Here is a 72,089-nt window from a genome sequence, read left to right on the forward strand (position 1 = left end):
AGTAACCATGATAATCGGGAAGCTATTTGGGAGCTCGAGGATGTAATGAGAGAGCATCATCCTCATCTCTTCGAAGATCTGAGTTAAGGTATATAATTAGATTTCAATTGAGTCAGTTTCGAGGATGAAACTAATTTTAAGGAGTGGAGAATGTAATATACCAAAACTCGGTAGACTATATCGAATTTTAATAAAATTGACTAAAGAGTGCGAGAGAAATAGTTCGACAAAGTCCATTTAACATTCCAACAATGTTGGAAAGGTAAAAGTTGAGTTCGAAGAGAAATAAAAGGGTTTTAGCATTGATCGGAGCGAAACAATGCAAAACTGCAGTCTGGAGCATTGTTAACCGGTAAAGCATTTAGGCAGTATCGCTACGAGGCTAGCATCCGAGAGTAGCAGCTCTCGGGTTTGCCTCTGTCAAGCTGGTTAACCGGTGAAGCATTGAAAGAGTACCGGTACCCCGCAGCCACCCGAAAACAATCAGCTCTCGGGTTTGGGCAGTTGAACAGGGGCGTACCGGTGACACCCACCTGCGTACCGGTACGCAGTGCCCCGAACAGCAGTTTTGGTCTGCTGCAAATAAAAGGAAGTTGAGGGTTTTACTGTAATTGTGGCGGCCTATATAGACCCCACACACCCCTCCCCTCTCATTCACAACCAAAACACCCTCTCCAACTCATTTTTCTCCATCTCTCTATCTAGATATCTCTCCAAGAAGCCAAATGGAGGAGATTGGAAGGAGATTTTGGAGCTTTGGAGGGTTGGGAACTCACCTACAAGGAGGACCTTGGTGAGCTTGTAGGCTAAGGTGAGGTTTCTTGTAAGAACTAGGATAGGATTTGGTTTTATACCCTAGAATACTTGGATTTGATCTTCTTATATGTGAGGAAACCTAGTAAAGATCATGGAACTCATGAACATCCATGTTTCTTCATGTGCTCTCATGGTGGATTTCTAGAGTTTGTTTCATATGCCCTAAGAATGGTTTACATAGTTCTAAATGAGTTTCTAGATGATGATCAAGTTTACATTTACTTATTTTAGAGATCAAAATGGTGTATTGGGCAAATAACATTATTAGGGCACCAAAATTGGAGCTTTTGCCATAGATGGGTTGAAGGCAAATTGACCTTGTAGAAACCTAATTGGGGGTATTTCTAACTCGTTGGTGGACTCGGTTCGCCAATCCGACGAGTCTACGTAAAGATATTGGAGAAAAAGCCTAATTTGGCTTCGTTTTGCCGCAGGCGAGGAAATAAGCGTCTAAAAATCACGAGATTTGAACCGTAGCGTCCTAGCAACCATATGAGGTGGGTGGTGCTTTCCGAAATCGATGATTTTCTTTTATGTCTAAAGTGTCATTTTTTAGCATATGTGACTATAGCGTTTTCATGCATTGTAGGGTGATTGAGAGTTGTGGTTGCATGTTGTGAGTACAAATGCATATGAAATAATTGTAAACTAATGAGAACTTGTAAAACCCTATGTTTGCACGAAAGATGACAAGAATCTAGTAAAGGGCAAAGAACCTAGATGAGGTAAATAACAAAATGACATTATAACATATGAATTGTATGACATTAGTGAATGCATTGAATGCTACAGACGAACTCCTAGAGAGTGGCATTAAAGGGTCATGAATGCTAGTGTTAAAAGAGTGGCATTAATGTGTATTGAATGCTAGAAAGAACACTTAGTGTGTGTGGCACAATGAAAGTTAAAGAATGCAAGTAAAGTGAGATAATTGACATTATGACATATCAACCTTACAGTTAAGGGTCATATGAACATTGCATCCTTATAATTAAGAATTAGATTGAACTTGGAATCCTCATGGTTGAGAATTGATCTTACTCGCCTACAAGTCTTGGTTTGAGGGTGGTCGCTCCCCCTCGAGCAATGAGCTTCGGCGTTGTCATCACTGGGTTAGTGTTGCCCAGAAGACGGTACCTTCAGGAGGAAGCTGAGGGTCCGATATTAGGGATTTAAGTTGGTGAGTCTGGTCCTGTCGGGAGGAAGCTGAGGACCTGATTTTAGGGACTTGAGGGCAAAACCTACGGGTTAGCCACGAGATTGAGTAATGAAAAATAATTTTGCATTCATCATGAGCATTCTATTTGAGCATAGCATTGATTATATCTTGTTAAGGCATATTAGCTGTATTTGTTTAATTGGTTACTATCTATCTATTCCTCTATTATACCTGATTTAGACCTAGTGGAAAAGTCGGCGAGATCAGCGGCCGAACCCACTAGGAATTTTGTTGTAGTTCTCACCCCACTTTTTTCACAGAGCCAGGACCGAGTGAGCCGGCCGACGATCGCGGTAAAGGTATCGCGCCATAGACAGTGACCACCCGAGTATGTTTTATTTTGTTTAGTTGCATACCCCTTATGTATCAACTTTTGTATTTTGATGATTAAAGATGTTTAAATGAAAGAATGTAAAAGCTTAAAGTTTTTGGGATCAAAACATGTTATGTAATTTTGGGAGATTATGTGATGTAAAAAGAAATGATGTAAAAGAATGTAAATGTACAAGTTGCATGCATGTATGTGATTCAAAAGTTAATCATTGTACTTGTATATTGTTTAGTTTAGTACTTTCACTTCTGGCTATTGATTGCCCTCGTGCAAGTCATATATATTTATATTTTCGCATGTGCAAAATTTATACTCGATTTGTACTTGTGTTCAGCCTTGGGCGGACAGGAAAGGTGCTGTCCATTCGGCGTCTGTTCGACGTGCCCGAACCGACCAAATAGGTCCGGTCGTGGGGCGTGACAACACCTTTCAGTAGTTTTCACTTTCTTTGATTTATCATTTTTCAGATCCTATCATTGCCGGTAAAGCACATGACTGCATCGCAGAGTAGTGGACCTAGCAAAGTCTAGATGTACCCTATTTTGGACATTAAAGTGTTGCATTATCTTGGGATCAAAAGTTGTAAAACTTAAAGAGTTTCACTTTATGAAATGCCGAAAGTAATGATAGAATTTAAAAGTTAAATTTGAATGTTTATTTAGCAGTGGTTATGCTCTAGTATTATATGTACACAAATCGTGCATGAATGTACAAGTTGATGTCATGCCCCAAGCCACAACGGAAGCACTCATCAAAAAGGGAATCGGGAGATCGAGGTGCCCGAATCCATCACAGCTACCAACCGTGCATGGCACGCCGTTATCGGTACGGCCACCGCAGCCACCCTTTCTGCTACATTCGTAATGGAAATCGGGGGCGCATACTACTCCTGACCCACATGGGCCATAGTCGCCTACTGCGCCACTATCTCTTGGAGCCTCTTGATCTACTCCTCCTGGCGGTGCACTGTCTCAACTAGCCACCACATTACCTCCATGAGTGCGGTCAACTGTTCGAGGAGATCTATGTCCCCGCTCGCCCCGGATTGCTCGGGGGTCATGCTTTGCTCCTCCAGAATTTTCTACAATCCTGACAAGATAACACAAATTAAGTAGACTCGATGTGATTATTTTATTGAAAATGAAAAATATTATTCCTTTCAACATATTAGACCACATTTCTAGCTTTCGGGCGCTATTAAAAATTTTCAGTCGAAATCGGATATTATTTGATTACTTGTTCCGATAGTCAAATATGGCCTAATAGTCGATTTTGTGGTGTAGCATATTTCACCAGTATATTATTTGGAGAGAGGGGTTAGTGGTAAGCAACGGAGGAACGTAAGAAGCCCACTGTGGTTGTTGTTACTTTATTAGGAGTCCACAAAACACTCAAAAACCTTTTCCATCATGGATGATGGATGAAGACATGAACAGTGCTAATCCACGATAGAGATAAAAAATAAAAAATAAAAAAAAGGGATAATTGCCTATATACCCCTCATACATTGGAAAATATCCGATTTATCCTTTTTTTTTCTTTCTGAAATACCCCCTCATATGTTCCACCGTTATTGCAAAATATTCCCGCAGTTATATCCTGTTAAGTTAACTTGAATTAAACATGAGTTAAATATCTACCACAGTTTAAAAAAATTAAAATATCAATTTTGCCCTTAACTTAAGGGCAAATAAGAAATGTTGGTGACGGTAGAGGAGTATATTTAAAAAGACTAAAAGTCAAAATACTTTTTGTTCTCCTGCCTTTAAGGGCAAATAAGAAAAATCGGTGATGGTGGAAGGGTATATTTGAAAGGACAAAATACTAATTTTATACAGATAACAGAATTCATTAACAGATTTTAACTCTAGGAGTATATTTGAAATAGGTTGGAACGTAAAAAATGTATTTTTAATATTAGTCTTCTAAGAGTTCAGAAAGTCGGAAACTTTTCAAGGGTATATAAGTAATTGCCCCAAAAAAAAAATTAATGCCGTCAAGTGGGAGCACATCTAGGGCCCTTTTTGACTACTCTATATGAAGGAAAAAATAAATAAATAAATAAATATATATATATATATATATATATATATATATATATAAAATTAAAATTTGAATTCAAACTTTATGTATTCAANGTGTGTGTATATATATATATATATATATATATATATATATATATATATATATATATATATATATATATATATATATATATATATATATATATATCTTTCAGTGAATTATTTATTATAAAATAATCTTATAACATATTTATCTTATCTTTACTATTTAAACTATTACTGTGTAACAAGATTGTTGACCGATTTATCCGAAATTTTATGCCAGAATTCAACCAGTATTTTATCCAGACAAAATAATTTGCTCTGGCCTAATTTCTGGATGAATATTGTTTTGTCAGGATCCAATTATATTTCGGGCCAGACCGTTTCGGTCAACCAAGTTAGGTCCTACTTTTGCCGCCCTTAGGAACAGCTACATTTTGGATCAGGAATAGATCCATTCTTGTTTCGAATTGCAGGTACAATGTGTTGGCGAAATTATTATTTGTTTTAGGTGTTAGGTTTCGTTTATATTTCTTGATGATACAATTTACATGGACAATTCACACAAGTAGTTCCCGAACTTACCACTCAAGCTTCCTTTCCTTCTTCGAACTTCCAATTTCAACCTCCAGGCAACTAAAGTTATAATAAAGTTTCTATCTAGTCCCTAAAATTTTCAGAAATGTTTCATTTTGGTCTTTACCTTAGAATAAAAATTGTCGCATGCACCTAATACATTGGAATGTTCATATGCTACAGTTCAACATTCTAACCTAATAGGGTTAAAAAATGGTGACTCCCCAGGTGCCTTCAATCGCATACAACTTGAACAGAAACGCAAACACATAAACAATGCTACATGTGCATTACAATATTACAAGCTTTTATTTCGCTATTCGATGGAAATGTAGAAGACAAAAAAGTGATGCAAATTATAAAAAATGGTAAACAATTCTTTCTACCAAATTAATATGGGCTTCAGCATTTTCTGATTATAACAATGATATAACATCTAACGTGCAAAAGAAAAGGTGTGAAACATTGTACGCTTTTAAATCTACATACCGACAACCGAAACATCCTATAAACTAGGATGATGCTTAGCCTTCCCACATTTGTTCTCCAAACAGAGAAAACTCACATAAATAATACCATGGCTCAATGGACTACCAACACAGAAATTAGAATACTACAGGTAGTCCAAGTTCCTCCCTTTAGGGACTGCTTTGAATCTGGATAGTACGAACGACTCTGAGATCTTAAAAAGCTTCTTGGAAAACAAGAAAAAAAAAAAAAAGATATAATAATTCCACAACATTGTACAACTAAGGGTAATTGTCCCACCAGATAAGCTATGGCGTTCGAAGTGAGATGGCATCATTTCTTCAAGTGGACAGGCTAATCAGTTTTGCGTCGAACGAGATTGAACAGGCGGTGAATTAGAGAAAGAAGCCAATGCCAGAAAACAACAAGGAGATTAGACTTCTTCGGTTTAGGTTCAGGCCTTGGCCCAAATATCCCTTTATAAATCTCTTTCTGCTTCTCGTACACAGCTTTGTCATGTTCGGCAAGCGACCGAAGCTCCTTCAAGATTGCCTTATCTTCAGGGGCATACTTCCGGGCTCTTTGGAAGTCCTCGCGAGCTGCTTCCGTTTGGCCAAGTGCTGCCCTGGCCTTTCCCCGCCTAAATAATGCTTTTACATTGTTTTCATCTTCTGATAATACCTGAGAAAACAGTCAAAATGAAATTATTAGTGACAACTGACAAAATCGAATAACCAATCTAAGGCAACAAGAGAATTTCATATTGTACATTGTGGTCATTGTGTACGAGTGAGATAAACTAAAGGAAAACTGAAGGTAAAGAACCTGACCATACTGCATTGCAAATCATTTGCAAGAACAGAGTGTGGAAAGAAAATAAAAACAAAGTAAATGTCAAGCATCTTTTATTTTAATGGTTATTCATTTGGGGGTTAAAACCCTGCCAGAAAGATTAGAAAGCAAGCACTAAACACTGCAGCACTAATACATATATGCTTGCTATACATGCTGCCTATCGGAGGTGAGAGTTTTTCTGGAAACTACTTCGCCAACCATCGTGCCCCTCCACAAGGTTCTTTGGTTCTGCCTTCGTGCTTACAAGAATGGGTGCTGAGGCTATATCCCCCAATATATATTTACAACATAGACATACTCATTTCAAATCGCAGCATTCTTGGTTCAACGTCACCACTCCTAACAAAAGTATTACGTATTTTCTTTTTCCATTTTCTGATCTTCCTTGTGGCATTACATTAAAAGAATTCATGAAAGTGACTTCTGGGTAATAGAAATTCTGAACTAAAACAATACACAGCAATATAAAATTTAACAGGACTCTTATCTAAAGTTGAAAAATAAGGTGAGCACAATAAATATTCTTTGTTATGGTTTAGCATACAATGGTACATTGCCCGATAGCTTCATCATAGCGCTGTAGCTTGATCAAGCATGCAGCCATATTGAGATGGCAGGGATTTTTCACAGCCAAGGCCATATCTCTATATTTTCCAAACAACTGAAACATGAAATCATCTCCCATGTATGCTATTGCCTGATTCAGAACAATAACAAAAAATAAGCACTGCAAGTTCTAATAACAAGAATACGACAACAACAAAATTGACTGAAGTTATAGCCCCACAACCATTTCATATTGTTGCATGGCCTCTTGAAGCTTTTCGTCCTTGAAGTGAGCATTCCCTTCAACCTTCCTCCTATCAGCTGCTTCAATTCTCTCTTCTACAGTCATATCACTTCTGGCTTTTCCCTGCATTACAACAATATTAAACTTGCATATTTGGTGTTTTTTGATCAGTTAACTTCACAGTCTGCATACATTAAAAAGAGATAACACACATTTTTGCTAAAATCAGGTGCAACAGATCTGAATCGAGTGGATACAGAATGGACAATTTATAAAGAGGCAGTGGCCTACTTCTTTGATATCATCGAAACCAATAAGCTCAACTTCATACAAAAGATCCGCCATGGGGGGGACATTTGGGAAGGAAAAGCTTCCTTCCTCCCCATAGCCTAATTCCCAGCCAACATGCAACAGTGCACGCTCCCCACTCTTCATGCTTGCGATACCAATGCCCAGCCCGGCCATTTCTTTTTTCTCTGCGGGTGATGCAACAAGAGTTAGGAGTATAGAGGCACCAGATGGTACTTATAGAAAGCAACAGTTTCTAGTTCATTAGTGAACTTCGTAAAAAATGTGCAAGCAAAATGTCAGAGAGCAAAGTGCAATATATGTAAAATTTCGGAAACTAGGGTGCTTAAGTAAAAGTGCAAAGATCAAGTCACAATATATGGCTGGTACAGAGACTACTACCAACATTTTACCCTTGTATGGGCTAAATGATGCGCAAAATGAACTTCTGCTTCTTATAATTCGAATCTCAAGGTAAACATGTATAATACAATTCCTGACATTTAAATGTTACTTTTAATATAAGCCACTTAACCAAAAAAAATCAAGCGAGTTCCCAAGTTTACAAGCAGCATCAGATCACAATGAGATATTATGCAGGACTTGATAGCAAGTTAGAGTACCTCAGGGATTAATTCTCAGGCTATGCAATCGTTTGCTATATTTGTTCTCTTTCAACTGTATCATTATAAAGATTAACCTGATAAAGAATTTGCATTAGGAATGAGACACTACATTGCTTGGCAGGCAAGCAAGTATGACAACTTTCTACAATGCCATCTGACCACTGTAAATCATCATAACCTAAATTCAGCTTTCCAACAAAAACATATTGTAGTTGTCAATATTACGAGTGAATCAGAACTTTTAAAGAGCATAAAGTCGGAGCAAATAGTGGAACGGATACCAGATCATTGTTAAAAAGTAAAATAACGAATAATACGAAAATTACAAACAACAATCTCCTCTGATAAGTTATAAACAACAAACTGTTACGACATATTAGTATAGTTTCTCTCTATCAGGATACTGTATATTATTGCCTTCTATAGAGTAGGGTTATATAGTATGTAATCCTAATTATTCTCTTACTATAGTAGTCATTGTTACCATAGTAAGACAATTTCTTGTACTATATGTTTTCGTTAATACAACCCAAGAGGGTATGCTCTTTTGCGCATCTTACATGGTATCAACGCCAAACCTTAATTCTAGAATATAGCGATCCAGCGCCACCCTTTTCCTCGCCGGATCTCATCGGCGTTGCTCGTCCTCTTTTTCTTTCTTCCCTTCTTTGAGAGTGCATATTTCCTCTCTCATAATAATCTACCTTGCCACTACAGTACTGCTACAGTACTGCTGCTATAGTATTCAGCCTCTTTGTGATCCCTCTTTGCTCCTTTGGAGTCGCACGTAGAATTCTCCGTTGGTAATCTCTAACTTTTTTCTTCTCTCTATGGTGGAAATTTCTTTTCTTGGTAGCAAACATATCTTCTTCTACCTCAAATTTACCAATTGTTAACATCAAAACTCTCATACCACTAGAACTTACTGATTCCACGTATCTTGTGTAGAAACAAGTATTTCTTAATGTTCTAGAAAGTTTTGGTGTTACATCACATATGGACGGAAGTTCTACTGTGCCTTCTCAGACTATCAATACTACTGATAAGAAGGTGGTTATAAACCCTAAATATTTAAGTTGGAAAAGGAAAGATACCACTATACTCACATGGATTAATGCCACTCTATCCCTTAGCATATTACAAATGATCATTTCTAGCTCACCTAAAACTGCATATGATGCCTGGCGAGTCATTGAGGTCTATTTTCTTAATAAGATTGCTTCGACGGCTTTCTCTGTAAAGTCTAAATTGTGGAGCATCAAGAAAAGCTCAATGAGCATAAGTGATTACATGCAAAAGATCAAGTCGATTGGTAACGCTCTTCAGGCGATTGGTGGAACCAAGTCAGACCATAATTTGGTCATGACTGTTCTTCTAGGGCTAGCAGACGAGTATCTAGGTTTTGTTAGTGCTCTAAACACATAGAAATAAGCCCAGTTTTGAATAACTTCTTCCACTCTTGATGCAAGAAGAAACGGAAGTCCAACGTCGTACTAGTATGACGACGTCCTCTGCTACTCCCACTATTGACGGTGAAGCTCTTTATGCCAATCTTGGACGCAGTAATCGTGGAGGTAGATATTGATCCCTCGATGTTTGTTTGTCATTCCTCCTCTGGCACTCTTACTCTTCTTTTGTACGTTGATAATATTATTGTCGCCGAAAGTTCCTCCTCTCTTCTCGATACTCTTATCATCACTTTACAACACGAATTTGCCATGAAGGATCTAGGACCGCTGCATTATTTTTTGGGTATTGAGGTTCATTGCTCCCCATCCGGTCTTCCTTTATCTCAGCACAAATATGCGCATCAACTGCTTCAGCGACATGGCTTTCTGGACAGTACGCCCGTTTCTACTCCCCTCTCCGATGTCTCGTCTCTCTTCTCATGAAGGGCGTATTCTTGAGGATCCATACACTTATCATCAGATAGTTAGTGCTCTCCAATATCTCACTTTCACCAGACCGGACATTTCGTATGTCGTCATCTCTGTTGCCCAGTTTTTGGATGCACCTCGTGAACGGCACATGCTAGCGGTCAAGTGTATTCTGCATTACATTCAAAGGATGCTGTCTTATGGTCTTCCTATCTTTCGCTGCGACAATCCTTCTCTTGTGGCGTTCACTGATGCTGATTGGGTTGGTTGTCCGGATATACGTTGCTCTACTTCTGGATATTGCATCTTTCTCGGGCCAAATCTTATCTCCTGATCCACTAAGAAATAGCCCACAATTTCTCATTCCAGTTCTGAAGCGAAGTATCGTGCTGTGGCCTACACATTTGCGGAGATAGTCTGGATTCGTCATCTCCTTCGTGACCTTCATGTTTCCTTATAGCGCTCCAGCAGTATTTATTGTGATAATCTCAGCACCGCCTATCTTGCGACCAATTCTGTCCTCCATGCTCACACAAAGCACATTAAACTTGACCATCAATTCTTGCAAGAAAAAGTTCAGTCTGGTAATTGGGCATTAGTTCATATCCCTTCTAACAAGCAACTTGCCTACATTTTCACCAAACCTTTGTCACCCTCTCGGCTTTCGATATTGCGGCTCAATCTTCGCATCCGGCCACTGGACGCTTAGCTTGCAGGGGGATGTTACAATATATTAGTATAGTTTCTCTATATTAGGATACTGTGTATTATTGCCTTCTATAGAGTAGGGTTATATAGTATGTAATCCTAATTCTACTCTTACTAATTACTATAGTAGTTATTGTTACCATAGTAAGACAATCTTTTGTGCTACATTTTCGTTAATACAACATAAGACGGTATGCTCTTTTGCCCATCTTACACAAACCAACACAAGGGTTATCTTTCAATTTTTCAGTATAAGTATATGCGTCATGATTTTTTCATTAAAATATTTTGTTACTGACGGCTTAAATTATAGACAACAGGAAAGATAAATACTTTTTCCTGCAAAGAAAACTTAATAAATTTTCCATAAATTCTATAAGTGAAATTATTATATAGCTTTAACACAATATTTCTATGAGTATGATTAAGAGTGGTAACCGAGGTTGCTTTGCGATATTGATTGTGATAGCAAACCATTGAAGCTTGGACAGAATTCTGTTAGAACATTTCCCATTGTTACTCGTGCATCGAATTAGATAGTAAGAACATAGCAGATTTCGTGTGACATACTGTTTGTATAATATGCAAATGGTCTTATAGTTCTTACATAGTTTGAACCATAAAAATATAGCTGATACATTGAAAAATACTAAAAATATTATAATGAAATATGTACTTGGCTTTATAAGAAAGAGATCTTGCTTCAAAAGGCTATCATAATCAAATGGCATTATAAACCATGATGTATATGTAGAACACATATTCATTCTTCATTCAGATCTGGAATTAGGATTTTTTTTATTAGTTGATGCCATTTAAATTTGGATGTTAGAATCTCGGCAGTGAATAATAAGGTTCTGACAAAGGCAATCATTGGAACAAGGTTCTGACAAAGGCAATCATTGGAACCCAAGGCAATCCTATCGTAGGAGGCTATTATTTTATTTGCTCGTATTGTTTATTTTGCTGAAAGTCAGAAAAGAGCTGCATGTTACTTCCCTTAGAATTTGCTACATTGAACATAGATCATGAAATATATGCGCATGTTCTTGTTTATAGTGACATAAACTCTTCAGAGCAACATATAAATTCAGTATTAATTAGACAATACTTTCATAAGTTGTTTCAAGACATAGACTTGCTAAATAAAAGAATAGCTTTCTGATTCCTTTTACAGATTTTCAAAGGCTCTTTTGATATTTCTTGCGATCAATAATTTTTAGCACTAAGTAGCAAATGCCTAGCAGTCCATAGTATTGATCGACCGATCCAAATTCAACGATCAAAGGCCACTTCTGAATGCTAGTACCCATAGTCAGACCTAGGGTGTTAAGTATCATAGTTCATGCTATTGGGATGTAACTACCATATCAATACTTCTTGGAGAGATTTTTTTCAATTTAGTTAGATCATTTTAAATGCTATAACATTGTGTTCTTTTGTAGTCTTTCTACACAATGTTTTTAATGTTGACAACGTTTTCTTCAAAAAAGGATACACCAGTTTTTATTGCATTGGTAATCTAAGCTTTAGACAGCAATTTTTAACACTAGACCCTCAATTTCATTGAAATCTAAGGCACATAAATGAATGGTGCTCTTAATTTCATCAAATTTGACTTTAACTGCTTGGTTGCACTGAATCAGATGGCTACAAACTGGGAAACCAATTTTCAGCCTAACCTACAATATAATCAAAGTGAATGATGATGAATGGTGGAATGGAATTGTTTAAGAAGTTAAAAACTACAAAAAAGAGAGCAACGTTGGGCTGTGTAGGTAGCACGAGAAGTCTACCATGCCTGGCAACAAATATGTGATGCCGTGTGCCCATCTACACAAGTGGAATATCAATTGATGTGACAAACTAGTATTGAAGTGCCAGACGGCATGGTATGCCAGTTGGCAGGGGGACATTAATCCATGGTTTGAACCAAGGATTGGAATGCTGATGGCACAGGGCATGCCACCTGGGCCAACCATGGCAAAACGTGCAAACAAGTCGTTGGCAAGGTACAGCCTATGTGGACAACATGACTCACAACCTAGCTAGCTCAATGGCATCAATCCCATTCATCACTTCAATTGTTAAATCACTTGTTAAATCACTGCCACCCCCACACCACCATGTGCAGAAAGTCCTTGACATTATTTTCCAATAATGAAGTTTAAAACTGCTTTCCAAAATGCCAATTCTATTTTCTTACTATTTACGGATTTGAACAATTTGAGTTTGATAAAATTAGTGACAACCAATGGATAAGTCTTTTTACTTTTATCTATTGCAAGTACAGTGCGCATGCATTTGCAGCAAAGATTTCACTGAATTAAGAATGATTTTGGAAGAATTCAATTTTCCCATACTTTACCCCTAAATCTATCTCACAATAAGAAAAAAAATGTTGACATGAGGATACTGCGTTAGCAGCACAGCAATGAGTACTGCATGTCGGAACAACATCACGCCACATCGGGCCAATCATTGGTTAAATAGGGACCTTCAGTCAAATCATATTCTTAAGTTCTCCCACCTCATACTAATAGCCATTATGCTCTCAAAAAGAATACTCATCAAATGGTATAAGCTACTGTCGTAATATAGAATTGTTACTCACTTGCTCCAGTAAATGATCACAAGTATTGCATATATCAATTTCTAGATGGATTAAAAGTAGTGCTCAGCTTGCCAATGAATATTCATTTGTCGGCATCATAAACTCACACCTAGAGTAGAATGTCTTTTCTTTATCTATCATCAGTTTCTTGAAGAACACATGATGTAAGTGGGAACTTGTCTGTCTGTAGATTGCACTTGAAAACCTCTCTCTAGTATGTGAAAAGTGCATTGCGATAAAACATTACAGGGGCATTTGAGGCAATGTGCATCTTTCTCCAATTTGACCATTATCTTGCACGATACCTGCAGTCACACAATTTAGAAAATAATCCAAGCTCTCTATCTTTAACCGGTGGAAGTCTGCTATTATCTTCAACTAGTTATGGGGCCCTACGCGATGCGGCGGGAAGACAATACAATAGTAAATTATTATAACTATTAACATCACTTTTTTTTCCTATTATGCATTAATATTTTTAAATATTATATATCTCAGTATTGAAAAATTAGAAATTGAAAAATGAATTAAAGAATGAAAATTAAAGTATATTTCTTTCTAAAACATTTAAACCTAACAAGTAAAATGAATAAATCAGTTTAAAATAAAACAAAAGCTCATTACAGTAAGGTAGAATTTGCAAATAAAAAATATTTAAAAATTAATTGCAATGAAAGTACTATCTTTGGTATTCTTGGTAGCAACGTCTTCACTGTGCCCTCGTTAACTTTTATCGTCACACAGACAACAAATAAAGTATTTGATTCCTAAATTTTAGATTAGTGAAGAAATCAGTAGGTAATTATCAGAAACACAAAAAATAAGACTAATCAAAAGGCATTTGAAATCAAAATAGAGATTTAAAAATTTTAATGGCAAAAAAAAAAGATTACGGACCAAAATAAAAATAGTGGAAAGGTTGTGGACCAATGTGCAATTAACCCTAAAAAAAAGTGTATGTGGACCCCACAACCCCCCAAAAAAAGAGGGGGCCTTTTTTAGGGTTCACAATTCATGTATATAAAGATTCCCTTTCTCAATAATTGCATAAGTTTCATATCAAACTACCCAGGCCTAAAAGTAGGCATTGATCTTAAGCAGCATATGATCCTTAATTGATCACATTAAATGGCCATCATCAACTAAATCAGTAAGAAACCTGACACATTTCACTGTTTCACGACTAATTCTCATAGACTTAAATGCACCCTATTTGCAAGCTATCTCATAGAAATCAAACAATAATGATATATTATCATTATGGTTAGATTTGCTAGCATTGATCTTGGCAAACTTCTCGCACCCATGCAAAGGTAAAATTTTGTTCCATAAAGTTTATCAAGCTATGCTTGAAAAGACATCTAGAGGATACAACTTCTTTGTCTAAAATGGCAGGGAATCAAAGGAATAAACAAATAATATCAACTGCTTGGTAGTACAAGGTCCACTTTACTCTCTTTTAACAATAGTTGTTATGTTTTGCTTTTATAGGCCAGTTGTGGCAAAATATGGCCATACCATGTGGAAAAATAAGTAACTGCATGAAAATAAAAGTTTCTGGTTTTACATTAAAAGAAGTAAAAGATAACAACCTAATTGGCATACCTTTCCCTAGAATAAGTTCAATTGGATGCTGTTCTTGCCAAGTATCTTCAAATTTATGTGAAGAGTGCTCAACCCATGCCCTATAATGCACTGTCACAACAAACAGAGGGATATGGGACTTCCACAGCATTAGAACCTAGTTAGTTTACATGATTGCTGCTTCTGAGATGTAATTTAAATTGAACCAACATAGAAACAATTTATGGACAACAAGAATTTCAACAACAATATAAGGAACCTGCTGTGAGGGGGGAGGGATGGTGGAAAGCAAATAACAAATGAAATGGTACATGGAGAAGCGACAACTATACAAAAATTTTCCTACAAACCAGAATAATTAACAACTTGTTTACAGTATCCATAAAAAATAAAATAAAATTTTGTGTCAAAGACAAAAGTTGTTTCTCTGGATCTCCTCTGTTATACCAAAGCAAACATCCTTACCATATACTAGCAATTAATGAGATTGATCTACCTCCCTACAGACTCCACAACAGAAGATCCTCGGAACAAACATGCTCATTGATCATTAGTGCACTGTATCAGATGGACTGAGGAACAATATTTTCGTGTGAGATGATTCCCCAGAGCTAGACATCTCAAAATTTCTATGCCACAATTCTCTGATCTTCTATTCAGGAGATGATTTGATAGCTAAACCATATGATTTCAACTGCCTTTTATGAATCCTATAAACCAATTCTAAACTCTGCGTTGATTTGTGCATCATCAAATTATAACCATGGATTTCCTGATATTCTATTAATCAGCTAACTTTCTTTAGGAAGTTGCTTTCTTTGACACCATATAACTATTAATCAACTTCTTGCTCTGCAAAAGAAAAGATTAAGCGAAAGAAGCTGAAAGAAGCAGGAGGTTATCATATCTTTTTATTCAGAAAATGCAAAAAATCACCCAGATGTAGTAAAACAGAGCTAAAATGACTATGGTTTCCTTGATAAAATTCTCATAGTTCGCTACATTTAGTTGAAATGCTGCATTGGAATGGTCTTCCATTAACCCATCAATGCTCATGAAGATGATAAATGAAAATGGCCAATAAACAGTTGTCAACAACATAAACTTATGTCAATTGCAAAATAATCAGCACTAAAAACAAGAAGAATATTCATCAAAATTCCTAAAAATGTAACAACGGGATTTAGGTTACGTGGTTACCAGAGAAATAACTAGCTCGTCCATTTTCGGCTGAAAGTTACCCACCAAAATTCCTCAAAATGGTATGACCCTTAAGAAAAAAGTTCAAATCTATTCAGTGATTAAAAAGGTGCCTCAAGCACGCGCTTGAACGCCTAGGCACCAGGCTCACAAGCCTATGCCCAGAGACTGAGGTGAGGCCCCCTCTTCCAGGCATACGCCTGGAGGACCTAGGCATGACTTAGCCCAAGCACTAGGTGGCGAGGCGCACATAAAACACGCCTTTACAGAGGTTTATATCTTTTTGAAAATTTGAGATTATTTTTAGAGTGAATTTCTCAAAAAGTTTATATTCTTTTTTCACTCATTTTGTGATAGTTTTCCTTATTGGCAAAATATATATATGAACAATGCAAATATTCCCTTGTTTGAGCCCTCGATTTTTCTTTAAATGGGTTATTTTCTTCTCTTACATATGTTATTTAGTTCCTTTTTATTTTTTTGATCTTCCCTTTATTCAATGTGCTTATTTATGAATTGCTTATTGTGATAATTTGATTTGAAGTTCAGTTAGTATCATTTAATCGTTGTTGTCAGGTCTTCTAAAGAGTATTATATTATCTCTAAAAATTTGAGAATGTTTACACCTCTCTCGAGCGCACACCTACGTCTTGCGCCTTGTGCCTAGTGCCACGGACTTAGCGTTTTCGCTCGCAAAGCCCGTGCGGCGCCCACCTTTCCTGCTCGAAGATGGACAAGCCTTTGTCCCTGTTGCTAGCCCGGACCTTCGCGTCCTACGACTAAGTATGCAAAGGGAAATGACAAAGAGAAAGAGGCAGAGGTTCTCTCAAAAAAAACTAAGTACTACACTACTTAGAAATGAGAATTACAACCTACAAACAGCATACAAACACACTCTCTCTTGTGTGTCATGGCCTTAGCCAACCCCACTATTTATAGGCCTAATGAGCCTTTTCAACTCACCCACTATTACATAAATAATGAGCCCTCATAATGAGCCCTCATAATTGCCAAAAGCTCAAGAGTCATCCATAACTCCCATGAATTTCATAACCCTTGAGTTTCCCACAGCGGGTTAGGTTTGGGTCTACTTGCCAACCCGATTCGACCCGTCTTCAACCCGAACTCGCTAAGCAGATTTGGGCCAGGGACCGGGCTGCATAGAAATTTTTCTAAGTCCCTGACACTAGGCTCTCAGAGCCCTTTCACCTTGATATGCCTTGCGCCTTTTCAAACTATGAAGCTATTTGCTCAGCATGGTAGCAATTAGTAAAGAATAGGAGACTTGTGCTCCAAACTAGTGCAAGATAGATCTTGGTCCCAAATAGTAATGTCATTACCGCCTAACTGACATCACCATGAAACAGAGAGAAGAATAATAAGCTTAATTTCCAACCTAAAATGATCTGTGAGTTGAAGACTGTTACAATCATCTATTTGGATTACAACTGGGATTCCTATTTTAATTTCTTCTTTATTTAGAATTATTATTAGTTATTTACTTTAATTCATATTAGAGTAGTATTCGTCCTAAGATTAGGATTTCTACATACTTATAAATAAGAGGCTAAGCCCTTCCTATTTGTTTTTCGTCGATTAATTTCATCAATAAAGAGAATTAGGGTTTTTACCTTGCCAGTTCTCTTATCCAATAAAGAAAAGATTCTACCAATTTCATATCAGAGCCTTCTTGGAGTCCTAAGCCGAAGATTTTGTCTTCTTCCTTGCGTTCACATCAGATCCGGAATTAGCATTCTTCCAACTCGTTGTCCCTCATTCTATTTTTGCACAACATCGAAAAACTAGGGTTTTCACCATCTGCCTCCATCCTTGCTCTGCAAAGAGACCTGACAGCGAGCTTCTAGTCGTGAGAAGCGCAACGTCACCCCTCAACTTTGATAGGAGCAGTTGTTTGCGAAGGATTAGTTATTAGATTTTTATTTATAATGTGTCTAATATTTGCGATTTGACGATTGGCTTAGTTATTTCTCTAAGCCGTAACATATCTACATATCTTCCTTCCCTGCAGTTCTGAAGGGTCCCGCTTCGGTAATCTGAATCCACAAGATGCTCGTACGGATTACATTGAGCTAGCTAGCTTATCCGGATTCAATCTAAGCTACTTATCGCACCATATTAGATTAAACTAATCCGTTTACAACTAAATAGGCTTAAATTGAGCCTCAGTCAAGCTAGACAGAGTCCAGATAAATAATTTCGATTCATTTTAATTAATGTTATTCAATTTTTTAAAAGCAAAAAAATTTGCGCATGACACCAAAAAAGGATGTTCGGAAATATGTAATTCCACCTTGTGATGATAAATCAGCCGCGAAATTCAGGCTGTAGAACAATGCCAAAAACAGCAATTTCAGGCCATGGAACAATGTCGAAGTCAGCAAATTCAAGCCTTAGAGTATAGACCACAATTGTGCAAATAATGCAAGAGTTCAAAGCCTTGAGCACTGGCTTCCTACAAAATACAGTGCCTTAACATCAACACCAGAAATACAACAACGAGCAAATCCACATGAGTCCTAGATAGCCAATGTTGGATCCAGAATTCGGCTCAGACACGATCTAGCTACCCCACAAATTATTCTATGAGAAATAGAAAACCAAGCCCCTTCCCGCGATCATCAACGAGCGCTTAATCGACATCAATATAGAGAAGACGACGGCGACCTTCAACAAGCACTTAATGGACATCAATTATGAAGATGACAAAGAACCTAGAGGCTTCGTCAGGAGGCTACAAGGTTGTCAACAACAGGAGTTAGGAGGTTGAGGTGGCGTCAAAGCCCGAATCACTTGGCTCGATTTTCTAAAATTTAACAGTGAAGATCCAATCAGTTGGTTATTCAAAGCAGAGAAGTTCTTCGACTATCATGGCCCGACCGGCCCGACCGATGATGGTCAAGTTTGATTAGCAGCAACCCACTTGGAAAGTGATGCAGTATGCTGGTTCAAGTGGTATAATGATCAATAAACGCAACTCCGTCTTGGGGCCAATTTTCGCAAGTCCTCACTAAGAGATTTGGTACCTCCAGGTACGAGAATTTTAATATAGTAATGCACAATATATTAAACAAAAAGGTTCAGTGCAGAATTATCAAGCAAAATTCGAACAATTGGGTAATATGATGCGAAATTGGCCCCAAAGTGCCTTCATTGGAGCCTTTATGGTGGTTTACATGAAGATATTAAAATTGAGGTATAAGAAAAATGGCCAGATACTTTATTAGACGCATTTGATGAGGCACGGATAGTAAAGGAGCGGTTTGCACGACAACGACCTTATAGGTTTGAGTTGTCTTCCCGCTTAAGTAACCAACCCTCTTCCTCTTTTCGGTGCACATCCGAGCTACAGAATGAACACAAATTGTCACTATCTAAACCTAAGAAGCAAAATGTGCAGATACACAAATTAACATCAGAACAAATGCACGAGCCTCGAAGGAAAGGCCTATGCTATAATCGTGATGAGCTGTGGACTTCAGGCCACAAGTGCAAGATAGTACACACTTATGTCATAGATCTGGCCAATGACGATGATTGCTAGGAGAATGACTGAAGCAATGAGGAACTAGTCATACAATAGGGGACAACATACAAAGAGGAGTCCAACTCAGCACTTTCACTCCATGCACACTCAGCTATCACCTTTCCCAGGCTATGATGATGCAAGGAAGTATTAAAAATCGGTCAATCTCTGTCTTAGTTGGCACTGGCTCCACGCACAATTTTATTAACTCCGGCATCCTCAAGCACTAGAAACTAAAAACCAAACAAGATACTTCTTTAGATGTAATGGTGGGAAGCAACGAAAAATTGAAATGTGAATCTAAATGCTCAAGAGTTAACCTTCAACTCCAAGGCCAAAAGTTCATGCCGACTTATTCATAATTGCTCTTAAAGGCGCCGATGTTGGCTTGGAATTAGTATGGCTTCAACTTCATGGCAACATGTCGCGAGATTTCAATAGTATGTAGATGGGCGTCAAGTACAATGACTGTTGAGTGGAGTTGAAAGATCAAAACCCAAAGCAAATTGAAGGTACATATTTAAGAGAATTTTTTACACTTTTTTCTTGAATGCTACTTTCTTGCTTTTGCAGGCAGATGAGCTAGGCCTAAGGAGGCTGCAAGCAAAGGACTTTACATCAGCTTAACACCCAGACCTGAGCCAATACTTGAGCCTCAACCTGTGGCAGAAAATAAGGCTGCTGCTGAAATACAAGAGCTTCTACAAGAATTTGTGAATGTCCTTTTTAAACCAAAGGGACTTCCTCCACCCCGAACGCACGACTGCTGCATTCCAACTGTGTCGAGTGCATCTCTGGCAAATGTTAGGCATGATGGCTACCCACATATTCAAAAGATGGAGATTGAGAAGCAAGTGATAGAGATGCTCACTCCCGGTATCATTCAACAGAGCCATAGTCCATATGCGGCACCAATGCTTCTAGTGAAGGAGGATGTTTCACAGCGATTTTGTGTTGAACGAGATTACAATTACAGACAAATATCTGATTCTAGCTATCTATGGGCTTCTAGACAAGTTAAAGGGAGCATGCTAATTCTCCAAGATTGAACTCCATGTGAGCTATCACCAAATACGAGTGCACCCAAATGACGTGCATAAGGCGGCCTTCAGGACTCATGATGGGCACTATGAGGGTTTAGTCATGGCTTTCATCTTGCCTCATGCTCCATCGACATTTCAAGGCCTCATATACGATGTCTTCCGTCCCAATTTGCGAAAATCACCTAAATCTTCTTTGATGACATACTCGTTTATAGCCAATCATGACAGAATGAAGACGGAGGCTCTAGTAAGATGGAACTAGCGGCCACAAGATGAAGCTACGTGGGAAGATGAGGAAGAAATGATACGAAAGTACCCTAACCCACACCTTGAGGTCAAGGCGCATCTTAAAGGGAAGGAAATTGTTGCAATCATCTATACGTATTAGAACTAGGGTTCCTTTTTTAATTTCTTCTTTACTTAGGATATTAATAGTTATTTACTTAAATTCATATTACATCATTATTCCTTTTTTAATTTCTTCTTTATTTAGGTGATTGATTTTGGCTCAATAGAGCGTTTGGCAACCTTGTTTCCAAAATATGATTCTGATTTTTAGAATCTTGATTTTGCGCCCAGAAGCAACTAAAACCTGCTTCCAGTAATCTGATTCCATTTTGGATTCAAATTAAAATTTTTATTTTTATTTGAAATTCAAATTTGAAATTCAAAATTCAAATTTTAATTTTTAATTTCAAATTTAATTTTAAATTTAAATTTTCAAATTTAAAATTTATAATTTAGATATTAAATTTCGAATTTTAAATTTCAAATATCAAATTTTAAATTTCAATTTTCAAAATTTAAATTTTGAATTTAAAATTTAAGACAATTTAAATTTTCAAATTTTAGAATTTAAAATTTAAAATTATAAGTTTCAATTTTCAAATTACAAATTTCAAATTTTTAAAATTCAAATTTTTAAATTTTAATTTCAATTTTTAAATTTAACATTTTAAGTTTTAAATTTTAATTATTCAAATTTTAAATTTTAAATTTCAAATTTATATTTTAAAATTTGAAATTGAAAATTTCAATTTAGATTTAAAAATTCAAAGTTTAAATTTTCAATTTCCAAATTTCAAACTTATATTTTAATTAAAAATTCAATTTTTAAATTTTTAAGCAAATTTACAATTTAAAATTTAAAATTTAATTCAAATTTTAAACAATTTTAAAATAAAATTCAGTAAAAAAAAATTATTATTTGCAAATATTAAAAAATTTTGCCAAACACCTTTACAAAATCACTTCAAAAAAATTACTTTCGATCTAAACTCAACCAACCACTCTATAGCTTTTGACCAAAATCAATTCTCCTAACAAAAATCAATTATGTAGAAATCGCTTTTCCAAAATCTAGGCCAATCGGGCCCTTAAAGTATATCAAAATACCATAACTTCGAATAAGAACTTTCATAATAGAATGAAGAAATTCCATCCACCCATATAAGATCTGTTTCCATATGGATTATTTGAATCTTTCATAAAGAAAATGAAACAAGCATAGCCAAGCAATATAACAAGAGTAGTGTTTTTCTCGACATAGTTAATACGTAGTTAATGAATTATACCGAGACTATTCTTGAATCTGGATAATAATTCACCAGCACTTCAACTTTGGAAGACAACTTCTAAGCACATTTTTCTACAATGCATACTCAAATGTTTAAAACCACTTTTTAATCATATTAACTATGTGACCTCTTTGTAATCCCCTTAGATAATCCCCCTCCATTTAATGACATAAAATTACTTGTGTTTTATAATAATTGTAGATCCTATATTATGAATGTATTTTCAATTAAGTATAAACAAGCAAAACATTGAAAGGTAACAAATAATATCATTTTTCACTAGCATAACAAGTTGAGACCATGAAAATTCAGAAAATGCAATAACCAGCAACACTATATGTGCACACGACACATCTTTTAATAGAATCTATTATAACACCACATGTTATATTTAGGACCTGAATGAAATGGACCAATAAGAATGCAAGATACTTACAGAAACATGTTGCAAGTTTTGCCGGTTTATGACCGTGACCTTCCTTAATAATTTGTTTTTTGACTTTCTCATGAAGGATTTCCACCTCTGAGTCAACTTTCGGGGGCCCTTGGTCATCTTGAGGAGGTTCATTACGAACAAATGAAGCGTTCTCCATGACAATATCATTATCATCATCTAGGCATACAAGCAAAATTCAAGATTTAAAAATCCAGAAATTGCGTGAATAAGAACAAGTGGGCTAGAATAAGTATATTAAAAATAAACTTAATAGTAAACAACTTCCAACTATTTTAACTGTCATTGGGTCACTTTCTTTCATGAAACTACAAATAGTCAAGATTATAGAGAGGTAACCTTATCTTCTTTTTAAGGCTATCCACATATCTAGGAAGATCACAATTCAGGTTGGAGAGATGATGCAACTGAACTAAATGGACTTGACAAGACCACACCACTAGTATCATGGGAAAGATAGTCATTAACTAATTAGTTGACATTTAGCAGCTTTCTTCGAAAGGAATTAATATGGTTAAGAATGAACAAAACTTTGTCATCCATAAAGACTATCCAAATCTCTAAAGGCATTAATTAAGCCTGCTCAAGAGCTGCATGAATCTAAATTGCATTTGGAAAAGCAAAAGCAAATTATTCATAATTTACCCTACATCACTATAGCGACAACAGACAATCCACTAAATTTCTTCCATGTGTTTGAATTTTAGCACCAACTTTAACAGTTAGAGCATCTATAGTAGAAGAAATATTTGTTGGGCCTTTTATCTTTCAACACGTGACAATTGTCTGGTGACTTTCCGTATTATATGATGAGATTTGGGCAGTTTCTAACATGCGCCCAGCTAAGAAAGTACTGAGGCCTAAGCTCCAAAAGCAAACAATTTCAATAGGTAACCAAACCTTGATTCGGTGATAAAACTAACTTGTTTGACTTTGGAGATAAAGGCAAAGTGCAACAATATTCCTGAAAAGATGGTGACTACATTCAACATAGTTTTTAGATTGTCAACATAGATTTGAATCTTATTGCACAACAGAGGAATATCCTACTTTCAAACTATTTGTAAAAATTCTTAAAAAGTATCTATAATGCAGAACAGGTTCTCCACGGGATCTAAATTCAGATCCTTATCTAATCCTTATCGTAGAGAGCCAATTCTTTCCAACTTGGAATTTTAGAAATATAAATTAAGCATTTGTCTCTTAAAGAGATAAAATACCCAAATATTAGAATTTCGAGTGGATCAGGAATTATCTTCAGCCTATAAATAGAGCCTTCGGCATCTTACAGTATTCAGATTCCTTAATAGAGAAAATTCAAGTTTTTTTGGTGAGATAAGACATTTTCACCCAAGTATGTTTCCTCCTCTCTTATTTACTGCCATGGGTAGCCCCTTTCCCCTGTTTCCCCTTTACGGCTATACAAGATGAAATCTTTTCTCCTCTACGATTCTTTTTCTTTTCTCCTTCTCTCTATTCTATATTGCTACTACAAGCCAGCCTATTACCACTTGCAAATCTGAGCAACCGTTCGCTCAACACGAATCAGCCGCAGAAGACCTGCCAGAGTCGAATATTGCTGCCGATTTGCAGCCTTCTGCTCGATCCTCGTAAGCTGCTGAAACTGCTGCAGCTACTGTCTTCGGTTGCAGAGGTTGTGCCGAAGAAATAAAATGAAGTCTTAAATCTGTGCAAAAAACTCCCATAAGCTCAAAAATTGCAGAACATCCCTGTTTATTTAAAAAACTTGTTCTAATACTTCATCCACAAATTAGAATTAGATCCAATCCATAAATTTTTGTAGAGAAAGATATTGGGTCCACTACTTCTAGTGTAGAATATGTAACTGGGATCTTGCTATGACGTAAAGGGTTCATATCCTAATTCAATAGGACCCTTAATTTGCGCTACATCAATATTGACTAAAGAGTTCGATTTTAATAATATCTTTAATACCTTTCCATGCCCCTTCCATTGTGTTATAACTTTCAATTTAGGCACAAAGAGGTAAAGACATGTTAAAAGGTAGATCTATACACAATGAGTTATAAGCAATAGCTATCAGCATTTAGCCACGATAAAAGATCAACTCGAACTAGAAAGTCAATTAGTTTGTCTCTACTCCATATGAGTTGGGACAAGCCATTGTTATTATTGTCTTCCTACTTCAAGTCCGACACTCAAAGTCTCTTTCTACAAGTAAAGATTATCTTCTAGCCAGCAAGTAAACAAGTTAGAAGATATAATATACTAGTAGTAGTGATAAATCAATAATATTTTATGGTTTTCATCCAACATAACCAATAAGCCAACTTTTTTTAGTTACAAATAATCCACTCCAATTTGTTATCCGTGTGGACAAAAAGGAGCGACATGCATAAAGTCAGACACAGATATGTTGATGCAGAAAAGGGTTCTGCCATAAAAAATGCAAGGTAGGTACAAAAAGGCCAAGTGTCATGGTTTCACTAGACAACATATACCATTTGTTCCTCCGCTCCACCCAAGCCTAGAGAACTATGGCATTTTATTCTGCTTTTCACAAGTATCCATATACACTAAGCAATCTTCCAGCAAGAAATAGCAATAGAAAATACCAGCAATAGAGATAAAATGAGGTTGGAAAAATAAAGGATAGCTCTATACATGAAATAAGAAATCTTTCTACTTCTATGAAATAGTACCATCCAGCAAATGGATCAGTAGCAAATATTAATGTTTCAATAATGATGGCCACAGCATTACAACCATATTCACAACAATGCCAGACTGATGCAACCGACTTGCTCATCAAACTTCCGGCCATTTAAGACAATTTGATAGGTTATCAGAGAACAACACCATTCTCTTTATATCAAGGATTTAAGTACCATGGTACAATGTCGTGTTGAAAACTTGCCGGCACGATACAGCACGGCGCATGCCGTGTTGTGCCGATATGTGTCGATCAGAAAAATATATGTGCAGACATATAATGACATAAAATATTTATTTTCTTTAGCAACAAGATATTCTAATTGCTTACTATATATTTTTATCAAATATTTTGAATTTTATTGAGAAAATTACTTACTAATTTAAAGAAAAAAGAGTTTTAAGTTGTGTCATCGGTACAAAAGCTGTATCATGCAAATATCCTAATGCCAAGATACAGCACGGTAGATACGGCACGATAGATACGATAAGTGCCGATTGGCACTTAAATTCTTGCTCTATGCAATAACATTTTTTCTTGCACAACTCAAGTTAAATATAAAATTATTCAAAAAACACAAAATGCCTATTGATAAGAGAAAAGCAATACAATTCCTTCAGCTTCAGATTTTAAACAATCGGCTTACTACATCTGATTAGGAATACCAAACAGTAAAATTAAGAGATTAGTATTCCATGAATAATAAAGAATCTAGGACCTAATGTTTCAAAAGGCGCAGGACGCAAGACTCCCTTGAAGCCTATGCGCGAGGCGCACTGCGAGGGGCGCGCCTCAAAAAGGCGAGGAGCACATTTACTAAGCCTAATTTAATTTAATGTTTTACATTAAAAAATCCCAAAATAACCATCAAAAAGTAAAGAAAATGCATGCATATAGTTTAATTTGATGTTCTTGCTGACGCTGTTGCTGCTTCTTGTTTTCCTGTTGCCTGCTGCTAGTTGCTTGTTCTAGCCACCGTTGGTTTGCTGCCGCTGCTTCCTGCTGCTAGCACAGTTGCTGTTGGATGCTCGACAGGGAGAGGATGTGGGAGAACAAGAGACAGAGAGGAAGGGGCGAATAGCTGGTTTTTTTTAGGGGTTTTTTGGGTTTCTTTCAAGATTTTTTAAGTATCTTATTAGGTTTAAAGTATAAAATGCAAATTCAAAGCCCGACAATTCGAAAACTAGAATTTTTTTGGATTTCTTTTAATATTTTTTAAGTATCTTATCGGATTAAAGTATAATATGCAAATTCAAAACCCGACAATTCAAAAACTTGAATAAAAAATCTCTGAAAATTTAAATATTGTGAGGCGCGCGCCTCGCGCCTTGGCAATAGCGCTGTGCCTAGCTATTGCTGAGGCGCTAAGGCCCGTGCCTTGCACCTAGGCGCCGAGCGCGCCTAAAGCGCGCCTTTTCAAACAATGCTAGGACATATAAATAAATAAAAGAATCACCTCTATCTTGCTCCTCAGCTAAGCATCCCTGGCCTAGAATAAAGATAATTGCGGATCAAACACAATGAGCAAATCTAACATATAGAACCAAAATTAAGATTTAAAGCATAAAGGATGGACCAAACCATTTAGAAAATTCCAATGATCCTGCATTGCGTCCTCCATCGTCGACAGATCTACTGCTAGCAGAAGTAAAAAAGAATACTATGCGAAGGAGATTTAGAGGAGATAGGGAGAAAAGTTGGTGCGGGGTTGGACAAGCGGGAGGCTATAGAGGAGACCACTACAGCGTCTTCTAGTCATGGTGTATTAGCTTCTAAATGGTTCGGAACCAACCAAAAACCAGAAGGTCAAGGTGAAATGAAATTGCATCTTGCACCGGCTCCACCACCTCCCTGCCTCGTATTGGAAAACGTTATTTGGTATACCGAAAAAAAAAAAAAAATTAAGATCACCTCTTGTCCGTGCCTCCGAGGGTTTAAAACTTCTTTAGTTTTTATTATCATACATATTCATTCATGTATATAATTTTGGAAGCATGGTCCCAAATGAACCACAAGCTGCCACGTGGCGAGCTTCAATTTATGTTAATAGCCACAATTTAATATCTTTTAGTTAATTAAGTCATGTATTGATTATAAACGTTTTTTATTTTCTTACTAAATGTTAAAACTTGAAACTCATGTCCTTTCATTTTCCATATAATTAAAATTAAAAAATAAAATTGATAGCCATTAACAATTAGTTATAAGAGAAAAAAATTATTTAAACTTTAAAGACTTTTCGCTTCCTCACTATAGGTTACCATATTAATTTGAATTACTTAATGACCCATAATAATTTAATAAATACATATAACCTTCAAAAGAATTATTACAAATTAATGTAAAACTTGAAATTCAAATTTTTCATATTCCATTATAATTGAAAAGTAGGGAATTAAAGAGATAATAAAAATAGTGAATTAGTAGAGAAAGTAAAAAAATAGTGATATTTAGTTGAATCACCATTATTTCTCAATTTTATCCTAAAAAAATCTTGGCCTAAGAGGTTCTTAAAATAGTCTAACTCATCGAGAAGGTTTTTTTATGTTACTAAAATGACCTTTTGGTTTCTATGTCACAATCCACATTGTTATAAAAATAAATGGCAAAAAAGGAGAATGCATTAATGCACAAAGAAACGTATAGAATACTATGTATATTAGTTGTTAAATATATAGATTATAAATGTGTATTAAATTATAATATCTATCTATTAACTTATATTAAACCCCATAATTAATCCACGTGGCAAGCTTAGCATAATTTTAGCCTACAAGCCTACACGTCAGCATAATCTTAAATGAAATTACAAGTCCGTGGGGCCTACCTGACAATTCTTTTTCTCTTGAACCGGCTTTTTCCCATTCTTGAACTGTTTCTCTTCTTCCTTGAACCGTCTTTTCCCCTCCCTTAAGCCGTTTCTTCTTCCGACCCACCCCCGCTGATGAAATACAGGTCCAGTGCATTGTCGTTTCTTCTTCCCTCCCGACCATTTCCTCGATTGCCATTTTCTCTACCTTCCTTACATAAAGCGTCACAATATTGGGGATGAGAGGTGGCGACAGGGGTTCGAGGCATGAGGTGGCGAATGATGGCAGGGGAAGGGAGCAAAGAAAGTAGAGAGAGAGAGAGAGAGAGAGAGAGAGAGAGTAGGTAGGTCGTGGTGTTTGACAATGGCACCAGAGTAAGATACCTTCTAATCTCCTCTTTTTTTCTTTTTTTTTTAATACACTCCATCTTGATCAGGTCTGTAGGATCTAATCCCATTTTGCTCTTACTTAATTTGTTGTGCTCCATTGTTGGAACTCCCTTCTTTTGTACACCCTCTCCTACTTTTGCTACTACTATCTCCAATTTTTCATTTACTTTAGATTCAGTTTTTTCTTATTCTTTTTATGTTTTTGCTGCCATACTGCTGCAGCAACAATTTTTGCTACTATTGCTTCATTTTCTTCCTGCTCTGCTGCTGTAGAAGCAGCAATTCTACTTCTATTACTTCTTTGAATAAGTTATTATCTCCAAATTACTGATTAATAAAAAAAAATTTATTCATGTTTGCATTATACAGATTCATGAACTGGAGTATCCAGTACGTTGGAAATTCATCTGTAGGATCGAGCAGAAGTTTGGCATATTTAGCAAACTGGATGCTTGCACTTTTGTCGTAAATGCTTATGATGAAGTATAGTCACAGGTTGTTCTTCCCATGGTAATCATTTTGCCACTATTGCAACTGCCTTCTATCCTAAGGTATGTTAACATGATTAGATACTGCATTTCTTCACTTTTTTCCTTACAATTGTTTGTTTTTAATTACTTAGAGTTGCACCTGGAGCTTAGTTGATTTCCTTCAAGATCGGAGACACTCTTAGGCTTGATGGAAACACGAATTGGTTTGGTTCAGACATTATTTGCCGCAGTGAAGGCAATTAGTTTATTTCCAGATTTTGGTTTACAAAATGAAATTGAGGACACTTAAGATTTTAGATACTATCAATAATTTACTTTTCCATGCTAAATAATGCTATAAATATTTTGGCTGAAGTGATGATTCAGTATTACATAAGCAGCGGTTGCAGCGGCAGCAGCAGCACTAGCAGCATAATCAATAGAAAAGAAGAAGATAAAGAATAAGAAGAAGAAGAAGAAGAAAAAGAACAAGCAAGTAGTAGCAGCACCACAAATTGTGTAGCATGCATCTATGGTATGTTGATTTTCCAAATATTCTAATATGCAAGCTCTATATAAACTTAAGACTATTGAATATGTGCTATAATTATCTTACATACATTGATTTTAATTTTAATTCTTTGTTATGAGACTCGCTAGAAGCTAATTTGTTGGAACTAGATAAGATTATGTTGATTAATGCACCTCTTCTTTATACTCTTGGACATATAATTTTCTCTATCACTATTTGCATTGGACTTTTTACCTCCAAGATTCAGTTTGTATATTTGCACTGTAAGTTTTATCTCTCATGTTCAACTTCTATTGTTCGATGTAATTATGAATAATTTGAAAGTCTCTCTTCTATGATATTTTATTGTGCCCTTTTGGCCCGGTTTTTGTCGGTCCAAAACACGTACTTCTCCATAATTAGCCATTTGGGAATGTCGCTAAACTACAAAAGCCCTATTGTCGGAGCCTTTGTGGTAAGAAAATTTTGGTTAACCCTAATCTTTGCACTTTTTTATTTTGTTCCCTAACCTATTTTAGAGATCAATTTTATTTTACTTGAAATTTAAAACTTGAATTCATATTTATATTTATATTTATATTTTAAATTCAAATTTTAAATTTGAATTATATATTGAATTAAAAATTTTAAATTCACAATTAGATTAATGACTTCAAATTTAAATTTTAAATTTAACTTTGGTTCAAATTTTGAATTTAAATACTACTTTTGAAGTTGAATTATAAATTTGATTATTGGTTCAGATTTTAAATTTGATATTTGATTTTGGATTATATTTTATTTTAAAATTCAAATTTCAAACTTAATTTGAAACTTTGATTTAAGTGTGTAATAATTTAACAGAGTTCTTATCAAACAGTTTTCTATAGCAAACAATGCTTTGATAATAAAAAATACTAAATGCTCTACAGCTTTTTTTTTAACAATAATGCACTATTTCATATAGTACCTTTTCAACCGTATTGCTCTATATAAGCAAGCCAAACAGGCCCAATGCCGACAAATTTTTATTGCAACAATATCTATTAACCGCAACACATGGGGTACTTTCTAAGCTGACCATGCACATAATATTACATTTAACTTTGTTAAAAAAATTGTATTATATTAACATGAATACTTGATGGCAAAAGGAGTAAAAGAGAAAGAAGAAGAAATGTTTGGTGATTACATTGATTAATCCTCAGTATCAGCATATCTACTGTTTTTAGTTGGAATTTTATTTTTTTAGGTTGCATTGTCTACAAATCCTTTTAGAACCATGTTTTTTTTTTTTCCTAAATTTTAGATTTATACCATATATAAACTATGTTTCCTTTTTACATCATCTTACTGTATTTTGAGCTATTTTTATTTAGTTTGAGAGCTGGTTGGAGTTTGATACAAAACCCCTGCATGCACTTATGCACGTCTAATTTATTGAGTAGCACACAAGAACTTTATCTTTTATTTTAAAGAGCATTACCCTTCCAAAGAAGATCATCTCTTGAAGTTTCAATATGAGGGAGGAATCCAAAAATTCTGTTGGATACTGAAAGTGAAACAGAGGAGAAAATATCAACCAAATTAGATACTAAAAATATGAGTTGCATTGCTGAGAAACCTTGGAAAGAACATGGTCCGAAAGAATTTAGCTTGATTCTAAGTAAAATCTGTGAAAATGAGTAGGTTATGAAGTTGGAAGCCAAGGTAAAGTAAGTTTATTTTTAATTCTTTCTCTAATTTTATTATATTTTCGCTCCTAAGTTGCAATTCTAAACTTTGGAGGTAAAAATTATTTGTAACTATAGGTTCCCTCTTTCGCCATCTTGCAATAGATATACAAATTTTGATTTCGATATCATTTTCATTTATTGTTATACACATTCATTTGCTTCCACGAAATCTTTCCGCCGCATCGCGCAGGTATCTTCACTAGTTATCTTTCATTGCTTAGAAGAGATTATTGGGATAATCATGGTCTCAATATAGTTGGCTTTTGTTAAAAAGCAAGATAAGTCAATTTCATCACAAGATCTTTTTTTTCTATTTGCGGGATATGAAGAGCAACTATTAACTTTTTTTAATTTTTTCTCTTTCTTTCTAAAAATTTTATAAGAGTTTTTTAGGTTGGTATTGACATGCATGCTTGAAGAAAGAACAATTGTAATTATATATATATATATATATATATATATATAGGCTAGGGCTACTATACTCTTATGAGTGTAGCCCCCTTTGTACTCATAAGTTTCCGACCATTGGATGAAGAGATATGCGGTTAGGATGATAGTGGTCCCCTAGGGTTGAGTGGGTGGTTGGTTGAACAGTATGACCTAACGGGTGGAAATGATCAAAGGAGTAGATCTAACGGCCAAAAATTTATGAGTACAAAGGGGACTATACTCATAAGAGTATAGTAGCTGGACTCTCTCTCTATATATATATATAGAATTAGGCTAAAATGCTTCTAATAGTACCAAGTCATTGGTGTTATTTGGTTTTCGGCCCTTGGATGAAGGGATGCGCAGTTAGGATGATAGTGGTCCCCTAGGGTTGAGTGGGTGGTTGGTTGAATAGTATGATCTAAAGGATGAAAATGGTCAAAAGGTAAATCTAACGGTAGAAACCTTGGTAGCACCAAGTGCTTGGTGCTATTAGAAGCACCCCAGCCAGACTCTATATATACATATATAAATATACATAACAAGTTGTTCGTATTTTCTTACTTTCTACTATATTATGATTTGATTGCACATCTATGGAATTTACTTAATAATTTAATTTCCATTCTTAAAATCTTAAAAATAATGGTTATCTATGAGTTTTGATTTTGCTTTCTATTGTGTAAAAATTTTAGATTGACTTTAGTTAGAGATTTTTTTAAAAAAAAACTTAATGAACAATTATTTGAGATTGCTTTTTTTAATTTTAAAGTCAAAATAAAAAAGCGATTTTCGTATTATGTAAACAACATATAACGCCAAAATATTTTTATCGTTTTTACAACTTACAAACAAATTAAAATTTTATTTTATTAAATATTCATAAAAATTATATTACATATAAATTATAGGGTTAATTTCATACATGTTCCTACAAATATAGTGAATGGCAAATATATCCCTATAAAGTTCAACTTTCATATATTGTCCCTACAAAACTCTTGATGTTTTCAAATATGTACCTCTGGTTTGTTACTGTTAGAGAACTGTTTATATTTTTTATCCCTCCAAAAGCCATAACAGTATAATATAAAGAGGTAAACATGTCAAAAAATAACCAAGGTTAAGCATTTAACCTATGGTTAATAAATTTTTCTAACGGATTCTAACAGCAGGGACAAATTTAAAAACATCAGGACTTTTGCAGGGACAACATATGAAAGTCGGGGATATATTTGCCATCACTATGTTTGCAGGGACCTATATGAAATTAACCCTAAATTATAATATTAAAAAAATGATATTAATTTAGAAATATTTTAAAAATATTGTTATAACTTCGTGCATTGCATGGGTTAACCACTAGTTTAAAAAATAATTGAGAAGACAAAAATCTAATATGAGGCCTGAGATAAGGGATGTAAGATTACACCTCTTTTGGGGTGTAACACTACCATTGCTCCAAATAAAATTCAGCTATCCACATAAACGTCGTTAAATCTCATCCCAAACACAATAGGGGCATGTTTGGTTCGAAGTTGGAATCGAAATCAGAATTGGAATCGAAATAAGCTAGAATCGGAATCGAAATGACTCATTACCTAATTCTGTTTGGTTCGTCACCTGAATCGGAATCAGAATAAATCATTCTCATTGTCAGTATTTGGTTCAGGTAGATATAAAAAACGTAATCAAATTAATATACTAACTTTATCTTTATAATATATTAATTTAAATTCAAATTGAATATTAATTTACATCAAAATTTTGAAATAATGTCAAAATTTTAAATCTATTTTTTTAAAAAAATTAAACTTTGAAGTTGAGTGGATAATTCAAAATAAAAACTAAATTTTGATTTATTCAAATTCAAACTTAAAATTACAATTTAAATTTTAATTTGAATCCATAAATTTAATTTAAGTTTTAAATAAAATTATTCAAAACTTTATATAAATTAAAATTTAATTTAAATTCAAATTCATAAGTTAGATTCGAAATACATGATTAAATTTTAATTTTTAATTCAAGTTCAATTTAAAATTTAAAATTATAAATTTAATTTTTAAATTTAAACTCATATTTTAATTAAAAAAGTTGAAAAAATAAATTTAATCCGAGTAAATATCGATTCCGTCCGGATTCAACTTCCAATCCGGCCTAGGCCGGATTGGAAAAAGAGGTGATTGGGGAATTCCATTCCACTTCGGAATCAGAATCGGAATGGGACTCCTGTGTAACAAAAACCCACAAACGGATTCACCCATTCCGATTCCGATTGATTCCGATTCTAGGGTGAAAAAAAAACGAACCAAACACGCCCTAGGAGTTAAACGATCCAATTAACTAGGCCAGTTTTACTCCGAGAAAAAAAAAAAAAAAAAAAAAAAAAAAAAAAAAAAAAAAAAAAAACTTGACTCGAGAGGGCAGCGAGTCAACGGAGGTGTGAGAGAGGTGGGAAATTTCGACGGATGGGACTAATCAAAAAAATAGGAGAATTAAAGTTAGAGATAAGTTGAATTGGAATTTATATATTTGTACCAACGAAAGGAGATCAGTTCAATTATCTGATTTTTCAAAAAACTAAAAACTGGAACCAAACCAAAAAAAAATATCAGTTTTTAAAATTTTGAGAATTGGAACCAAATCTTGAATAAACCAGCTTTTCGTTCGCTTTTTGTTTCAGTTCATTTGAACACCCCCTAAACTACGGGTGAGCAATTGATTAGTTCGGCTAGTTTTCACAGGTTTGGCAAACCAAACCAAATTTTTTTAATTTTGTCGAAATCACAACCTAACACAGTGAATATTCTCAAAAATTGAACCAATATGGAATAAAAATTTTTGTAGTTTGGTTCGGGAAAAGGGACAAGAAAACAAAAAAGACAAGAGCAAATGAAGATTTGTTGTTGGAGAAAATGAAAGAGACGCCAATGGACCTTAGTTACCATATCCAGAAGAGGTGTTGCTGGATTTGCAGAGAGGAACGAAGAAAAAGAGGTTCAATGTTTAGAGGGTTGAGAGAGAGGACAACAAAGGGAAAGGGTGTTGAACCATATTTGAATTTAGCGAATCAAAATATTTGAAATTAATTCGATAATAATAGAAAGAGATTGGGCCTAGCGTCGAAGTTAAGACGAAGTCTTTGAGTAAGAGCAAGTTTGGATGGACTATAAAATAGTTACATAGGGTATAGTGACTATAGTCTAACTATACTGTAGGATTGCTTCTTTTTTTTTAACCACACAGCTGTTTGATAAACTCAACACAAACTCACAAACCATATTATAGTAAAACTATAAGATAAAAAATACAGTTTTTGAGCACTCTACTCGCGAAAAACTTAACCTCTATTTTTCGAGATGTGGTATCGTTTCTTCTTTTTATTCCTAAAAATTGAAAAAATTCTTCTCCCAATTTATCTTCTCTCTTTTCTACTTCTTCATCTCTTCCTATTAAACAAAAAATGGTGACGAATTCTCCGATGAAGACAATGGCCCTGTTGCTCCCCGCCTATATTCTGTCCCTTACACTCATCAAATACTAATCTATAGAGCAATTTTGCAGAGAGAAAATATAGCAGAGTGCTTCTCCAAAACTAGAACTATACTTTGCCGCATAACAGCAAAACTAATCAACAATTCTTTTTCGCTGGCAATTTCTTTGCTTAAATTTCTGAACTGCCTTGAATCTCATCCAACTGGCTTGATACACCTTTGTGTGATTGACTTGTTATCTAGAGAAGGTTTCTTTCCTCCAAAACTATTCTTCCGCAAGTTTCAAGCCATCAAACCTCAATTTAGGATGACCACTACTCATTGCATGACATTTATTTGGCTTAGATATTGCTGTAAATCTTGCAAAAAGACTCGAGCACCTATCAGTAAAACTTCTAAACCAACCAAACTCTACAATCTGTAGATATAAACACAAACGTCTTCAATATAAAAACTCCACTTCCCAGTATTTTTACAGTAAATGCCATTTTGCACTTAAGTAGTAGTCAAAACAGGTAAGGAATTCAAAACAAATTTTGATACACTCATGGATGAACAAAAAAAAAAAAAGAAAACCACCACGAAGTCCCTGAAGGTTATGTTGATAGCAAATTATTGCAACAAAACTATAGTAAAATATTAATTACAGGAAGTCAATTCTGCAAAAAATACATACTAATGCTCATCTAAAGATGACAAAGTTAATTATTAAAGGAAAAAAGATAAGAATGATGGCCGAAAAATAACACTTTATGTGTGTATTATCCACCACCATTCTTCCTTGACTTCTATAGTATCATTTCCTTTTCCCTTTCATTGATAGCAAACACTTCATTCTTCTCAATAGCCATCAATGGAAGCTCAATACTTTTGCCATATTCTTAGAATGAACTTTATATCATTTTCCACTATTTTAGTATTATCAAATCTAAAAAAAATAATAGAAAAGCTAATGTCCTAAAAGAACCAATAAATCTACAGAAAAATTTGGTCCATTGATTGAAAGAAAAGAAAAGTACACCAAAATGTCAAAACCAAAAGGTATTTTGACAATCTTAAATGTAGTACACAAATAGTTAAAATCCAAAACAAGATAAAGAAAACAACTTGCAGACAAGGAAAGATTCAAGTTATTTCTAATTAGAAAAATTATGACATTAAATTATCAATAAATTCGTTCAAAATTTGAAAAACTAGCCGTTGGAAAGCTTTATCAATAAATTCGTTCAAAATGATAGCATATTTATAAGAACTTGTTAGTAATACGTCATTGTTGCAGATACATATAAGATAAATAAGATGAGAACTAGGTATAAACCTCATAGGTCAGTTGGTGGCAGAATTATCTACCTTCTAGTAGTAGTTTAGGTTTACAAAAAATGAACAAAACTCTAGAGGTCCTCTAAATTAAAGAGTTTTATATGAAGGAGAAATATTAGAGAGCTTTGGATGTAGAAATATCTTCAAACCTAGTCAAGATGAATAACCATAACCCAACATCACAGAAATGTTCTATTGGAGCAATATTTTCTACTAAATTATACTAATCACATATGACAACAATCCGAATTAAAAACTTAGAGCAGTTCTTAGATCCGAATCAAAAACTTGCTGATCCGAAGATTCCACAGATCCAAATTAAAGTTTGGTTTCTTAGCTTTCTAAAATGGAAGCTATTGGAAAGAAAAAAACAAAAAACAAAAGAACAAAAAAAATCTGATGATTCCTCCAAAATGGAATTTATTGGAAAAAAAAAATAATTGACGACTCCTTTACCTGTTGGAGGAGGAAAGTGGGGTGGCGCCTCTCTGGCCATCGCAAGGCGAGGGGCGATGGGGAACGGGGCGTGAGGGTACGGCGTCGGTGAGAGAAGATCGAGGCAAGAACTCAACGGCGGCAGAGGTTAGTGCGGTAGCGACGGCCGCAGAGGTGACTGCGGCGCGGCGGCGGCGGTGGCGGCGTCCGACGTCGCCGCGGAGGTGAGTGCGGCGGCAGCCGCGGCCGAGGTGAGTGCGGCGGCGACGGATGGAGGATACTCTAGTTGGGAGGTGTGGAGAGGGCAAGGTGGGCAAAGGGAGGGAGAGCAGTAGACACGGGAGGAAGGAGACCGGGCAAGTGACACGGGGAAGCAGCCAAAAAATAGGGTGAGGCTTTCCAAAGAAAATAGTAGATACTAGTGGCGCTTTGCTGCAGGTAAGATAAATATATTCTTAATTATATTTCCAGAATATAAGATATATAATATTATATAATAATATATAATAGGTACTATATATATTAGTGTAGAGTTAACTATTGCTATCGAAAGCATAAAAAATTCTGATACTATTCTACACTTTTTGACCATTGGACGTTCAAAAATTATATGGTGAGTATATGTTGCGGTCTCTCCCAGAATAGTATCTCTATAATTGAAGTTGTCCCATGACGATAATAGTATTAACCAAAGATTAAGAATGACTCAAAGGGTTGATCTAAGAGCCAAAAATATAGAAGCACCGATCCTCTATGCTTCCGATAAATATAGATAGCACTCTAAGATCTATATATATATTATAATAATACTATATATATTAATATATATATTAATATATATAATATAATAGTGAATGCTACTAAAGCATAGAAGCACGGATCCTTCCTGCTTCCAGCTCGTTTTCGATATTGCGACTTTCGAATCGTCGATCGGCTCCGTTAAACTTGATCTAGAGTATTTGGAGTACCTAGAAAATAAATTTTATTATTTTTCGATATCATTTGCCTAGTGATCGAATGGGCTCAAAATCAACAAATTTCAATGGCCGTAGTGAGCCGTTTGCAAGTTTAACGGTGTAGAAATATCCAAATCACGTAAAATTTTGATAGAAAATTTTTTATACTATATAAAACAAGATCAATATTTTTGATTTAAAATTTTAATATCATATTATTATATTTTGTAAGATTTTTATTTTCAGCCGTTGATTTTGAGCCTCGTCGTTCACTAGGCAAATGATATCGTAAAATCATAAAATTTATTTTCTAGGTACTTCAAATACTCTAGATCAAGTTTAACGGAGCCGATCGACGATTCAAAAGTCGCAACATCGAAAACGAGCTGAAAGCACGGAAGGCTCCGTGCTTCCGATAGCATACTAGCCTCACTCTATATATATATATTATTATTAATTAAATATATGTATTAAGCATAAATTTGTATCAACATTTGATTCTAAAAAAGTGAAATTTTCTGAAACAGGAAAAGTAATTTCATAATATACTTATTATTTGTGCTAGTACATATCACCTTTTCATGTTATTTTTACTTTTTGCTTTTCTGATTCTATTTAGGTTATTTTTGTCGACCAATGCAAGTAATGTCAAGAATTAAGAGTGTTTCAATTGGATTAATAATTAATAGGCAATGAATAATTCAAATAAAAACAATTAAAGGTCGATAAAATATTAATCAAATTAACATAGTTGAGGTTCTAACTCAAAATGGCATTTAGTCGAACTCATTGACTGCACCTAGTGTGTATATATATCTCATACACATCAATAAATTTGTACAATGGAGATATTAAAATTAAATTTTAGTTAATTCAATCTAGTTTACAGTATTTAAAATATCTATAGGTGAATATTTATAAATTTTAGATACAGTTGTTAAAATAAAATTATATTTCTCTTATTGGATCCATGATGCCCCATTGCATCAATAAAATGGACATATGTCCACAAACAATAGCTCTTACTATTGAAAAATATTGCTTGCACCCAATTTATGTGTATATTTTATAAATACTGATAAATTTGTATAATAGAAATGTCAAAAATAATATTTTAGAATAAAATATAATTAATTAAATTTATTTCATGGCACTTTTTATGTCTATATATTAAAAAAATAAAATTTAGATGCAACCGACCATCCATAGAGCAAGTGGCAAAGGGCTTGGTGGTTAGTACCCGAGACCCAAGTTCGAATCCTAGTTGATTCACATTTCCAGCTAAGTTTATTTCTAAATAAAATAAACGAAGCGGGTAGCGTGCTACCTATCTCACCAAGTCACCTAGTGTATGTGTACAATTTATAAATACCAATAAATTTGTATGATAAAAGTACCAAAAATAAAATTTTAAAATAAAATCTAATTAATTAAATTTATTTTTGTAAGGACTGAGATTTTGGCAGTGTTGCTAAACTCTCTATTGACGATGTTTTTTGTGTAATTTAATTATATAATCACTTGTCAAATTTCAGCAGAAAATGAGTTAGAATAGAGAAGTTACGCGATCATTACTAATCACTTAAAGTGAATAGTAACTCTGGTTTTTCGGAGAGGCCGATCAGTGGAGATGGCTTCTGATGCGTATTGGACTCCGTTCTTAGCACTCCGATAGCTCGTTTTCAATGGTTCAACTATCCTGGAACCAATGGCATTGACAGACTTGGGTTTTGACGCACGATTTTCGAGAAAAATGAAGTTTATTAGATTTGCATATATATATATATATAGAGAGAGAGAGAGAGAGAGAGAGAGAGAGAGAAAGAGAGAGAGAGAGAGAGAGTGTGTGGGCTGGTATGCTTCTGGAAGCACGGAGCCCTCCGTGCTTCCAAGTTGTTTTCGATGTTCGGACTTTCGAATCGACGATCGGCTCCGTTAGAGTTGATCTAGAGTATTTGAAGTATCTAGAAAATAAATTTTGTGATTTTTCGATATCATTTGCCTAGTGATCGAATGGGCTCAAAATCAATAATTTTAATGGCCGTGGTGAGCCGTTTGCAAGTTTAACGGTGTAGAAATATCCAAATCGCATAAAATTTTGGATCAGGAAAATTCTTTATACGTATATAACAAGATCAATAAATTTGATCTGAAAATTGTAATCGTCATATCATTATATTTTGTAAGATTTTTATTTTCAGGCTATTGATTTTGAGCCACTTTGATCACAGGCAAATGTAATCGAAAAATCGCATAAAATTTATTTTAAATGAGTTCAAAGTACTACTAGATCAAGTCTACGGACGCATCATCGTTGAAAGGCCGAAATCGAAAACAACTGTGGAAGCACGGAGCGCCCGTGCTTCTAGAAGCTTACAAGACACACTCTCATATAATATAGGTCCACGCCTGCGTACCAGCGGCAAGCATATATCCTGTACGTCACAGACCGCCATACACCTGTTAGTATATAAAAGGCGTCCTACAGAAAACAGTCGATAAGAGTAAAACTATAGTAATCCTCATCCTCTTTACTATCAGAGCACAGTAAAAGCCACAAGACTATTCAACAAAAAGAACGAGATGTGTCATCCAACAAAATATAATACAAGAAGAATTGTATAAAAGCTGCCATCATCTGGAACCGAACACTCATTGATAACAAACCTAGCGGTACACAAAATATCTTAAAGCGTAGTCTCTCTATACATAGGGACATTCACCCGTCGGCTGATAGCCCCGAGGAAGCAGATGATCAACTAGCGTGCGCCTAGCAGGCTAGCTAGACGCGAACTCCTTGCCACGGTCCTAGCCTCTCCTGGTGAGATGGCTCTGTAAACAACAACAAAAAGGGCCAGCGTCGGTCGTTGAGACCTGATAAAAGAACAACTAACAACAAAAAGAGGCGTGCAGAACTATAAACATAGTTCCTAGTGGATAGCCGCCAGCCCCGGCGAATGATACAACCATAGGCTTGATGTACTAAATGAAAGCCCGAAAGCAAGTATTGCATGATATATATAATTACGCAATGTAACAGGTAATGAGCTACGAAAGTAACGTGTAATCATAGTCTCAACAGGAATGACTTAAGTAAATAATGAAGGCATTAGCACTATGACAAGCGGGATGAACGATAAGTATAAATGTGTAAGTAATTGTAACATCGTAACTGTAATTTATTCATTCTGATCCAATTTTCTCTTAGCACTTTTCTTTCACTTCACAGGGATCTACATCAGGGCGTTTCAAGTGTCCAGCTGCCCGCGCCTAATGGCCCCGTGGTAGTGTAACACTCCGCACGGTAATCCATTCGGCACCCATCCTGCCGACGGGGTCGCGAGCAACTGTAGCGTGCACCGGTTAGTGCCGGCTTGTAGGACGTCTAGCCCTCACAGCGTCGTGCGAATAAGACAATGGCAAGCAGCAAAATCCCATTGTCCAACATGTTCGAACATCATGGGCCATTGAGTATGCTATTGCTTCGTACTCTAGAATCTAGTTGAATCAGGAATGCTCAACATGAAAAATATTGGCAGTAACTTAGTATCCATTAGATTATAAACATGCAAGGAATAAATGCTCAGAGGTTCACATATGGCATTAGGAAGCTTTCTATTATCATCGGCATCATCGATTTAGTCATTAAAAAGATATTCTTGTTTCTCGAACTTTACAAAGTATAATATCATGTCCATTGTTATTTAAACTTTAATAGAGATAAACATAAAAAGTACAGCATAGTACAATTATACATGATTCTCTCTTATTCATAGAGGTTTTAATCAAGGTTATGGTCAAAGAAGTTCCACAACAACCCTTTGTGACAAGTTATCGCCCCAAACTACATTAATTCGCATATATAGAAATAGGGAGCTTCAGCTTGCTTGTTAGTGTCAAACCCACCTGATTTGACGTAAGCTCAAACACAAGTCCTCAAGAGATTCGTGAATTCAGCCGCGCCACAAGGACTCCACGCCGCTACTGAAAAACAAACATCAACATACGTGTCAAAAAAGACGACGAAATGTCCGATTTCGGCCCTTCAATTCGCGATTTAGTACTTAGATAGTAACTTAATTCCCGTTTCGAGATCACATTGGGTACTCGAAATTAGCATTCCAGATTGCCTCTCCAATTGCAACTGACAAGACGAATCCAAGGTCATTGCGAATGTTCGCTGCCCGAACAAGCGTTCAAAATGGCCAATTAGTCGATTATAAGATATAATAGTCGAATTCTTGCCACATGGTCAGCTTCTACTGGAAATTCTTGGTGCTTACCTCGCCGGTTAGAAAACTTTTGCTAACAGCAACTTTCTAGGCCGTTACCAAATGGGCTTATACGTGGTTCACAAACTGCTGCGAGCCGGACGTTTCAAAAACTACCTTCAACTGGACGGGAGTATAAAGTATCCACGAAATCAGCTTACTACTTGCACTTAAGCAGTGTAGTAGTCTTAATCCCTGCTTTGGAGCTGCTTAAACCTTTAAGTTTTGATCTCCAAGAGCTTCCAAAATCTAGCAGGAGGATCATAGACCACGCGTCGCCACCTGCTGTGGAAAAAGATACCCAAAACAACATTCATGTGAAATATCACTCCCTAAATTAAGTCGAAATCTGATACTACGCAAGAAATCTTACCTACACTAGCTAGCGACACACCTCCAAACCAGTCTCACCGGTTCGAACAACAGCCAAAGAGCTAAAGTGTAGCTGGCGTGTCAACACAAACCCGAAATCAGCATCATACCCTATACAAGTGACAGATCTATGGGCAAGAGTTCGGCGGTTAGTTACCTCATTTCCCGTTGCCACACAGCTATTGATGGTCCAGAGCTTGCGAAAAAGCTCGGCCAAAATCCTTCCTCATACTTTCATTATAAAGCTTCCTGCGTACGCTCGCCACGCAGAAAACTGAACGTCGCGATGAGAGACGAGCGAAAAGTCGAATCCTTGTAGACGAGGGAAGATTCTTTAGAGATGACGAGAGTGGAGAGCTGAAAAAAAAACCTATTCCCCTGGAGTTACTAGTGCATAAGCCGATCAGCTGGGGTCGAGCTGCGGGAGGATATAAGGATGGTTAGGTAGGTGAAAGACCAAAAGAGCCCTGGCTATCCGCGCGCAGCAGCTGACGCTGCGTGCTTGCGTACCGTGTATCGGTAATGCGTTACCAGGTACACATGCAGAAAAGGCTGGATTTCGAGAATGTGAATGTCACTTTTCTTCACTTCTAGCTTTTTCATGATCCTCTAACTGCTCAAAAAATGTCCAACAGTATGTAGAACATTGTGGGATAAGTTCCACATCTCATTTCTACACACTTAACAGAATTCCGCATTTGCCAGCAGTTCAGGGCTGCTATACAAATATATTATATATATATATATATTAGGGTCGGCTATATACTATTATGGGAGTACGATCGCCCTCGTACCATAGTTTTTCGATGATAAGAGCTTCGAATGGACGATCCACACCGTTTCAACGTTATTTACACATTTAAAACTTCTAGAAATCAAATTTTATAATTTTTTGACATCATTTACCTTACGATCAAGTGTCACAAATTTGACAATTTTTAATGGCCTATGGGATACTTGCTAGTTTAACGGTTGTAAAAGAATCGAAATTTGTTGAATTTTGATAGAAAATTCTATTCAATACATAGATAAAGATCAATAACTCCGATCTTGAATTGAAGATCCGATCATCCTTTTTTAAGATGTGTTCGATTTGACCGTCATTTCATGCCACTTGCATGGACTTTATTATAGATTTCGAAATTTACGAAAATTTATTTCTAGAAGTTTCAAATACTCTAAATCATATTTAACGGAGTGGATCGTCGATTCGGAAGCTCCATCATTGTGAAAAACAACTTATGGGAAGTACGACGGGCTCAATACTCATAATAGTATATGTAGCCATGGCCTATATTATGATATATATGATATATAGAATGGAAGAGAGAATGGAGACTCGACGGGGAGGGCGAGGAGAGGAGCCCGACGCGAAGGCGTCGTCTGAGGAGTGTAACTGGGGCGACCGGAGCCATGGTTGGGTTCGAGGTTGTCAGCCGCCGAAACAGGTGCGGTTGCCGAGAGGGGGGTGGATGCCCCGAGGAGAGAAAAGAGAGAGAGTGTTGACTGAGCTGGCTATCAGTAGTATTAATCAATGGTTAAGAGTTGAGTGGTCCTAGAGTTAAGTGGTCCCACTGGTTATTGAGTATTTGATCCAAGGATTTAGAAATAATGAAAAGAGTATGAATCCAAAGGCTAAAAATGTAGGGTAGCAACAATGCGAGATTTTGCCTACTTAAATAGCCTAGCCCAGGGTCCAACTCCACAGCGGATGTTGAACAAGTGTGGCATTGAACCTAGTGTCGAGAACATAGGTTGTGAGATAAAGATAATGAACCTAGAGTTAATAAACCTAGGCTATGAGTATAGAAGCAACGAACCTAAAGTATTAACTTAGGTTGAGAAAGGCTTGGACCTAGATAGGTCAATTCCATAGGGTTAAGACCAACCCTTAAGTAATGCGAAATGGATTCTGGAATCCCAAAGCCTATGGATACACCGAGAGGGGTGTAGGGTGTGTGCAACGATTTCGCCGCCCAAGGCTATAGAACCATTGTAGGGGCATGTGCGACGATTTCGCCGCCGGATGGTTAGCCGGTTAGTGGATCATACCGCCTGTTGACTGAACCATTGACGTGGCGTGTGCGACGATTTCGCCGCCGGATGGCTAAGTCATGACCTAGGCTATTGTTGGGTGAAGTGCGATGCGTTCACCGCCAGACGGCTAGGACAGGAGTACGGTGAGCTGTTGTCAGCTGAGGTGCATGTGAGAGTTCCTTCGCCTCGAGCTAGACAGTGCGCGGACTATCCGCGATTGATTGACTCAAGACCGAGTCGAGTGGAATAGTTGGCTAGGGTAGAGTCACCTTAGGAAAGAATGGAAAATACTAGGATGTAGCAATAATTAAGAATGTTAACGAATAAAGAATCGCCAATGGGCGTAATGTAAGAAAGAATAAAGAATAATAAAGTGTAAAGAATGATAATGAGTAAAGAGTAATAGAGAGTAAAGAATGAAAGAGTAGGGTAGGATTAATTAACCTACTGGGCTAGTTGCATGATCGTTGCATATTGCATTTTGGGAGGCAGGACATCTTAGTTCAATATCTGCTATATATCTGTTATATGCTATTGGACTAACTTGTTGCAGTGCCTTATTAGACATATTGATCGAGTTTTTCCCTTGGGTGGCCGTAGCCACTGGGAACCATAGAGTTGGTTCTCACCCCACGTTGTTTTGGGGTGTTTACAGGTACACAAGTGAGCGGCGCGAGGCAAGGGCGTAGCTCCGTAGATAGCGCCCTACCCCAGAGACCAGAGGTAGCAGTACCCGAGGTGGTTTAGCTTAGTGGTTTTTATAAGTTAAAGAACAAACTTATATTAAGTATTGTAATACCTAGATTGTATTTGGGAGTTTAATGTAAAAGAAAAGTGTGATGTAAAATGTGTATGGAATGGATGCTTGTAATAGCAGTTAGTTTTATGTTATTGATACTCCCTTATGGAATCTTGACTGTTATCGATTCCTGGTTGGAACCTTTGTATTGTACAGGTTGCGACGCCTTGGACGTACAGGGAAAATTCTGTCCGTTTGGCGGTCTGTCGGCGGCGCCGCGACCCTCCCAAATAGGCGAGCGGTCGCGGGGCGTGACAGATAAAGTGGTATCAGAGCATAAAGTAGAGAATGGAAAAATAGTTTAGACAGGCCTAGGAGACCCTAGGATAGTAAACTATAGGAGAATAAGGCTCGTGAGAGACGAGAACTTGTGATTCGTGGCGAAAGGTTAATGGATTGGGTTGTGTCATAACCTCTAAGACGGATATTAGAGGTAGACTCAAGGTATGGTTTATTCTCGACCGAGTGTGTTCATGTTGGGCGCGCACAACATGAAGCCGAGTGACGAGAATAGACGTCCTTGGGTGACTTTCGCCAAATTGACTTTTGAGTCGATGTTAGTGGTCTCCTGTTCGGCCCAGAGGGTCGAGAACTAATCGAGTTGTCCTGTTTCAGAAAGTGATGGCACCGCATAGGCGATCTTCGTCCAGATCGGCAAGGGAGGGGACAAGTGGTGTCCCTGAGCAAACCGACGCGAGCGGAGACTCAGAGCTTCGTGATCAGTTGGCCACACTCGTTGGAGTAATGAGGCAACATGCTGATTTGGTGCAGCGGCAACAGGAGGCTGCAATGCGCCAGGAGGAGCGAATGAAACGACTCCAAGAAATCGTGGACCGGCTGGTGACAGCACCAGCTGCGGCTTGTCGAGAACGGCCAAGAGTTGGGGCGGAAATGTTTCTGTCGGGGTCGGGCGGTCCGACTCCTATTAGCTCAGAGGTCGTGGCGGAGAGGGAGCGAGCTCTAGCGGCCCTCATAACTTTCAAGAAATTTGATCCGCCTACTTTTGATGGTGTAGCACACTGGACCTTTGCAAATTGCGAGATTCGAGTGTTCGATTTGTATTCCGAACTTTTCCACACTTAGTGGAGGGCCGTCGATGGTATACCGGCCTAAAAGTTCGATCTCGAGAGTTTTGGCAGAGTCCTGAGAGTTTTTACTCTCGGGGACCGGTCCCTGATAGGAGAGACCGGTCCCCCAGTGAACAGTGCTGCGTAGCCAGCGAGGCAACCGGTCCCTGGCAGTTGAGACCGGTCCCCGAGCGCGTCTGCGCGGGGAGAGACCGGTCCCGCGCAGGGAGAGACCGGTTCCCGAACGTTGGATTTTCGGGGGCAGGCTGAGAGACCGGTCCCAGGTCGGGGAGACCGGTCCCTCTGGGCGAAAACTGCCCAGACCGGGCTGATGTAAATTTGAGTTTTTGAGGGGCCTAAGTGGATTTTGTTACCTTAGAGGCTATAGGCAGCCTCTCCTCCCCTCTCACTCTCATTTTCTCTCCCTCACACTCTTCCTACACTTCTAGAGAGAGAAAGGGAAGGAGAAGAAGGAGAAGAAGAGGAGAAGGAGCTTGCTTGGAGGCCTTGGAGCACCATCTTCTTCCTCATTTCTCACCTTTGGAGGCTTGGAGCTTGCTTTTGGAGCTTTGTGGTGGATCAATCTTCAACCCTAGAAGATTTTGAGCTTGGATTGGAGCATCCTAGAGGTAAGTGGCAAGGTTCCTTCCTCTAGATTTTAGTTTTGGAGCTTTTTGCTTGTCTAAACCCTAGATTTTGGATTTTAGGGTTAGATTTGGGGATTCTTGATTTGAGGCTTCTTGATCTCATTTGAATGGTTTGGAACCTTTATATAGGTTAGATTGGAAGACCTCTACCTTCCATTTGAGGATTTAGAGAGGGTTTTCCACTTGAGGTGAGTTTTTCCCAACCCTAGCTTGAGTTGGTTAATGTTTGAGCTATTCGCTCTTCGTTTCGTTTGGGTGACCCTATTTTTGATGTTTCTAGGGTACTAGGGAGCTTGTGGATATCTTCGTTCGGCGAAACGAAGAAGTCGATTTTGGTGGGTTTGACTTCATGAAAATGGGGCAAAATGGCCCCTATGCCTTCTAAACTTTTTGTAAAGTATTTTTGAATGCAAATTCATGCTAAACATGATTTATATGAATTTTAGAACACTTAACATGCATGCCTCATGTATCGTAAAATTTGTACTCCATATAGTAGAGCTATATGTGTAGATTGCATGCATTGTGGATAGTGCTTGGTTTTGCAAGTTGAGAACATGTCTCCATGCTAGAATTGAGTGAACTATGCATCATGAACATATTAATGCCATGCTTGGGACTCGTTGAACAAAAGTGTCATAAAGAGGCACTTGGAATTAGTAAACTATAAAATGCAACTTAGAGACATGATGATAGGCCATTGTACATCTGCTATATATTCCATGTTAGAGACATGATGACATAGAGATAGGCCTTTGGGACATTCGATACATTCCATGTTATTAGACATGAGGACTTGGTACTTGCGACAGATCGTTTGACTACTTGCCATTGTGCTCATTCGCACATGCTTGTGAGGGTCGCTCCCTACAAGCCGGCACTCCGGAGATAGCCATCGCGATTCATATTCGCCGTGCGGGATTGGGCGCCGAAGTGGATTGCCGTGGGACAGGCTCATTCCTAGGGTGGGGATGATGACTACCACGGGGCCATTAGGCTCGGCACCGGCCAGACAGCCTACGGGTGGGTCTCAGGGCCATAGACAGCCTTCGGGTGGGTCTCTTCAGATTTGACTTGAGTATTCATTATGACATGTGGACAGATGATGACTTAGAGTATTACTTGGACATTGACTAGAATAGTAAACAACGGAACTTTACTATTTCGCATTGTGAACATTATGATAGTTGGAGACTTTTACTTCATGCATAGTTGCTTCATACTTATGCTAATTATGCTAAGTAGAGATATCATGTTGTAGTAAGTTACATTTTTACTTACCTTTCGCTTTTCTACTTTTATAGTCACTGACATCTTTTGTAGCTTTGGGCCTCGTGGTGCATTCACTGAAGTCAGTAATTGCCCACTGGGAACTATTTTTAATAGTTCTCACGCCCCTGTTTTATGGTTTACTTTTCAGAGCCTTCGGCACCGGCGGAGGCACGGGATCGCGGCAAGGGGATCGCTTAGCTAGCTAGCGAGGAGCGGTACTTTGCCTAGGTGGTTTACTCTTTCTTTTGTAGTTGAGAGAGTAAGAGGTTTTTGTATCCATGTATAGAGACCACCTATGTATCTACCTATAGCACTTGTATCTGGGATTTCTTTGTATCACTTTATGTTTTATTTAGTGGATTTACAGTTTTATCCTTATCCCTTGTTGTAGCATTTAGACATTTATTACGCTCTGATACTCCTAGATGTCTTTTATTATTGCTTTTATTATTGTTGTTTTTAGACGCCTTATATATTTTAGACTTATGGTGGGTCTGGGCACACGCCGGGCAGGCTTCCGCTGGGTCCCGGGGCGTGACAGATGGAGAGGATGCAGATCCGTGGGTTGTTGAGATGTGGATCGATTCTATGGAAACACTCTTCGAGGATCTGTACACGTTGGAGCGAGACAAGGTAAACCTAGCCGTGCACTATCTGAAACAATCGACGAAGGTGTGGTGGAAAGGCGTCAAACGAGATCGATCGCCTAGTCTCCCTCCTATGACTTGGGATGAGTTTCGGGGGTTGATATTCTCTGCTTATTTCCCCGACAGTGAGAAGCGAAAACTCCAGGAAAGATTCCGGAAGATGTGGCAAGGAGACCGTTCAGTCAGGCATTACGAGCGGGAGTTTTCCCGTATTGTGCATTGTATCCCGGGCGTGGTACGAGATGACCAGGATAAGGCCAACTGCTTTATGCATGGTCTTCGGCCGGATCTTTACAGGCCTGTACTTATGCTTAAGTTGCAGACTTTCGCCGAAGTTCTGGATCGGGCCTTGTGGATAGAACAAGGCGACGCATCTCTGCGGGAGAGGCGCGAGGCCTATTACGAGGAGAAAGGGAAAGGACGACCAACTAGTGAATCCGGTGGTCAGTCAAGCAACAGACCTCATCGAGTTCGCGCTCTCGATCTCGAGCTCCGGGGACATACCATATTCGGTCCTCGGCGAGATGTGCGATTTGTGGGGGGCCTCATTTCCCACAGCAATGTGAGCAGCGAGAGGGCAAGTGCTTCAAGTGTGGGCTGCCGGGCCATATGCGGGATGAGTGTTCGCAAGGTGATAGGCAGGCCTTGACACTGGCGACGACCTATTCCTCTCCGGGACAGCCTGCAGGTGTGCCACCTGGGGCATGGTCGGAAGAGCGGCCGTTGAGGACGATGCAACCAGAGGGTTCGCGGCGAGCGCCAAGTGGCCATGGATAAGCGACCCGAGTTGCAGGGCCTGCCGTTGTTGACGACGTCATGGCAGGTATGAATTAATTGAGCAAGCATATACTTTTACACGATCTCGAATTGGTGCATAGCATGCATTTATCATTGGTCAGTTGCTACTATTATTACATTGCATAGTAGGGACCGAGTTGTCGGGTGGGTGGACACCCGAGCATGCTTGCATTGTGAGAGTATAGCGCCTGCTGGAGCAGGTAGAAAGCCAAGTGACACTAGCGAATGGTTGGTGATGGTTCTTGGATAAGAAATAGGACTCGTGGCGAACGCGACCTAGTGAATGACTCTCGGAGCAATGGATTAGAGATTGCAAGAGTTGAGCCACGAAGTTGAGGACGTGCCACGGTAGATCGAACATTGAAAGTAGAATCACTGTGGCGAGAGTAGCCGTGTAGTCGCCGGACGCGGGCCCGTTGGCCTAGTAGTACCTCGATGTGGAGGTAAGCGAGCCGTGCTCATGTAGTTGATGGGCATAGGCAAGTTGCATGATACTAGACTTCATGTGAGACGCTGTAGAGGTATAGAGCGCTCGAGTATAGATACTCGTAGAGTGCGGTTTCGATTCAGCCGGTTGAGTGTATTGGCAGTAGCACTTTAGCAGGGCTAAGTGTGAAGCGGGCCATGGATCACTCGTGGGGCTGGTTGCTCGCACTAGGTGCCTAGGAGCCGATAGAGGGTGTAGCTCTATAGAGTATGTCGTGTAGGACGACGTTGGCGGGTAGTGCTTGGGGACGACCCGTGCCTGGACCATTTGTGAACTGTGGAGCCTGGGCCCATCGAGCAGGCGCAGTCAGCTATGAGAGACAGCGGCCCGGTACCTATTGGTAGGGCAGAGTGTTGGTCAGGACGGTAGTCCGAGCTTGGACCCGGGTGCGTGGAATGCCACGTGTTAGATCATGAGATTGATGACACACCGAGTGTATAGTGACCGAACCCGAGGACTTGACGTGGTTTGGGGTCTTGGTTGCTCTTGGTTGGAGTGCGTGTGAATTCTCCAATGAGAATATCGCTCGATGATGATTGGGTCTGCGCTTGCGAGCAAGAGACGCTAGGCATCGTTGAGACGAGTCTAGGCGGAAGACCTGCATAGGATTGGTGGCCCTTGGTCCACCTGTGTAAACCGACGGTTAGTGCGGCCGACAACTCTGTTAGTGAGTTTTGGCCTGAACCCCGGATGGCGGGTTCATATGAATTCGTTGCAAGAACGAATGAAAGTTGATCGTGGCTTACCGTATTAAGGACAAAGAGAAAGTAAAGTGGTCTCTAGGAGACACTTGAATAACGGATAGCCACGCGAGGATTGGAGTTTGAGGATGATGCTCTCAAGAGGATAGAGATCAGAGATGTGTGGGATTGTACCATCTCGTGAGAGAGCAGAGATTCGATTGGGTTTGAAGCACTCGCGATTGGGTCGAGGCACCAATGATATTGCTTTTGGGCAATGCCGGTGATCGGATCAGAGTGTGTTCCCCGAAGTGACGAGAAATGCAAAGCGGAGTTGTATCGAGCTCTCGAATAACCGATGTCACGCCCCAATCCCCGCCAATTTGGTCGGGTTCGGGTCACGTCAACAGACGCCGAACGGACAGAGCCTTCCCTGTCCGCCCAAGGCTCTAACAACATGTATAATTAGGCAATCAACAAGAGAATTGCATAGATAATACAAGGCTTGCACGAGGGCAAGCAACAACGAAAGCGAAAGCTCTAAACTAATTAAGCAACATACATGATATTTGATTAGCATTTAAACCAAATTCAAGTAAATCTATTACATTCTTGCATCATATCTTTTTACATTTAGTCATCCACCAAATACATGATTATTTACAACTTTGCATCTCTAATTCACCAAAATAAAGCTGATACATGTACACCAAAAGGAAAATGACTACAAAATGTACTGCAACTCCGGTGGCCGCTACCTACGGCGCTAAACCCTTGCCTCGGTCCTCCGCCGCCCCGCTCGTGCTAGGACCTGTAGGGTTAGTGGTGTGAGAACTACAACGAAGTTCCCAGTGGGCTAGGCATCCGACCTCGCCGACTTACCCACTAGATCTATCCAGGCATAAGTATTTCAAGGAAAGAAAAGTAACCGGTACTAATGCATCTAATACTATGCCTGCAAAGGAATGTCAGTGGATACAGATAATCATCAACATATGGGATGCATGCATGCATGTTCCTTTTTATTACTTTATCTTTCTTACCCAATCTTACCGGTTAACTTTGTTAACCCCAATAGCTCACCATACCATCTCCCGTCTACCGGGGGAGGCTTTAAGCACAACCACCCGAGGGATCGTCGACGGGATTCTTCCCGTTGGTGTCTACACTTCGAAGTACACCACTTGAGGGGGAGCGACCTCCCTCAAGCCCAAGTTCATGTGAGCCTCGATCCAATCCTCAAACTGAGGATACATAGTCACTAGTCATGATGCCACTCTCATGGTGGGTTTTCTACCTATTTATTCATGCCACCTTCTAGTCATTTCTATCAATGCCAATCTTGTCTCTATAGTCAATGTCACCTTTGTTTACTATAGTCAAGTCCGAGTCCCACATTCACACATTTCTCGGGTTCAATCATACATGTCCATTTCGGTTCTTGTTCAATCACTATGTTCGTCTACGTTAGAAGCATAATATTGTAATTCTAACCTCTAGCCACATGTAAGATTACCCTACTATGCATGAATGGCTATATAATAACATGCTCAACGAAAGTGAAACAGATATAGAAGGGAATCCAACGATTCCGGCGTGCACCCCCCACCTCTAATAATCGTGTGGGTGTAGTATATGACGTCTCCCGGATTTTACGAAAGCCGCCTCCGCGCCCTATAATCAAAACGGTGCCATATTAGGCCTTTTGTACATGAACTATATTCTAACATTTTCGTAATGTTAAACGGAGTTGCCGAACGTTTTTAGGGCACCCCCAATTAGATTTCTACGGGGTCAATTTATCCCCGAACAATCCTAGGGCAAAAGGCCCCAAATTCAAGCCCTAATATTGTCATTTAGGGTTTCCCCATGAATCGATCCCAACCTTAAGCAACAATAGCTTAGGATCAACTAAGAAGCATTCCAGTAAGGTTTCTAGACCCTTGGAATCAACCCTAGGGCTTCTATGGCAAACCCTACCCAACCACCATGAGAGCACTTGAGCTCTCATGGGTTCCATGGAGTTCAAGGCATATAGAAGGCTCCCATGGCCAAAAACAACCCAAAGCTCCAAAACATAGGGATTAAAACCAAGCCCTAGACTCATTTCTACCAAAAACTCACCTTAACCCAAGCCCCTCCAAGTCCTTCTTGTGGGAGAGCTTGTAAAACCCACCAAAGCACCAAATCCACCTTCTCCTCCAAGTTCTTCTTCTTCTTCTCCAAGCCCTAGAGGAGTTCTAGAGAGAGAAAGAGAGGAAATGGGTGAGAATGGTGAAAATGGCTGTGGGAGAGAGATGGGTGACCATATAAAGTGTTGTAACAATTGCACTTAAGCCCCTCCACTTGTTTCCCATTGATCTGCCCAAACTGGGCATTTTTCGCCTTCGGGGACCGGTCTCCCCGACCAGGGACCGGTTCCCGAACGTGGGTATTCCAGGACTTAGCCAAATTTTCGAGTTTTTCTGCTGTTGCGCAGCGAGGGACCGGTCTGCCCGTCAGGGACCGGTCTCCCGAGGACCGGTCTCACCACCAGGGACCGGTTGCCTCAGGACTTCCTGGCAGGCTACGCGTACGGGGACCGGTCTCTCCTTCAGGGACCGGTCCCCGAGAGCTCAAAATCTGGGACTTAGCCAGATTTTCGGATTTGCTCTCTCGGGTCCCTTTAGCTTCATTTATGGACTCTAATACACTTAGGGTCCACTTTAACTCGTTCCACTCCAGGTTTCGCTCGTTTTGACGGAACTCGGCACGTCCTACAAGGGACGTGGTATGTTACAACCGAAGTGGTGGAGTGCCACTTTGTGAATGCTTGAGTAATTTGAGAGGGTCTACCCATGCACATAGTGTTATGGTGGTGGATCCTTCGTCTAGTTGATGCGATCTTGCTAGATCCACACCACAAGGACAAAGGGTAGTCCTGATCTCAAGGGATGGTGATGTTTAGTAGGACTGTGAAGGAGTGGATCCTCCTTAAGCTTAACAGCGGGTGGTGCTAGAGTGTGTGAAGTCATGAGTATTGACTTGCACTACCACCGAGGCTTGTGAAGCCATAATGCACTTTCGATGTTACCTTTGGCGAATGTGAGTGAATTTGGTCTCACATCTTCCGTAATGGGCCTTTGGATGATTCCGATGAGGGAAAGGCCACTCCGGAGTGCGAAAGTGCATTGGAACCCTCGATTAAGTAAAATGAGTTGAAATGAGGGGTGAATTGAATTATGAATGAGTGAGTTTCGAGGACGAAACTCTTTTTAAGGAGGGGAGAATGTAACAATATGAATTCTCGAAATCCAAGAGTTGCACTTCGTTCAGAATCGACTAATGGTCAAGTTGGTAAGCTTTGGAAAAGCTAAGGATGCACGAAACCCAAGAAGCGCATTGGAATGGAGTCCGCGAGAGCAAAAAATGCAAATCTGCACTTTTGGCAGGTTTTGCTCTCGGGGACCGGTCTCTGGCAGTGAGAGATCGGTCCCATCGGCCGAGGATTGCGGGGTTGCTGATGCAACCGGTCCCTGGCAGGGAGGGACCGGTCCCCTCAGGTGACACTAGCGAGAATGGCCAAAAAATTGGCTAAGTCCCGCGAGACGAGCTCTCGGGGACCGGTCTCTGGTGAGCAGACCGGTCTCCGGGGGACCGGTCCCTCAGGGAGAGACCGGTTCCCGAACACGTGGAAAATGGGAAGGTCCTCTGGGACCGGTCCCATGTCGGGAGACCGGTCTCTCCGCGCGGGTTTTGCCCAGTGAAGGTAGTGTAAAGGGTGGAAAGTTGAGGGCCTTCTTAGTATTTTGTTACAATATGAGAGGGGATTAAGAGATGGCTTCTCTCTCTCTCTCTCTCTCTCTCTCTCTCTCTCTTTCTTTTCCTCACTCTCCTTCATCTCCCTCTCTCTCTCTTTGTACGTGAAGGAAAAGAAAAGAAGAAAGAAAGGAAAAGAAAAGAAGAAAGAAAGGAAAAGAGAAGAAGAAGAGAAGGAGAAGAGGGAGGAGAAGAAGAGGATCATCATTACCATCATCATCTTCTTCTTCTTCTCACCATTGGAGCAAGCTTAAAGAGGTAAGCTTGGTGCCCCCTCATGGTAGATCTTTAGAGATAGGTTTTTGATCTCTAAGTTGGTTTGAGAAGAACCCTAGCATGCTATCTAGATGGATTTTCCCCATTTCATAGATCGATTTGGTGGATTTAGCTAGGATAGCATCTAGGGCACCCAAAATAGGGTTTTGTGATTTAGGAGGGTTTGATCTTATTTGACCCTCTGTAAACCTAATTGATAGGTAACGAAACGCGTTGGCGAAGTCGGTTCGGCAATCCGACAAGTCATTACAAAGATATTGAAAAAACGGACGTTTGGAGCTTTGTTTCCGCCTGGAAGGCCGAGGCGACGTCCATAAATTGTGAGATCGAGTTCCGAGCGCCGTAATAGCAAGGCGAAGACCTTTAACTCTTGAAGCTGCGAAGCGACGCGCTATTGGAGTGTTACTTCAAGATCGGGCCCCAAACGGGTGCCGAGTGTCGCGGGAGGCCGATTGCAAGTATCGACGAGCAATCGGAAAGCTAGCTAAGGTGGGTTATATTTACCGAAGCGACTAGGTCACCTGTATGTCTAAGTTAATTGTTTATCCTTGATGCACGTAGTGCTAGCTAGTGTTAGAGCATATGAATGCATAAAATGAATGTTATGTTAAGCTACCACATATCGTTTATGGACATAATGTAAGATGCTAGATAAATGCATTGAGCAACGTTAGCTAAAGGCATGAGATAAATGATATTTGCATGTTAGCATAAGAGTAGAAAGCATGCTTAATGTTATAGTGTAAATGTGTGACGACAAGATAAGAATGTTACGTAAAGGACTTGTATAGGTGGACACAAATGTACCTATAGATCGAGTGGCATTGAACCTAGTGTCGAGAACATAGGTTGAACAAGTGTGGCATTGAACCTAGTGTCGAGAACATAGGTTGAACAAGTGTGGCATTGAACCTAGTGTCAAGAACATAGGTTGTGAGATAAAGATAATGAACCTAGAGTTAATAAACCTAGGCTATGAGTATAGAAGCAACGAACCTAAAGTATTAACTTAGGTTGAGAAAGGCTTGGACCTAGATAGGTCAATTCCATAGGGTTAAGACCAACCCTTAAGTAATGCGAAATGGATTCCGGAATCCCAAAGCTTATGGATACACCGAGAGGGGTGTAGGGTGTGTGCGACGATTTCGCCACCCAGGGCTATAGAACCATTGTCGTGGCGTGTGCGACGATTTCGCCTCCGGATGGTTAGCCGGTTAGTGGATCATACCGCCTGTTGACTAAACCATTGACGTGGCGTGTGCGACGATTTCACCGCTGGGTGGATAAGTCATGACCTAGGCTGTTGTTGGGTGAGGTGCGATGCGTTCGCCGCCAGACGGCTAGGACAGGAGTACGGTGAGTTGTTGTCAGCTGAGGTGCATGTGAGAGTTCCTTTGCCTTGAGCTAGACAGTGCGCGGACTATCCGCAATTGATTGACTCAAGACCGAGTCGAGTGGCATAGTTGGCTAGGGTAGAGTCACCTTAGGAAAGAATGAAAAATGCTAGGGTGTAGCAATAAGTAAGAATGTTAACGAATAAAGAATCGCCAATGGGCATAATGTAAGAAAGAATAAAGAATAATAACGTGTAAAGAATGATAATGAGTAAAGAGTAATAGAGAGTAAAGAATGAAAGAGTAGGGTAGGATTAATTAACCTATTCGGCTAGTTGCATGATCGTTGCATATTGCATTTTGGGAGGCAGGACATCTTAGTACAATATCTACTATATATCTGTTATATGCTATTGGACTAACTTGTTGCAGTGCCTCATTAGACATATTGATCGAGCTTTTCCCTTGGGTGGCCGTACGCACTGGGAATCATAGAGTTGGTTCTCACCCCATGTTGTTTTGGGGTGTTTACAGGTACACAAGTGAGCGGCGCGACGGCGCGAGGCAAGGGTGTAGCTCTGTAGATAGCGCCCTATCCCAGAGACCAGAGGTAGCAGTACCCCGAGGTGGTTTAGCTTAGTGGTTTTTATAAGTTAAAGAACAAACTTGTATTAAGTGTTGTAATACCTAAATTGTATTTGGAAGTTTAATGTAAAAGAAAAGTGTGATGTAAAATGTGTATGGAATGAATGCTTGTAATAGCAGTTAGTTTTATGTTATTGATACTTCCTTATGGAATCTTGACTGTTATCGGTTCCTGGTTGGAACCTTTGTATTGTACATGTTGCAACGCCTTGGACGTACAGGAAAAATTCTGTCCGTTCGGCGGTCTGTCGGCGGCACCGCGACCCTGCCAAATAGGCGATCGGTCGTGGGGCGTGACAATCCTCTCCACATGAGGATACCCTACGAACTAGGGCCAACATTATCTCGGAATCCGTCTATTCCGGCATTCATGCAACATGCAAGAGATGCAAATCATGTTATTCTAAGACATAATAGAGAGTTCGGTTGCTTCGAGATGACACCCCCCACCTTTTCTTGTTGTAGAGGTTCTAGAAATGCCTCTTGCCGAACGTTACGACGATGTCTTGGCCTCCTTGGTCCAAAACGATGCTCAATCGGCTATATTTTGCCGACAGCTTTCCACCGGCTCAACGAATCGAAAATTCGACTTCGCCCCCGCGTTTAGACACATAGCAATTAGGTTTAGATGCCCTCAAATGAGATCAAACTCATACTTTAACAAAAATCCCAATTCGGGTGCCCTAGGGTTCACACATTGCCATTTGCACTAAGGAACCCTTGCCTCTAGCTCTAATCCACCATTAATGGTGCTAGAGGTCCATTTGACATCATCTCAAAAGCCAAAAACCCAAAACCCTAAGCTTTACCATACTAGGGTTCAAGAGCTTACCTCTAGGTTAGCTCCAAGGGAGAGGAGAGGAAGAGGAAGATGCTCCAAGCCTTCTCTAGCTTGATGTAAAGAAGTGAATTTTCGAAATACGAAAGTTGTACTTCATCCAGATCGACTAATTGTCGAGTGAGTATCCTTCGGGAAAGCTAAAGTTATCCAAAACACAAAAAGTGTATTGGAGTTGAGTCCGCGAGAGCATATAGTGCAAAACCTGCACTGGGCTGAAGTTGCTCTCTGGGACCGGTCCCTGGCGGGGAGAGACCGGGCCCCGAGGCTGGTGGTTGCTGGGGATCTTTGATGCAACCGGTCCCTGGCTGAGGGGGGCCGGTCCCCGTGTGCGACGCCAGCGAGAGAAGGTCAAAATCGGCTAAGTCTTGAAAATCGAGCTCTCGGGGACCGGTCTCTCGGGCGAGGACCGGTCTCCCGAGAACCGGTCTCCCAGGGAGAGACCGGTTCCCGAACGCGAAGAGGCCTTTTGGCCGCCAGGACTGCTCTCGGGGACTGGTCTCCCCGACGAGGGACCGGTCCCTCTGGGCGAAAACTGCCCAGTGAAGGCAGGTTGAGAGATGAAAAGTTGAGAGGCTAAAATAGATTTTGTTACAATAGAGGGGCTTATGAGCCCACTCCCTCTCTCGTTCTCTCATTTCTCTCTCTCTATCACTCCCTCTCACACTCTCCCTCTCTCTCTCTAGAAAGAGAAGAAGAACAAGAAGAACAAGAAGGAGAGGAAGGAAAAGAAGAGGAAGAAAAGGAAGAATAAGAAGAAGGAGATTAAGAGGAAGGCCTTGGACACCTTCATCTCCCCCTCCTCTTCTCTTTGTTGTGGCTTAAGAGGTAAACCACTAAACCCTAGCTTTGTAAACTTAGGGTTTTCGGTTTTGAGCATTTGAAATGAGGTCAAATGGACCATTAGCAACCTTGTTGGTGGCCTAGAGCTAGTGGCTAGGGTTTCATGGTGCAAATGGAATGATGCTAACCCTAGGGCACCCAAAATGGGATTTTTGGAAATAGATGAGATTGATCTCATTTGAGCCCTTGTAAACCTAACTTTTAGGTCACAAAGCGCGGGGGCGAAGTCAATTTCGCGATTCGTCGAGTGAATTTGGAGCTATCGGCGAAATACAGCCGATTTAGCTTTGTCTTGGACCAAGGAAGGCTAAAGCCTTTTCGTAAAGTTCGCCGAGGAACATTTCTAAAGCCTCTACATCGATAAAAGGTGGGGGGTGCCATCCCAAAGCTTTCGAACTCCTTTCTATATTTTAGATTGTATTTAATCTCATCTCTTACATATTGCATTGTAGGATTGCATAGTAGTACCATTCTTTATGCTTTCTAATTGATAACCTAGTGTACTTAGAACGCTTGGTGATTTAAATAGGTAAGGATTGGGTCGGAACATGGATCCTATAGTGCCAAAGAAATGAGATGAATACGATGGGTGTTGATGACATAGAAAGTGGTGTCTAAATGTTAAAGAACAAACGAGTGACATCCAAATGTTAAAGAATAACGAGTGGCATTACTGTAGTGTAAATGATACTAGAGGTTTGAGAACCTAGAGATAGGTGGATCCCTTAGATAATGCCTTGCGGACAAAGAACTTAGTAAATCTAAGTACCCTCATATAGAGAGGTTGTTGATGATTGGATTGAGATATTGACCCCAGTTGTAGGGCATCCTCACTTGGAGAGGATTTGATTGGGTTGTTGACCCTAGTTGTAGGGCATCCTCACTTGGAGAGGATTTGATTCGGTTGTTGACCCTAGTCGTAGGGCATCCTCACTCGGAGAGGATAGATCTAGCTCACAGTCTGCTTTTGGGGTGGTATAGCCATCCATATCCCCACATGGAGGGGATTGTCGTCGAGTACTCCGGAGTGTCGGGCGATTAGGACCACTTGGAGGTCCGGACCACATGGAGGTTCGCAGACGGTCCCGGGTTTGGGAGCACTTGGAGTTCCTCCCCACTTTGGGATTGAAAAGTGAGTTATTGGCGAACCCTAGGGCTTCGCTACAGATTGGATAAAAGAACAGTGAACAATGTCATTGAACATTATTATTCGAACATGGATCGAATTCATTAGCATGATAGTAAATCTTTACTATATGATGCATGCATTCATTATACATGATTATGGGCATAGTAGCATAGATTTCCTTTATGCCTTTACTGCTTTGAGATATCTATCTATCTATCTACTTGTTGTTACTTGTGCCCACTTGGACCTAGTAGGGAGATCGGCGGAGTCGGCGGTCGAGCCTACTGGGAACTATGAAAGATAGTTCTCACCCCACTCTATTTCCAGTGGTAGGTACAGGGTTGCCAGGGGAGGATCTCGGCAAGGGCATCGCGCCCGAGCAGTGAGACCGTTGTAGTATAGTAGCTTTTCTTTTTGCATTAGCACAGCTATGTATTTGAGAGTTTCATGTAGGTGAGGTTGGAGAGCTATGTATTTTGGATAATCAAATGTATTCATCTTAAGGAAAGGATGTACATGTAAAAAGATGCAAAACTATTGTAATAGTTAGTAAAGTACTCTCTTTATTTCACTTGTTTTTACTTGTGGATTAGTTGCTCTTAGCTGTTGGCACTACTTGTGCCCCGTTGAATGTGTATATTTAGAATTTAAATTTTCTGGGTAAATTCTTGTACACATTCCTATTGTTGAGCCTTGGGCGGATAGGGAAGGTGCTGTCCGTTCGGCGGTCCACCTGGCGCGCCCGAATTGCGCCAAATTGGTAGCGGTTTCGGGGCGGGGCGTGACACTTGATCTCCTCCTTCTTCTTCTTCTCCTTCCTTTCTTCTTCTTCTTCTCGTCCTAGAGAGAGAGGGAGAGAGAAATAAGTGTGAGGGTTGGGAAGGAAATGAGAGAGGGAAAGAGAGCCCTTTGCTCTCTATACTCTCTGACTAAGGCATAATTGCAGCCAAGCCCCTCAACTTTTCATTTCTTAAACCGCTCTGCCTGGGCAGATTTCGCGCGGAGGGACCAGTCTCTCCCTGCCTGGGACCGGTCCCTTGGGACCTTCCCAAGTTTACGCGTTCGGGAACCGGCCCCTCAAGCCTAGAGACCGGTTGCATCGCGCGCTGCTGCAACCACTAGCCGATTGGACCGCTCTCTTCCTACCAGGGACCGGTCCCCGAGAGCAAACCCGCGCAGACCACGTTCGGAAACCAGTCCCTCCCGCCAGGGGCCGGTCCCCGAGAGCAGACCTGCCAAGTGCAGGTTTTTGCACTATTTGCTCTCGCGAACTCCATTCCAATGCACATTTTGGGTTTCGTGCCACTCCGGGTTTTTCGAAGGCTACTCACTCGACAAATAGTCGATCCTGAATGAAGTCCAACTCTCGGATTTCGAGAATTCACTTTCCTTACACCAATAGAGGCCGGGCGCGTGTGTCGCTTCAAGAGAACCTAATTCCACGATCATCAAATTGAGTTGAAAATCTATCCGCGCAAAGGTAAAGATTGGATCTTAGCTTTCTCCTTTGATCTTAAAGAACATGAGAGATCCTAATTGCGTGGTTTTGAGATCGGATCTCAAGAGTTTTCAAAATCAAATTTGTTTGATTTTATTTTCGCTGTGTTTTTACCGTACGCAATTTTCTAACAGATGGAGAGAAAGAAGCTAGGATGGCGGAGGAAATGGGAATGGTGAAACCCTAAATGGAGTAGGTTTGCATTCATGGGAGAAAAGACTCAACCCAAAAATTGCATTTAATGGGCATATAATTGGCAAAAGGATCACGGGTCCAACAGGTCACAAAACGCGAAGAGCCTCAGAAGTTTAACAGGCAATAGTATCGTGGGTCCCACCAGCCAAGAGATGTGAAGAAGCCTTCGAGTCTTCTAAGATCGCTAATTCATATTGTTGCGGCCGAAATTCCCCGACCTTTGAACCGGTCAAAGTTCTTCCTCGGGACGCGCGTCGGGATGGAAACGGCTGCGAAGGATGATCCTCGAAGTATGCGCTCTTCGATAGATCAAGCGATTAAGCTGACGAGGGATCGGGTCAGCCGGGTCCAAAACCTTTATAAGCGAAATCGGTTCGGCTGGGATGAGCCGAATACTTGAAACAAGCTGGAAAGTGGGCAGAGAGAAGAGCCGAATGGCTAGGGCAACTTGAGATCTGATCGGCCTGAAGAGCCGAAAATGACTTTCTACTGAATAGAACCGGGAAAAGTACAAAGAGATGGGTTTTTAGTCTACAACGGAGTGATACCCGAGGGGCAGACAGACTCTGGGCTGCTAAGTTATAGTTACTACTCCTAGGAAAAAACAAGTAAATGCGAGAAAGAAAGATGCAAGAAAAATAAAGGTGGTCTTTTGTGCGCAGGGGCGAAGACCCTTTTTTTTTGAGGTATTATTACCCTATTTATAGATAGCCCCCTTTGATCAGTTATTTCATAATCGGTCATTATCTCCTCATATTCTGGACCACTTCTAGCCGATTGGAACCGCATGTAACTGCTTGCGGTTGCCGTAACTTCCTTCAATTGGCGTGACACCCTCTTCCGATACTCCCGATGCACAACCCAAAAGACACTTTTGAAGGGAATATTCGGACCTAAATCCGATTCTCGCTTAATCAGCTCAATAATTGCCCCCTCGCAAGCTTTCGAAGTAACACTTCGGTAGCTGGCGTGATCTGAGACGTGATCACTTTTAACTTCCTGACATGGTTGTATCTCGGCCGTTCCTTTTCTGCTGCCGAAATTTTGTAATTGATTCGATAACAAGCGCGATCCGAGGCGTCATCCTCGGTCCAATCACATTCAAAATCTCTGCACCAGTACTAGATGTGTTTTGAGGCGTGACCCTCTGTACGGTTCAATGTTAGCCGTTTATTTTCTTTTCTTTACGACCCGATCTCAACTTTCGTTTTGTCTTGATTGCGGCATTACCTAGGTTATCTTAATTACCGCCGTCTATTCATCATTAAAACCGACCTCGAAACTCGCTTCGACGCGACGGTTCGATACGACGGCCTTTCTTCTTCTCCAAGCTTTTTATTCTTTTGTCTCTTCTATTTCTTCTTCATCTTCCAGGAATCCTTTCTTTCGTTTCCCTTCCCTTCATCTTCTCCGATTTTATTTTCCACTTGACTTTTCCTCTTTTCCTCTTTTGACTAATGGGGTTGGTTCCGCCTCTTCCTTCTCATCCATCTCTGGATTATACTATACTTAAACCCTTTGTCGATTCGGACCCCTCTAGATTTATTTTGGGTCCTTCTTTTACAGAAGTGCCAGCCCCTATCGACTCGCCCTTTTCTAGCGACGGTCTCCCCTTGAGAAAAGCTATTCATCTTCAGTCTTGGTACTCTTCTGCTTCAACAGGGAAGAGTCTTCGAACTTGGCCAAGTACTTCAGAGGCATATTTAACCTGGTTAGATCGAGTAGAAGCCGCCTTTGGTGACTTTTGGCGGGAGGTTGGGATATATGAAGCTATTCAATTGTCTCGGCATTCTCCTATTGCTGATAATCTTCTTCTAGCCGCAGCTTTGTGTTTTTGGTCTCCCACTTCTAATGTTTTTCTTTTTAAAAGAGGGCCTCTCACTCCCACTCTTCTTGACGTGGCCGCCATTACTGGCTTGCGCCCTCATGACGTTTCTGTTTCTGTCTTATAATCCTGACGGCGTATCTGATTTTGATGACCGTCTAGACCTCAATGACTTGGCTTACTCCAAGTTCATCCGCAAATTCGCAGGTGAATCCCCTGCTCCCATTACTAAGAACGAACATACGGCATTTCTCCTTTATTGGTTATGCCATAATCTTTTTTGTACCCGTTCACAAAAAATTAATCGTGACTTTGTTCCAATCGCCGTTGGTTTGTCTAACGGCGATAGATTAGCTCTAGGGCCTTACTTTCTTGCCTTTGTCTATAGAGAAATTTTTGATTCTATCAAAATATTGCCTTCTGGAGATGGTATTGCCATTAGTTCTGGCTGCGGTGTCTTCTGGTTTCTTCAAATATTTTTACAATTTTATATTCCCGCTTTATGCCAATCTCCTTTTAATCCGACTTCGGTTGCTCAATTTGATTCTTATGGGTTAGCTCTCGGCTGTCCACAGCCGATGACTCTGGGTCAACCCTCTGACTTTCTTACTTATTTTAAAACTTTTTATGAGCCGAGTCCTGAATCGGCTATTTCTTGGGCTCCCTTTGCCGACCGTCTTACTGGTCCTTCCTGGTTCTTAGCCTGGTTTGAAGCTATCCGAGATGAATTGGCCTTTTCTCGTGCTAGTGAATACTCAGAGGTCTGGTATTCCTATTTGGCTCCGAGAGATCTCCATGTGGGGTTGAAATCGCGCTCCAAACTATTACCAAGCACTGAGGTTTATTCTCCTCAGTATGTGGCCCGTCAGTTTGGGTTTGTTCAGCCGATTCCCGCTCTATCTAAATTTTTTACAACTAATACAGCCGATCATCGACCCCCTACTAAAGGTATAGCCTAAGCTGATAAGATTTCGGCTATGGGAAATCGCCTTCGTCGATTCTTTAAGTTAGTGAGTTTCAGGCCGAACTACACAGGAGTTGCTCTCGCTGGTTATGCTACTATCTAGGATCATTTTACTGACAGTACTCTTGACCTTTCTCTTCTTCGAGCATTCCGAAGAATTATTCATCCAGTTGTTTCAGCCGATCTTCCTGTCTCATCACTGAGAGAAGAAATAGAAGAGGCTTCTTAGGTCAGGCCTCTTTCTTTTATAATGTATTCATTTTTATTTCAACTTTCTTTTCAATATTTCAAATACTTATTTTCTTTTTCTGCAGTCAACTCCAGTTTCTTCATCGGTCCCAGCTTCAGAAAAAAGACCGATTGAGACCGCTCAATTTACTCCTCCGCCGCCCTCAAAGCGGCGTAAGTCAGTTGTTAAAAGGTCCTATTCTGCACCTGCCGAAGGTATTGCTTCGGCTGATGTTTTAGAGAAAAAAGCTGAAGGAACGCCTTCGGCTCCTATTCCCGAAGAAACACCTTTGGTTGATGTTTCCAAACAAGACTCCACTCTAGATGAGCCCATTGAGATTGAGGTATGTATACTTGATTAGTTACTTTACCTCATATTATTTTCTCAATTCGTTTATCCTTTTTTTTAATAAAACAGTCTTCTCCCGAAAATAATTCAAGAGCTCGTTTTGCTTCATCTTTGAAGGCGCAAATGGATAGATAGCTTCGGCGAGAAGCACGTCTTGAAAAGAAATGAGGAATAGAAAAGAAGGAAACATCCGCGGCAGAGGCGAGCACAACGCCATTACCAGGTGAAATCGTATCACCTCCTTCTGCCTCAACCTCAATTACGAGAGATGACATAGCAAATGTACTTGTCACACAAGGTCCTGGAGAAATACAAGGCTCTAAAGAAACAAGTACCGTACTTCTTCCTCCGATTCATGGGACTTCCCCTTCTGCTCTTGAGGATTCTCTAACTGTTACTCTTCATTCTTTACTGGTGTCGAGTCCCAGTTCCAATGAGGGAGATGATTCTTCGACTATTATCTCATCAAACACTCAACATAAATTTGATGAATGTCTAAGAATATATAGCAATGGCCCCCCCTGTTTGGCTCAAAATCCAGAGCTACTTGATCGGCTGTACGCTCTCTTAATCGATTTGGCCGAACAAACAGATATTACTTCAAGTATTAGATGTTTTGTAGAGACATTGTCATTTCAACTTTCTTCTTTTTTGGCTCGGCAACAATCTTTGGGTGCCGATCTCTTATCTTTAGATCAATATTTTTATCACGTTGATCACTTTAAGAAGAATATCCCTGAAATAGCTAACCCTATCATTGAAGTAAACCATGAGGATCAGACTTTAGAAGATCAAGAATCGGCTTTACAACAGCGGATTTCAGCCCTTAAAGACGAGTTAGCAGCAGCCGAATCGACTTCAGCCCAAACCTCTGAGCGTCGGCTTCAATTGCAGAGCCAATTAAAGGCTAAAAGAGCAGAAAGAAAGAAAATTCAGGAAGAGCTTTCTCAGCTCTATAAGATGCATCCTTTGATGAAGCGTCGAAGAAAAGCTGCCGAAGTCGCCCAAGCCAACCTTATAGCCGAATGGAACCAACTCAAAGATTTGTTAATTTGATTCGGCTTGTAATGTTTTAACTTTGACTTTGATTATTTTCCCACATAGATGGGTAATATCTCTTTAAATATTTTTCGTTAATTGGTTTTTCATTTTCTGACCCATCTCTGTTCCGCAAATAATATGCATTTCTTCTTGTGATTCGACTGACTTGAAATGGCCTGTCCCAATTTGGAGACCATTTTAGATATATTCGGTCTTTTTGACCGATTGGAAAAATCAGCCGGAGTACTAAATCATCGACGACAAATGTCTTTGATCGAACTCTCTTATTATATGCGCTACGCACTCGGCTTTGGTATGCTTGCATATTATCTAAAGCTATCAACCGAGTATCATAAACTTCCTCTGCTTTGTCCTTCATCAAATTGCTATATTCATCAGCCGACAAATTTTTTTATTTTTCTGTCCTCAAAGAAGGAACTGTTATTTCGTGTAACATACTGGACCTTTGCAAATTGCGAGGTTCGAGTGTTTGGATGTATTTCGAGCTTTTCCACACTTGGTGGAGGGTTGTAAAATGTTTTCCGACCCGAAAAGTTCGAAATCTGGAACTTTGGACAAGTCCTGAGAGTTTTTACTCTCGGGGACCGGTCCCTGGAAGAAGAGACCGGTTCCCCCAGTGAGCAGTGTTGAGGCAGCCTGAGGCAACCGGTCCCTGGCAGGCGAGACCGGTCCCCGAGCGCGTCTTCGCAGTGAGAGACCGGTCCCGCGCAGGGAGAGACCGGTTCCCGAACGCTGGTTTTTCGGGTTCGCAGCGAGAGACCGGTCCCTGCTGGGGAGAGACCGGTCCCTCTGGGCGAAAACTGCCCAGACCGGGCTGTTGCAATAATGGATTTTTGAGGGGCCTCACTGGATTTTGTTACATTAGATGGGCTTATTAGCCATTTCCTCCTCTTCCCTCTCTCATTTCCTCATTCTCACCCCCCTCCCAACACCTTCTAGAGAGAGAAGAAGAAGAAGGAGGAGAAGGAGAAGAAGAAGAGGAATTTGCTTGAGGGAGCTTGGAGATCAACCCGTTTCTCTCCTTTCCACCCTTGCTTGGCTTGGAGCTTGCTTGTAGAGCTTGGTGGTGGACCAATCTTCAACCCTAGAAGATTTGGAGCTTGGTTGGAGGCATCTTGGGAGGTTAGTACTTGCATTCTACCCTTTGATCCTTGATTTGGTAGGTTTTACCATATGAAACCCTAGTTTTGGGACTTAGGGTTTATTTTGGGCTTTTTGAACCTAGGGCTTTTGGAGGCTTGATTGGTTGATTTAGAACCTTCCTAGGGCTTGGATTGGAAGGGTTCTAGCTCTCTTTTGGAGCTTAGGAGAAGATTTCTTCTCTTGAGGTAAATTTTGGCCCTTTTTGCTTCTAGGTTAATGTTTGATCTTACGGTTGGTCGTAATGCTCTCGTATCTCTTCGCTGATCACTTTTAGGGTATCTAGAGGCTCGTGTACAACTCCGTTCGACGAATCGAAGGAGCACGCGACGGTTCGGTGGGTTTGACCTAGCCTATGATATGAGAAATGCTCATATTTGGCTAATATGTTTCGAAAAATAGAAATTCATGCATTTCCATGTTAAATGTATTTAATATGAATTTTAGAATGCTTAACATGCATATATTATGTATAGTGAAATTTTAGACCCCTATGTGGTAGAGTGCATGCAGGTGAGACTTAGCATTCTAGTTAGGATTGTGGATCATGGTTCCTATTGTGGAAATGAACCTTGCTTTCATGCATTTAACCTATATGCCAATTGTGATCTTAGGAATTTTAGAGGCCTAGAGAAGGCTTGAGAACTTGGACTATTTGAGATTGGGCCAATGTCATAAAGAGGCATGGGGCCCGGGCTAAAGTGAACCTAGTTAATTGGATTACGGGACATGAATTGGGCATGATTAGTCGTGATGCTTAAGTGTCATAAAGGAGCACTAAGCGAGGGTGTGCGTTGGAGCGTCACTTTGAGACTTCGGACTAGATCCTTGGGATGCTAGTGGCCTTGCCATGTGAGAGGCTCGAGAGTAGAGTACTTGAGACTTTGACCTTGCTTGCTTGCCATTTGTGCTCATTCGCACATGCTTGTGAGGGTCGCTCCCTACAAGCCGGCACTCCGGAGTTAGCCTACGCGACTTATGTTCGCTCGTGCGATATTGAGAAGCCTACGGGGTCGAGTGGGACAGACACATTCCAAGAGTAGGGATGTTGGGCTACCACAGGCACTTAGGCGGCACAAGCTGGACTACCTTTGGTAGGTCCTTAATTGGAAATGGAAATCGATACGGTGTTGAGAATGGATAATCACTACTAGATAGGTTTAGTAGTTGAGTTACATTTATATGTTTTTAGCATAGTGTTGAGACATGTAGTATACTTGACAGTTACCTATTTCATCACAGTATGCTTGGTTGCCATGATAGAGCTTATACATCATGTATGAATAAAGGATTGTAACAGTAAACTATTGCCATTGGTTATTTTTCCTTATGATAGAATAGATGTACAACAGTTTGACATCGTGCTTATGAGGGATATAGTAGTATAGCATTTTACTTATGCTCTCTCTTTCAGCAGTTTATTACATGCTCCTTTTTATTGCTTATTATCATTATCGTTGCTTACCCTTATTTTTGGGGCCTAGTGGAGCAGGAGCTGAGGTCAGTAATTGCCCACTGGGGACTATAAATTATAGTTCTCACGCCCTCTTTTTCTCGATGTTTTTCAGAGCCTTCCACTCAGGGTGAGGCCAGGGATCGCGGAAAGGGTATCGCCTCGGGCTAGCGCGCTTACCGAGGGATCGTTCGATAGGTGGTCTACCTCTCGTGTTTTCTTTTTGTGAGAGGTTGAGAGTTGTACCCGTATATGTATAGAGACCACCATTTTTGTACTAGAGACAGTTATTGTACTACTTATGGTTATCTTTGTTTGACTAGCTTTATTTCTTTACTTTAGTGTAGATGATAGAACTTTATTTGCTCTGATATCTCTAGTTGCTAGTTATTTCATTTCTTATATTTGTTCTATCTCTTGCTTTTACTTCCGCTTTTATCGTAGACGCCTTATATGTGTAGACATATGGCGGGTCTGGGCACGCTACCGGGAGGGCCTCCGCCGGTCCCGGGGCGTGACATTTCGGCTGGAATTACGGCTTCATGTTCGTAAACTAACTGGAATTGTGTCATCCCTGTTGCCGTTTTCACTGAAGTTCGGCATGCCCATAAAACTTCGGAAAGTTTTTCATTCCATTTTCTCGGATGCTTTCCGATGTATCGTTTCATCAGGTTGATGACTATTTTATTCGCTGCTTCTACTTGTCCATTCGCCTGGGCATAATAAGTAGATGAATGGAGTAGTTTTATTTTTCGAGACTTGATGAACCGAACGAACTGTCCTCCTGTGAACATTGTTCCTTGATCGGTCGTAATTGTCTCGGGAATCCCAAAGCGATGAATTATATGATCTTCTACAAAATCAATAACTTCTTTTTGGGTAACCAACCGAGTGGGTTTTGCTACCAACCGAGTGGGTTTTGATTCCACCCACTTAGTAAAATAATCTACGGCCACTATTAGAAATTTGTGACCAGCCGAGGAGTTTGGCTGAATTTCTCCAATCAAATCTATGGTCCAACCTCGAAAAGGCCATGGTTTAATGATTGCATACATCTCAGAGGCCGGAACTTGGCAATCCTGACAACCTTTGGCATATTTTATGCAATCTTGATGCATTGTTGGCCAATAATATCCTAAATGCAGAATTGTCCATCTCAACTTTTTTCCGGCTAAATGAGTTTCACATATTCCTTCATGTGTTTCTCCCATTATCAATAGAGCTTCTTCAGATCCTAAACACTTTAATAAAACCTCTTCGGCTGCTCTCTTGTAAAGTTAACCGTCTAATAGACAATAGCCGAGAGCTCTTCTTCGGATATTATAATCGACCCTTGTATTAGGATCCTCCAAATATTTGATTAATAATTTTCTCCAATCTTCCTTCACTTCTATGGGAGCTATAATCGGCTCTCGTATGTGAACCGAAGGTAGCAACTTCCTCTGTATTACTATTGATTCTAACTTCGGCTCTCTATATCCTGAAGCCGATTGAGCTAGTTCATTAGCCATTTCATTTTTTTGTCTGCCCAAATGTTTGAATTCAGTCTCTCCGAATTCACATAGCAACTCTAATGTCTTTCTTAAATAATTTTGTAAATTTAGGTTTCCACATCGGTATTCCCCATTCACTTGTTTGATTACTAATTGTGAATCACCGATGACTTTGATTGATTTTGCTTTCAATTCTTGTAAAATTTTTAGGCCAATTATTAAGGCCTCATATTCGGCTTGATTGTTAGAGCAGCCGAAATCTAGCTCGAAAGCAAATTGGCATGAATACCCTTCAGGAGTTGGATAACTATTCCAGCTCCCGCTGATTCGGCTATTCTTGAGCCGTCAAAATAAAGTGTCCAAGGCTGACAACCGACTAAATTTTGCTTCGGTTCTTCTAATTCCACACATGGATGATCAGCCAAGAAATCAGCTATCGCTTGTCCTTTAACGGCTTTAGCCGGAATATAATTAAGGGAGAATTCAGACAAAGCCAACATCCATTTTCCAAGCCGACCTCTTAATACAGGTTTAGCCAACATATACTTTACCAGGTCGGTTTTGCATATTACCGACACCTCAGTCGGTAAAATATAGTATCTTAGCTTTGTGCATGAATAGTACAAAGCCAAACATAATTTTTCAATAGCCGAATATCGTTTCTCAGTATCTAGAAAATATCGGCTTAAATAATAAATGGCTTGTTCTTCTTTTTCTTCATTTTTTTGGGCTAACAAACATCCCAAATTCTCCTCTGCAGCTGATATATACAACTTCATCGGCTGATGTAGCTTTGGAGGTACCAGTACCGGCGGATTCGATAAATATCTTTTTATATTCTCAAACGCCTCTTGCTGTTCCTCCGTCCAAATAAATTCTTTTTTGTCTTTAAGCCGAAATAATGGAGTAAAGAACCCAATTTTTCCGGCTAAGTTTGATATGAACCGCCGAAGATAATTAATCTTTCCCAACAAACTTTGTAATTCTTTTTTGCTTTTTGGCGGCAGTAATTCTAATATTGCTTTCGGCTTGTTTTTATCAATTTCGATCCCTTTTTTATGCACTAGAAATTCTAAAAAATTTCCTACTGAAACTCTAAAAGCACATTTCAAAGGGTTCATTTTCAAATTATATTTCCTCATTCTTTCAAAGGCGAGCTTTAAATCAATCCAATGTTCGGCTTGCGACTTGGATTTTATGACTATGTCGTCAATATATACTTCCAAAATTTTGCATATTAAATTATGGAAAATAAAATTCATTGCTCTTTGGTAAGTAGCTCCAGCATTCTTTAAGCCGAACGGCATAACAACCCATTCAAAGGTTCCAATCGAACCAGGGCACCTAAAGCCGTTTTAGCCATATCTTCCTTAGCAATATAAATTTGATTATTACCAGCATGTCCATCCATAAAGGACAGGACCTCGTTACCGGAAGCCGAATCTACTAACATATCGGCTATTGGCATGGGGTACTCATCTTTTGGTGTGGCTAAATTTAAGTTTCTGAAATCAATGCAAATTCTAAGTTTACCATTCTTTTTTCGTACTGGAACTATGTTAGACACCCAATCAACATAATGGGCCGCTCTAGTAAATCCGGCCTTCAAAAGATTTTCTATTTCATTCTTAATTTGGAGTACAATACTCGGCTCAAACCTACAAGCCGGTTGTTTAAAAGGCTTAAACCCTTTTTTAATGGGCAGCCTATGCTCTACAATTTCTCGGCTTAACCCAGGCATTTCTTCATAGCTCCAGGCGAAGCAGTCCTTGTACTCCTTCAATAGTTCTTTCAGCTTCTTCTGTTGTCGAGCCGAAAGCTTTGCGCTTATATACGTCGGTCTCTTATCTTCGTTGGATCCCAAATTTACTTCGAGCAGTAGGTCTTGGGTCTCCAACTTTTTCTCACCGACTTTAATAGGCGACTCTTCTAGATACAATTCTTCTGCTTGCATATTCATTTCGCCTGACTTGTCGGTCTTGGTGACCGACTTCATTTGATTTTCTTTTTCGGTCCTGTAAACTGAATCTATTATCACCTCGTCGGCTTTACTAGCCG

The 72,089-nt window shown here is 39.4% G+C and overlaps 1 protein-coding gene and 1 long non-coding RNA gene across 5 annotated transcripts; one reads left to right on the plus strand and one right to left on the minus strand.

Moving 5' to 3' along the window:
• Positions 5,359-37,335, minus strand: LOC109715308 (peptidyl-prolyl cis-trans isomerase FKBP42). Of its 4 annotated transcripts, none has more exons than XM_020240248.1 (8): positions 28,159-28,354; positions 26,788-26,820; positions 22,619-22,795; positions 14,840-14,929; positions 7,413-7,597; positions 7,122-7,244; positions 6,876-7,028; positions 5,359-6,157 (listed from the first exon to the last, which is right to left on the minus strand). In XM_020240248.1, the coding sequence occupies exons 1-8, from the start codon at positions 28,337-28,339 to the stop codon at positions 5,831-5,833; spliced, it is 1,269 nt and encodes a 422-aa protein (XP_020095837.1). In that variant the 5' UTR covers positions 28,340-28,354; the 3' UTR covers positions 5,359-5,830. The 4 variants fall into 4 exon arrangements, with proteins under 4 accessions (XP_020095837.1, XP_020095839.1, XP_020095840.1 ...); XM_020240250.1 differs by lacking the exon at positions 28,159-28,354 and adding an exon at positions 26,913-27,059; XM_020240251.1 differs by lacking the exons at positions 26,788-26,820; positions 28,159-28,354 and adding an exon at positions 36,950-37,335.
• Positions 28,359-29,647, plus strand: LOC109715309. Its single transcript, XR_002217589.1, has 2 exons — positions 28,359-28,515; positions 28,900-29,647. It is a non-coding gene; the product is annotated as an uncharacterized LOC109715309 (long non-coding RNA).

This window comes from Ananas comosus, linkage group 9 (genome assembly GCF_001540865.1).
Source record: "Ananas comosus cultivar F153 linkage group 9, ASM154086v1, whole genome shotgun sequence".
Classification (NCBI taxonomy): Eukaryota; Viridiplantae; Streptophyta; class Magnoliopsida; order Poales; family Bromeliaceae; genus Ananas; species Ananas comosus.

What these genes read in the sequence shown, in the direction of transcription:
- LOC109715308 (XM_020240248.1), bottom strand. Translation starts at nt 28,339, where the DNA reads ATGGCAATCGAGGAAATGGTCGGGAGGGAAGAAGAAACGACAATGCAC. An exon ending in AGCTGAGGAGCAAGATAGAG is followed by an intron (nt 22,796 to 26,787) that starts GTGATTCTTTTA and finishes TTGTATGCCTAG; the next exon opens with ATGATGATAATGATATTGTC. An exon ending in CTATCGGGCAATGTACCATT is followed by an intron (nt 6,158 to 6,875) that starts GTATGCTAAACC and finishes CTGTTTTCTCAG; the next exon opens with GTATTATCAGAAGATGAAAA.